The following is a 58,020-nucleotide window of genomic DNA, read 5'->3' as shown; positions in this document are numbered from 1 at the left end:
CGGTTGTCATAGGTATAATAGAAAGGGCATTTTAGCTATGAATATGTTGAAAAATGGTTAGTGAAATCGATGGAGAAACCATTTGTATAGATAAAAAACGATATATTTTGTGATCTTGATGATGGGTTATTCTTCAATAATTTCAACATATGAAAACACATCAAGGACACTATAAATGTATTGAATTGAATATATTAATGAATTTTTAGTTTATTTGTTGACCATTTTTAAAATATATTAATGTTTGAATTTAGCCCCTACTAGATTGAATTCCTATCTCTGCCACTACCTCCAGCCATAGAATTTTAGAATTAAATTTAAAGAATACTTAGAATTTTCTACCCTATTCCTTTATATAGCCTTTAGATTGATGGGCAATTTGCAGGCAAAGTTGTATATTGGCTAAGTTAGGGACTCTTTGGATATAAAATGGATTTCATTTTATTCCATCCATCTAGAAAGTGAGTAAATTATTATTATCTTAATCTTTTAGAAATATGGAATAATTGTTTTCATCACTATCTATTCATAAAAATGTGAGTAGTCTTAATTTATCTATACTCATGAATGTGAGCCACATTCAGAAATGACAGCGCTCGCGATAAAGGGTTAGTGGCTTGAGCCAAAGCTTGGTCTTTAAGTGAGAGAGGAGAGCGACATTGAGGGCGAAGCTTGATCTTTAGGCGAGATAGGAGAGCAACGTTCACGGCGAAGCTTGGTTTTTTAGTGTCAGACGTGATGATTGGGAAGGGGAACATCCGTTGGAGAATTGGAGTTGCCGATGGGTAGAGAGTAGAGTTTTTGATAGAGGCCATAGGTTTAGATCTAGGGTTCTGTCGTTTTATTATATTTTTGTAATTATTTGATTAAAATTGAAAATATGTTTTTATTTAAGAAAAACAAAAATATTTTTTTAGTCGAGTTTGAGGGACCAATAAAATCCCGAATTCAAACCCAAAACATATTTAAGATTTGAGCTTATCCTTGAAATAGACATGTTTTCAATTTTAAGCTCTTTAGGAACTCATATTAGATCTGTATTAACTGGGGGCTACGAGTACAAGCTCTCACTAGGAATGTTGTCATCCCTAGCTTCAAAACGTTTAATGACAACTATTACACTCATGCGCGGACTCAACTAAGACTCAGAATGAGCTTCGGTCCCTTATGATGCATTAATTTTTCTTTTAGATGTACCCAAAACCCTTTATGAAATAGTTGAATAAAAAAAAATTTGGACACATTCTCCATGTAACAAAAGACTTATAGTTCAATGATAAGAGTGTTATTTGATGGTTTTGAAGTCTCGATTCAAATCCCAATAGCCCACATTATTTTATTTTTTAAAATATTTTGTAGAAATTACTTATAAAAATGATACTTTCACCATTTAAAATAAATAGTTTATTACTATTATTATTTAGAATTTAAAATAAAGTAATGGAATTTGAGTTTATGAAACTTAAAATGTATTCAAGTGAATATTTCCCTAAATTAAATAATTTTTTTTACACTAAATCTCCTAATTTAAGTGTTTGGGTCCGCCACTCACAACACTCTTGTTGCTAAAAGAAAAGGCCTGTTCCAATCTGATGCCGCCCTCCTCCTCGATGACCCCCGACACGAGAGCTTACGTGGAATTACAATCTGTTACATATTCACACATGGATCTACTTTCCCTAAAGATTTTGCTGAGTTTGTGGTCAAGATGGATCAGATTGGAATCCTCAATCTTCTTCTTGTTTTTAATTTGTAATTGGTTGAATAAGATGATCAATTATTGTTTTTAAATAATATTTGCAAGGACATGGAATCACTACGATGCCAAGTGAGATCATGTAATTTTTATTTTTTTTATTAATTATTTTTTATAATTTACTTTTCTTTACAATGAAAAGTGAAGTGACATTCATATATTTGATAGTAAAATGAAATAATAAATAATTTTATGAGTTGTAAAATTAATAATTCAATAGATGAGTGCCACATTAAAATTTAGGATAAAAAATACTAAAAAAATTATAGTACTAAGGATATCTAGTAGTTTTTTTTTAAGGATACTAAAATTATGAGTACCAAGAATCTAAATTAAGCAACTATAGCATGAATTAGAGGCTTGTCCATTATGGTTAAAAAATCTATGCACATTAAATATGAGATCTATCATATACTATATTATCTATAAATATTTACAAAGTGAAAACGCAGACTAAGCCAAAATTCATGCTATTAATATTTGATATTTTTGATGATTTTCAAATTTAGAAAGAACTTTTATGGTAATTCAAATCAACAATGGGGTGAGATAACTTTAAAATGGATTTAAAATTTTTCAAAAAAAAATCCCTGCTAGGCCCAATGTGACACTACCTTGTGAAGAGTCGAATTCTTGCTCTGATTATAAAAGGAGTGTAATACCGTCCCAACAATAATCGGTGACCCAAAAAGGTGTACTTCACTCTATGATTTTGTACCTGTGCATTTATAAAAGGGTCTATGTCGAATGATATGATGACATAAATGTAAAAATCAGATTGTGATTTTCAAATAGACAAGTACTATATCCCACTATATAACAACATTTATTGATACAACCTTTTATGAGGCGTTCACAGTCGATCGAGGTGAGAAGCCGATAAACGATTAACCAAATGATGACACATTGGCAAGACTTACTAGAGGCAGTATATGGTAATGGCAGAAAGGATCATTAAACGTACGTAGCCTACCTCATAAGCCACTTATCACAATGTATAACAGCCAATGTTTGATAATTGCGACCAAAATGCAACAAATGGGGTTCATGCTAAGCCCCATCTGGCACAGGCAGTAGGCCCCATTGCTGTTTTCTGGCCATCAACTCATTGGCTGTTTGCTTTTGTAACTGCCTAGATATAAACCAGAGGCATTAAAACAATAGTGATAGATTGATTCTTCTTGCGCAGGTGAAGTTGCATTCACATCTCTTTTAGTTTGTTAAGGTTGAGTTTTATTAAATTATTCTATTTAACACTTCAGTGTATAATGAACATAATTGTGGATATGTTAATTGTGTAGAGAAGAAAAGTAGCTCTGTTTTGAGACCCACATATCATTAGCTCTTATGATATATTTTTTTTATTATTTATTGTTAATAGCTACCTTTTCTTTTCTTTTCTTTTCTTTTTTATGTGTTGCGTTTTAATTTATTTATTTTTCCGTTTTTTGTTCAATAATCACGCAGGCACCAGGCGTTGACAGTGTGTGAAATACTGCGTGAGGTATGTTATCAATTTTCTTACATTAATTTTAGATCCTGGAGCCTACATGCATATTTTGTGTGTTTTGAGAATTTTTTCAAATAGCTTCAAAATTTCGAAAAATTCTCTTTGAGAGGTTTTATCTGAATTTCCTTCCTTTTATTTTGATAGATCTACTAGGAAAATGTGCCAACGTGCCTATAATACTTATTCTCCTTTTCTGTTTCTCTGTGGTGACCCACAATTTGTTGATTTTTTTTTAAATTTTTTATTCAATTCTTCTTGAGATTTTTAATGTAAGTTTCATTTTTAATGAGGTTTTTCTTGGACAATTCATTTTTCAACAAGTTGGATTAGAAAGACATTTACTGGTCAGCTAGTCTCTCCTTTTTAATAGAAATATATAATTCATTTTTTCTTACAAAATAGTCTAGATATAATCATATTACTCATCTTCTAATATTTTTTTGGTTTGTAAAATATCTCTGGTATGTTCATTTTTTACTGAATATTCAAACTTCTTTTATTCCCTATGCCACTTTTTTTTTTCTCAAATCTTCTTATTCATAAATTTCGTATATACTCTTAAAATTATTGAATCTTTTGGCGTGTCGTTTTCTTCATTAATATCTATTATTGAATCTTTTGACGTGTCGTTTTTTTCATTAATATCCAATAAGTGTGTACTCTTAAGACAATCTTTTAGTATGTCGTTTTTTTGAGATTTTAGAGTATCTTTAATAGTTGTACTTACCCACTTAATGCATGTATGACATATGTGCATTAATTTTGAAAAATTATCATATAATTGATAGTTTATTCAATTTATATACACGTGTCATACATGCATTAAGTGGGCGTTATACTACAAAAATATTTTGAATCTCTCATCGTTTACTTCATTAATTTCTTGTAAGTATACACTCTTAAAATGATGATAATATTCATTCTCATGTGCTATTTTACTCGTGATCCATCATGAGATACACATATACTTTTGGGTATTTTGTTGCATTTCTCTTTATTAATATTTGCGCACCCACAAACACACACACTAATGTAATATTATACTTTGATCTTAGTTAATTTTTCGAGCACCCGCTTATAATTTGGTAAACATCTCATGCCATATCCTCTCATATGTATACAGTCACTTACCTTTTTTATTTGTTCTTTTGTTGCATTGGTTCCCTAATAGCTTTTCTCATGAAAACATTACTTTATTGTGGCATATAATTAAATTTAATTTACACTTCTTCCCATCCTGTCATATTAAGCAGAACATTTTATATTTTCATTTAATCTCAAAAGGATTAAAAAAAAAAAAGAGAATCTTGGCTATGTCGGTGTATTGTCTTCTAATTATCTATTAGATTCTTGTAAAACCTGTATTTATGTACTCTTATACATAATTAATTAGTAGAAAAACGTGATAAGAATGTAACAGTGGAAAGTGTGTACACGGGAAACCATCCATGAAAAGGTAATTAAGACTGCAAGCTAGATTTTGAAAGAATTAGAATAGTTAAGTTCACTTTTTCAAGAATCATGCTATAACCTTGACAGATTATTCATGAAGCTTAATTTTCAATAGCTTGTTGTTATTAGTGAAAAGTTTCAGTCGCAGATTTCTGAGAGTCAAGATCATCACCATGACCCTCGAAGAAGTGACTTTCCTCATCTCAGGAGGTGAAATAAGGCCTCAAATCACAATGCCGACCTCTGCAACAATACTTCAACTGAAACAAATGATAAATGAAAAAATAAGGGTTCCTGTGAGCAGACAGAACCTGTTATACGGCAACACGAAGCTATTGGACTGGACCCCCATCAATCGGTACAATTTCGGGACATTTACTGAGCTTATTCTTGCCATTGACATGTATCCTGATGAAAGAGTTATCACTGTATCAGTTTCTTCACCGGCATTCGACATAGGACTAAGGGTGAACAAGGTTCACAAAGTTATTCAAGTGAAGCAGAAACTTGCTGAGATTTGCGCCATTGATACTGAGAGTATTACTCTCTGGTACATGTCTAAGAAAATGCAAGATGAGAAGCCCTTGTACAAGTACTATATCACTGACGGCTCTCAAATTCTCTTCACTAGGACTGGATTTTCTACCTAGCTAGAGAGATGCATCAGCAATATTCAGCATGCATGGGAACGAAAGGAAAGAACTAGCTACCTAGCTACCTTTTTACTTAATTTGAGAATGAGAAACTTTTTAAAGTTTTTGTATGTTTATGACTCTAAAGACCGCGTCTCTTTTTCATCTTATATGTGTTTTCGTTTCGTTTGTTAACTTTCTTTATATAGACGTTGTTTTAGTTATCGAATGTATATTATGGAAAAGCTAGCTATTTAGGCCCTGTTTGGGATTGAGATTGAAACTCAATAAACTGTTTATTTTATAACTTTTGATAAAAATAATGTTTGGTAAATTTTGTGAAAGCAACTTATTTAATAATTTTCTCCATTTCGTCAATAACTTTTAAAAGCAGGTAGAGAGTTGCTTTTCATAAGCAGCTTATTCAATAAGTTATTACGCCTTTTTAAAATACCTATTATAACCTTAATATTTTGATAAAAAGACAATTATATCATACTTATCCATAAACCTTAATATATAAATCATTAGATATTATATTACTGCTACAATTTTATTGCAAAAAAATTTATTGTGAATGTAATACATATCACTTTTTATTTTATTTAGAATATAAAAGTATAAAATTTTATCATATTTTATGTAATATATTATGAAGTTCTTCATATTTTTCTTAATTGAGTTTTTTTAATTAATTTTACACATTTAAGAAAAAAGTATGTCTAAACAATTTATTAAACATAAAGTAAAAAAAAAACAATTAAAACGTATTTCCATTTTGGTCATTGTATAATACAACAATACTTTCGTAATAAGATTTACCAAACGTATGTACTCTACTTTCCAAACTCACAGCAACCGCAACAACACAATTTACCAAATACTAAACTTCTTTTTTAATCAGCAGCTTATTTCATGTGCACAACACAAGCAGCTTATTTTATTAGTACAACACAGCTATTGCATATGCGTTGTTTAATGTGTTAATTTTAAGCTATGAATGTTCAGTTACACAACCATGCAAGCTTTACAGTATTTGGGGCTCTAGGTGAATTTTTTAATGGCACTTTTTTTTATATGTAATTTTAATGCTCAAAGGAACATAAAAGAAATTAAAATTCATTCCATCTTTAATTCTTGAATTTTTAATAATAAAAAAGATCCAAAAAATTAATTTTTAAAACAAAACCTTAAAAAATAGTCAGAAGATATCTTTTTTACTTTCATTAGAATAATTACAAAAATAAACAATCAAATGAATAAGAAAATAATATTTCCAATATAATATTTAGAAATTATAATAGTAACACATAGAAAATTGAGATAATGAATCGATGATCATGTAATAAATATGAACTTTGTATTTCAAGAAATTATTATTTTTCTTTTAAAATGAACAATGAATCTAATGAATTTCTTTGCAAAGAGATTTTTAATAAAAATTTAAAGGAATATTAAAAGTCAAAAATTCTAATTTTAAATAATTAAGTGTTCTTAGGAAACTGAAAAGGTAAATAATTTTTTTTTCTTGGAAAGATTAATAACAAATGAATTAATGATTAGACAATATGATTAATCACATCTCTTTAAAATTAAGGTTACCAAATATAGATTTTCTATAAAAAAATATCATTCTTAATTATAGGATAATTGTTAACTAGAGGAATGTCTGATAGGCTTTTATACAATACATAATTAAGAAAATACTCAAAAAATAAGGCCTCTTCAAAATATAAGGCCTTAAAGGACTGTCTTGTTCAACTATTCCTAAAACCACCCATGTACACAACTATGTATATGGAAGCTATGCTTCAGCAACAGTACATATGCATAAAATTGTTTGCAACTTTTACATATGAATAATTAACTATGTATACATGCGTACACATGGACAATGTAAGACAAAGAGAGAGGAAATTTGTCATTAACAATTCTCATTCATCTGGATATTCTTCTAGCGAGCGGAACAAGATTTTGGCTCGATGGAGCCATATTGAAAATATTTATAACTTTAGTGGCTACTGTAAAATATATGTCAAATAAAGGGGCTAAATGTAAATGGAGATAACACGAGTAAAATTTCAGTTTAGCCTTTTTGTTTTGGTGGAATAATTACTAGCCATCACGGAAGCAATCTCAGTTCAGCAGGATTTGTGAAGAATAAAAATGAACCAATAATATGTACGTAATTCATCCTCTATATCTTAAGCAATAATGCAACATTTAATTATACATGACGTTGAATACATATTTAATATAAACAATAATGCGTTATTTCCTCAATTAGGATACATATCTTGTATCCCAATTAATGTGTCACGTATAGTATTAATTAATTACTTGTATTATTAAATATGAAATAATTATAAACGTATGCATTTCTCATGCCTACTAACTCTCGAATATATACTTGACGACTGACTTGTCATATGTTCAAACTCATCACCCAGATGCTGAAGAATCAAAAGACTCAAACACTTCATCAATCATTGGGAACGGTCGATTGTGTACGAAATATATAAATACTAGCTAGATGACTCTGTAAATTTCTATTTCTAGCAATGAAATTAAACCCAATTGTGCCAATTGGCAGTTCATCATTCGTTGCTCTACCAGCTAACAAGAAATCATGACGTCTACTGTGTGTTCTTTTGAAAAAAAAAAATTAATGTTATATCTTACTGCAAAATGGAAAAATTAATTATACCTTTAAATAGCCTAATGATCACAACTGCGTTAGATTAGAATATTAATTCAAATTCAATCAATCCCATTGGCTATCAATGAAAGAACATATTTATACACTAATTAATTACAATAGTTGATCAGCTACTACAATATTATAATAATGAATTGGATGATTCAGTGAGCTTAGGTATGCCAGTGCTTATTATTATTTTCAAAGTCAACTCATCAAAAGATTCTCGACCATTTTCAAACGCTCGTTATGGTCTGTGTACGTAATATTAAATAGCAGAAGTTACCAATGTTACCAACAAAGTGTTGGCTCCACTGGCAATGGAGTTCCCTTAAGTGACTTGATTGAGTTTGCTCCCCAGTTCGAGTCGCAGGAAAGTCGCCTTTGTTAGGAGAACCTGTGCCTCTCGATTTGAGCGGGGACTTCTAGTCTGGGTTGTGGTACGGGCTTAAAGGTGCCTCCCACAGTTGGGGCCCTCCCCAGAATACCTCGGGCTTAAAGGTGTCTCCCACAGTTGGGGCCCTCCCCAAGATACCTCATGGTCAAATAAAAAAAGAAGAAGTTACCAATATTTAAATGGACTCTATAGTCGCGAACCTATCTTCTTAATATTGTTCATAGGATCTGGCTCAAACTAAATAAAATTGAAGTACAAGTGAATATTTATTGAAATATTATCGACAATTTTCTTCATTTTTTTTTTATGGTTACTGAGATTTCTTTAGAGTAATGTAGATAATCTTATTAATTAGGACATTTTAATTTTTTTAATTCTCTAACACATTTTCAAGATAAATAAATTAAAAAGCAATGCTGTATGTAAATGACACATGCACGGAACTACTAATATCTTCATTCTTATTGTACTTCTTTGCTGCCTCACTGAAGAAAGAGACATGCATATGGCTTGTGAATATGCTCGTAATTTCTTAAATTAAATTAAAAATAAAATATAAAAAGTAAGCTAATATACAATGACAGTTTGTTCCTGAAATTTTCAAAGCCTTAAGCCTGAGCTTAGAATATAAATAAGAAGTACTTTTGTTCCATACCTTCTCAGAGCCAAATAACAAGTTCAATACTTTTTTGAGCTAGTGACATGGCTACCCAAAAGCTTGCATCACTTTTCTTTCTTCAACAGATCATTCATGTTCTTTTTATCTTGCACCTCGCAAATGCGGACCATGGCCTAAAACTCGGGTTCTACCAGAAGACGTGCCCAGATGCTGAGGCCATTACTAGAAAGATAACACATCAACACATTTCTCGAGCACCAACTCTTGCTGCTCCTTTATTAAGGATGCATTTTCATGATTGTTTCATTAGGGTAAGTTAAGCGCAAATCGATTTTCTAACTTTTTACCTCATCATGATTTAAATTTGAGTGACCAATTAAAAATATCTACTTAAAAACATGTCAGTCAAACCTACGTGAGGAAGTTGTTAATTGATTAAAAGGCATCATAGAATCAAAATATTATGCAATTCATCATCAAAATTGTGAAAAAGACCAATTAATGCTTAATTTTTTTCTGTCTCATAATATGAATTGATTTTTTTTTAACATTTATATTATAGCTCCCACGTACACGATATTAATTATTGTTACCTAATGTTTATAATTAGTTAGTACCTAATTGCTGGCAGGGATGTGATGGTTCCGTGCTTCTAAATTCTACCAAAAACAATCAAGCGGAGAAAGATGCATTCGCCAACCTAAGCCTGAGAGGATACCAAGTCATTGATGCTGTAAAATCTGCACTAGAAAATAAGTGCCCTGGTGTTGTTTCTTGCGCTGACATATTAGCTTTGGTTACTAGAGACGCAGTCAGCATGGTAAGTTGGTAACCAACTGTCCTCCATATATGTATACATATGTACTTCATCAAATTCAACATTGATATATACATGTATGGTTCATTAAAATCTATCATTTTGTTTCAGATAAAAGGACCATTTTGGGATGTTCCCACGGGACGAAGAGATGGAAGAGAGTCGGTTGCCTCAGAGACCAGAGACTTGCCACCTCCTTTTGGCAACATAACATTGCTAAAGCAAAAGTTTGCAGCCAAGGGTTTAAGCGTTAAAGACCTTGTGGTTTTATCAGGTAATCCGAAATTTGTAACGTATGCTTTTCTAGATAAAAGATTTGTCAAGAGACTCTAATTAGTTCACTTGAGCCTTTTTTTTTTTTTTTAATAGGGGCCCATACTATTGGGACGTCTCATTGCAGTTCATTTGAGACTCGTTTGTACAATTTCACTGGCAAAGGCGACACAGACCCCACGTTGGATCCCAACTATGTGGTGCATTTGAAGAGAAAATGCCAGCCAGGGGACACAACTACACTCGTTAAAATGGATCCTGGAAGCTTCAGGACATTTGATGGAGATTACTACACTCTTGTTGCTAAAAGAAGAGGGCTCTTCCAATCTGATGCGGCTCTTCTTGAGGACACTGAAACAAAATCTTACGTCAAACTTCAGGCTAATACCTATGGATCTACATTTGCTAAAGATTTTGCTGAGTCTATGGTGAACATGGGCAAAATTGGAGTGCTCACGGGCAAGGCTGGTGAAATTAGGAAGCATTGTGCATTTGTCAATTAATTGCAATTACTTGTTTCTCTATTGACTGGAGTTGAATAAATTTCGGTAGCGGAACATGCTATTGTAATTTATTGTGGCCGCATTATCCTTTGTATTGTACTGCAGTTAAAGAGAAATTGATACAACTAATAATTAAGATCATAATTTTGTTTGACCATTTCAATAAAATACTATAGGATTAGACAAAAATAAAAATAAAATAAAATACTATAGGAGCCAAGATTTTATATTTGAAACTTGTTAATATTGGCCACTCCATTTCTTTACATGAGAAAAATTATTGCCCACAGAAAGCTGCAAAAGGTTATGCAAACACACACACAACTATGATATTCGCAAGAAGCAATTTGAAAATTTTTAAAATTACAGGGGACATTATAAAATCATTAAATTATAGGGGGTGGGTGTGTGGAGAAAGCGAAAAAAAAAATTAAAAAAAAGTTTAATCAACTACTATGATCAATACAAATTTCAATATGGTCAGTATGCTCTGTTCTAGGGGTGGTTTTAGGTATGAGCGAACAAGACAGTTGTCTAAGTCCTTATATTTTGAAAGACCTTATTTTTTGAGTATTTTCTTAATTAGATATTTATGAAAGCCTATCAGACATTTCTCTAGTTAATAATTATCCTATAATTAAGAATTTTTTTTAATAGAAAATCTATATTTGGTAACATTAGTTTTAAAGAGATATGATTAATAATATTATCTAACTATTAATTCATTTGTTATTAATCTTCCCAAGAAAAAAAATGAAATTCTTTACCTTTTCAATTTCTTAAAAACACTTAATTATTTTATGTTAAAATCTTGACTTTCAATATTCCTTTAAATTTCTATTAAAACCTCTTTACAAAGAATGTCATTACATTCATTGTTCATTTAAAAAAAATTATTAAATAAAAAAAACCCACCTAAACATGGAAAGCTCCGAAAAACATGGACATGGAAAAAACCCTAGCGCTGGAGGAATTTTTCCTCCGCCGTTCAGGGAGACTAGAACAACTAAGAAAGCAAGGATTCGTGATGAGGAAGTTTCTGCTGATACCCCTGTGCAGATTTCGTATAAGGAAACCCTCGTGAACTCAACGCGAGCAATGGAGACGGGTTATGGTGATGAAACAATGGATTGGGAGTTTGAGGAAGGGGACGTGACTGAGAATCCGGTTGGACCTATGCCTTCTATAACATTCTCGGAGAGAGTTCATGCGAAGTTATGTGAGCCATGGAAGAACTCAGTGATAGTGAAGCTGCTGGGTCGCACGATCGGTTATAGAACACTATGCAGGAGATTGAATGCCATGTGGAAAACAACAATGACTTATTCGGTGATAGACCTAGAGAATAATTATTTCCTGGTGCGCTTTCGTTCGGCTACTGATGCTGTCGATGCCCTAACAAAAGGCCCGTGGATTATTATGGGGCATTATTGTTGTGCAAATTTTAATGTACTCGCAAGCGCACGAATCTATTGTAGTATAGACTAATGGTGACGAGTGTCGATCCCACGAGGAGGTGGATTTTAATTATATATAGAATTAATTTTGTAAATGGGTAGTTGGATTTATGGTGGAAATGATTTGGAATATGCTAATACTTAAATTAAAATGGCGAGAATAAATTCTAAAATTGGAATTGCAATGAAGAGAATAAATTGAAGAGAAAATCTATTAAATTGACGTACTTGGGTATCTGGATCCGTATCAACATGCATCATGGGCTAAATAATCCGTATTAATGACAATTAAATCATGAGGGGGGAATCCACACCTCATGAACCACGCTCTAATCAATATGGTGCTAAGGGCTTATCGTGCCAAATAATAATAACCTTATACTAGAGAGCCGGTGTAACCAAGGCGGTATCTAGACAAGACTATTATTATTTGTCGACGAGAAGTCAAAACATCCACAAAAATTAGAGGGGAAGAGAAAATAAATTTACCAAATTAAGCCCATGACACATGTTGAGACTTCACCTTCAACCCAAGCTTGAAAGAAAATTAGTCACTCATAATTGAACTAGGGGCAAAATGGGAATTTATTAAAATACGAAGAAAATACAAGATGGAGAAGGAATTACAGAAAATGAATCCCAAAAATAGATTCAGAGATATCCTATTAGGGGGGAGAGGCCCCCTTTTTATAGATACATGGAGTAAATCATGGCCATCGGATTAAAAACAGTTTGGACGCTCAGGATTGCGCCACGTCATCAGTCAACAATCCACGGTTTGACCACGCGGATAAACAGTAACACGGTTTGACCCGACTTTGAACAGTAACGCGATTTGACCCGGATGAACAGTAACGCGGTTTGGTTGAAAATAATCCTGTGTGATGCATGTACCGTACGCGAGATTTTTCGTCCACTGATATGCTGCCACGTCACCATCAACAATATATAAGAATTTTAGTCCAACAGGATCGTGACACCTCATCAGTCAATGCCACATCATCGGTCAATGCCACGTCATCGATCCGTCTATATGAACAGTGTCGTGAACAGTAACGTAGACAGTACTGTACATGTGAATAGTGCCATTTTTCCTTTTATGCTCCTCCTAAGGTTTTCGACCGTCCTGAGTTCAAAAGTGATGTCTGTTTTGCCGTCAGATCTCTCCTTTATTGTGAAATGACTATAATGCCCCTAAAATACATAAAATACTTAATTAAAATAAAACACATGTAATTAAATCACAAGAAAGTTAAATATATAAAAGTAAAGGTTATTAGCAAGACTTGAAATATAAAATGACGGTCTTCTCCTTTATAAATATGCATTTTCTAACACTCAACACACCCCCCAACCAGCTTATTGCTAGTTCCTAACAAATAAAGCGAAAACAAAATTCAAATTCAAAATAATTTTTTTTTAATAGAAACACTCGTACTTATTCCGTCAGATTAACGATAGCAATCAAATAAAAGTATAAGCATTATCTCCAGTCTAAAGCAACATCACACCCACATCAACCATCCACATGAATCAGCCCAGTAGACTTTGTCATAGCTACTTTCAAGAATGACATGTCAAACCCCAAAATCTCACTGGAAGTAGTGACACTCTCACAAAGAAATTAAAACCAATAAAAATAGTCACTCAAATGAATGGTAATTGAGAGAGAAAATAATAAAGAAGTGATATCACATGCTCTCACCAAGATGAAATAAATATGCCCTCAGCTTAGAAATAATACGATCTCAAGTCACATAAAAATGCTAGTCAACCCAATTTATTTTTCTTTTTTTTTCTTTTATTTATTTATTTATTTTTATTGTGCACCACTACATCTTTTTAGCCCATATAACTAGCTTCTACTTCAAACTATAGTTCCCTAAAATCAAGAAGGACTTTTATTAGGACGAAACGTAGGCTAGGGACTTGGCTAACAAAGAAGGAAAATAAGGAAAATAAAGTGTATGTTTGAGAAAAATGCAGAAAATTTTTTTTTTTTGAAAGTTGCAAGGTGGATTTCACCTATTATTTTTATTTTTTTTCTTTTGAAACAACAACTTTTTTTTTTTGTTTTTTTGTTTTTTGGCATAACTTTACTGAACAATATAATTATTTACATTTTCTCAAACATAAATAGGTGATGGAACTTATAAGGCATCGGGTAATACTCCAAATCAGAGTGGGTCAAGATGATAAGTTGACAAAGAAAATATTTTTTTTTTAAAGGCTCAAAAGGGTTAACTATGGATATTTAATAAAATGGATGGCTAGAAAGGCTCAAACGGATCAAAGATGGCCTTTCCATCGTCTTTTAGGGCTCTAAATAATCTTCCATATCTACTAGTTAGATGGGCCTCCAAATGTAGCAACACACTTTTTTATTTTATTTTATAATTTTTTTTAAGGGTTAACTCAAAAGCAATTTAGAGATTGTGTGTAAAATAATAAACTGCTAAGCTGTATAAAGAGTGGGCAAAAGGGTTATTCTCCAAGAAAAATAATAGGCTCAAAAACTCACTTGGTACTTATTATGACATGTTCATTCCTTCAAGCAACTCATATTTGTCTCCGACATCAACATGTAGAGTAGCAAACATAATGTAACATCACTTAAGACCAAAGATAATACAAATACTAAAATTTGAAATTAATCATGTCATCCAATGTTAAAACAAATCACACAAATTTTTTTTTTAAACAACATTCTACCCCCCAACCTATTCTAAATATGAAAGGAAAATATGCATGCAGAAATGTGAAAATGATGCATAAAAACTAATTAGAAAAGTTACACGTAAAATGATAGAAAACGAAAATGATTTTTTTTTTTTAAGAAGATGCGTTTCTAGAGGAACTACACTCCATATTCAGCCATCTTCGACTCAAAAGTTGGAAAATGTATATTTATAGAGGAGAAATTAAAAAAGAAGAAAAATAAACATAAACACATAATAAAGAAAAAGAAAATGTCTGAATTTTTTTTAAAGTTTTTTTTTAATTTTTTTTTAAAACGATGAAGATGCGTTTCTAAAGTCACTACACTCCATATTCAGCCATCTTCAACACAAAAAGTTAGCAACAGTTAGTTTCTACAACAAAAAATTAGTAAAAACTTAACCAAAATTCCACAATTGTCGATTATTCCCTCCCCCCAACCAGAACGAAACATTGTCCTCAATGTTTGAAATGAAAGAAGTAGAGTTTAGAAGACATCACTTGGGTGGTGCAACACAGAAAACAATATTTACAAGCGGAGAGTTAAATCTAATTTGTACTTCTTACTGCAGCTACTGTTACCATCATTATGTGGATGCTCCAACACAAAGGTTCAGGGGTCTGGCTCCGGTTTATAAGCTTGTAACAGATCAAGTAGCTCATTAGCAGTGTGAGCACAAATAAAGAGTTTTTTCACATTAGCGGGAATGAAATAGTTTTTTATTGCATGGTTAAGAAATGCGATAAAGCCATCATAAAAGTTATTGACATTTAACAAACCGATGGGTTTCTGGTGGATGTACAGATGGGCCCAAGATGCTAGTGTGATAAGTGCCTCTAGTGTTGCAAGATCTCCTGGAAGGAAAATAAAAGCATCAGCATGATTAAGCATTTCAGTTATTCTTTATTGCATACCTGAGACGACTAACTCTTCTCCAGTTGATGAGTCAGACGAACTGCCCAATGGTTTTAGGACTCTTGGGATGATGCCTAACACTTGACTTCCTCTGATAAAAGCTGCTTCTGAGACCATTTTTGATAACCCTCGGTTACCTCCTCCATACACCAAGTGTAATTTTCTCGCTGCTATGCTTCGACCAAGATCTATAGCTGCCTCAACGAACTCTTTATGTTTGCCATAGGTAAATTCAGAAAGCACACAAATGTTCTTGAATTGTCTATTAGGAGTAGCTGACATTGTGATACTTCTCAAAAATAATTTGTGAGTGCTTGACAAAAAGGAAATCACATTTAAGAATCTCAGTGATAGTGGGTCATGGTTGTGTATGAGGTAATATGTCAGTGTGAAATAACGCGTAAAGCACGTGGCTCGCAAGTCAAAAAGAAAACAGTAAAAAGAAAAAAGCAAACAGTAATAAAATTATTAAAGACAATAAGGCAAACAATAAGACAATAGTGAAATAATAAAGTAAAAGGATATTTACAGGTAGTTGCGACTGTGGCTCACATCTTCCTCTGGTTTTACGTCCAGAAACGGCTTGAACGCCCTCTATGGGTCGAGGATAGGCTTCCTATCTAGTTTTCTTATAAACTGGCAAACAGGGTCGTTTATAGTCAGATTCTCGAGACTATATCGTGCATGCTCTTTCTGGAATAATGACCATAACTGGAGAATCGCTCCTTGCACATATCCACTGGGATGCGTTTCAAGAGACAGAAGGATATCATCCAATGACTCCTTATTCAAGCCATCCCTAATTAATTGAATCTTATCTTCCCTGTTATCAGACACCATTCCTAAAGAACATGGGTTTTTATTGCAACTCATTCTGGCACACTTATGACAAGCAACAGAAATTCTTCGAGCTCGTCGTTTTCTTGCATAATTTCCTTTACCACAACCAGGCATGTATGCAATAAATTTTGGAAGTAACTCACCTGCCGATCGTACTTTAGCCTCGATTAACCAACGGATGTCAGCAGGTATGTTATTCCTCATGAGTAATCGCATGCGTTCGGACCGAGCTTTATAGATCGTAAGGAGGGCATTCTGAGGAAGTGAAGGGAATCGCTTGTGAAGCTTCGCTAGAGTCTCGTTTTTGTCCATACTTTCGCCTCAGAATATCAGTTATTATGGGAAACTGAAGTAACCGACTTGATGGTCACGGAGTACCGTTATCCGCCACTTCACCAGGGTAACAAACTAAAGCACACAAACAGAAAAACAAATTAAAACACACAAAGAAAATTAAAATCGTCCTCTTATTGAATTTACCTAAATCTCCAACTGGATGTCGTAAACACTTCTCTCAATGTCTCTGAGTTGGCTTTCTAAACCCTCAACATAGGCTACTAACTCTGGTGGTTGTAGAGCCCAAATGCGATGTGTTTTACAAAATTGAATCTGCCTTTTGAGATGAGTTTTGATACGTTGAAGTGGTTTAAGAATGTTCAGGAGGAACGGTCTAAGTAAGGTACTCATGATTAAAAACGATAAAAGAAAACTTAATAGTTAAACAAACACACTTATGCAAAAATAATTTCAATTAGCAGAAGAATAATATAAAGAAAAAAAATCAAATCAACGAAAAGAAGAGAAAAAAAAATCAATTCAAACCTGGTGGGTCACTCAAATTTATTACGGTGTCTTCTCCATGTGGTTGGTACTCTAAATATGGCTTTAATATTTGACCATTAACTTTAAACGTGACACCGTTCTTTGGATCCTTAATTTCAATTGCCCCATGTGGAAAAACAGTATGAACAATAAATGGGCCAGACCAACGAGAGCGTAACTTACCTGGGAATAGGTGCAAGCGAGAATTGAATAAAAGCACTTTCTGACCTGGAGTGAATGATTTTCTTATAATTTGCTTATCATGGAAGACTTTCATTCGTTGCTTGTAAATCTTGGCATTTTCGTATGCATCATTGCGAATTTCTTCAAGTTCTGCCAGCTGTAATCTTCTTTCTGAGCTGGCTTGCTGCATGTCAAAATTGAATTTCTTGATGGCCCAATATGCACGATGCTCGAGTTCCACAGGTAGGTGGCAAGCTTTTCCATATACTAGCCTGTAGGGTGACATCCCAATCGGGGTCTTGAAAGCCGTTCTATATGCCCATAAGGCATCATCAAGTCTTAATGACCAATCTTTTCTGTCCGGCCTCACCGTCTTTTCTAATATGTGCTTTATTTCTCGATTGGAGATCTCAACTTGGCCACTAGTTTGCGGATGATACGGGGTCGCCACTTTGTGTGTGATTGAATACTTTGTCAAAAGATCTTTGAATGCTTTGTTACAAAAGTGGGCACCACCATCACTAATTATTGCTCGAGGGAATCCAAAGCGTGAAACAATGTTGCTTTTCAAAAATGCTATCACCACCTTGTGATCATTGGTCCTACATGGAATTGCTTCTACCCATTTTGATACGTAGTCAACAGCAACCAATATGTATTGATGGCCAAAAGATAGGGGAAAGGGTCCCATGAAGTCGATACCCCATACGTCAAAAATTTCAACCACTAAAATTGGATTTAATGGCATCATGTTCCTTCGTGTAATGCTCCCCATTCGTTGACACCTATCACATGAAGAACAGAAAGTGTAAGCATCTCGAAATATAGTTGGCCAATAGAAACCACATTGTAAAACTTTAGTCGCTGTTTTCTTAGCGCTGAAATGGCCTCCACAAGCTTGTTCATGGCAGAATGAAAGGATATTCGAAATTTCACTTTCTGGGACGCATCGTCTAACAATTTGGTCTGCACAATACTTGAAAAAATACGGGTCATCCCAAAAGAAATTCTTTATCTCTGCAAAGAATTTAGCCTTATCTTGCTTGGTCCAATGCTCTGGAAGTTTACCTATAACAAGATAATTAACTATATCAGCATACCAAGGTAATACTTCCACATTCATTAATTGTTCATCTGGAAATGACTCGTTCAATATTAATGGCTCTGTAATTATGTCAAAATGGAGACGAGAGAGGTGGTCCGCCACAATATTCTCTGTGCCTTTCTTATCTTTGAATTCTAAGTCAAACTCCTGCAAAAGTAACACCCAACGAATTAGTCTGGCTTTTGCATCTTTCTTTGTGAGAAGATATTTAAGAGCAGCATGATCCGTGAATATAATTATTTTACAACCAATCAGATATGATCGAAATTTTTCCAATGCAAACACTACTGCTAGCATTTCTTTTTCAGTAGTTGAATAGTTCAACTGTGCATCATTTAATGTCATACTAGCATAGTAAATAACGTGGGGAATTCGATCAACTCTTTGTCCTAATACTGCTCCTACTGCATAATCAGATGCATCACACATTAGCTCAAATGGTAAGCTCCAGTTTGGGGCCTGAATGATGGGTGATGATGTCAACAACTGTTTTAATTTTTCAAACGCCATAAGACATGAATCATTAAAGATAAAAGGTACATCCTTAGCAAGTAAATTGCATAAGGGTCTAGAAACTTTGCTAAAATCTTTAATGAAACGTCTATAGAAACCAGCATGCCCAAGGAAAGATCTTACTTCTCTGACTGTTTTGGGTGGAGGAAGATTAGAAATGAGATCCACCTTGGCTTTGTCAACCTCAATACCTTTGCTCGAAATGATGTGACCGAGAACAATACCTTGTTGTACCATAAAATGACATTTCTCCCAATTTAAGACCAAGTTCTTCTCGATACATCTATGAAGAACTAGTGTTAGATGATGTAAACATTGATCAAACGAGTCACCAAAGACAGAAAAATCATCCATAAAGACTTCAAGGAATCGTTCCACCATATTAGAAAAAAAGCTCAACATGCATCGTTGAAATGTAGCAGGTGCATTACATAATCCAAATGGCATTCTCCTATATGCAAATGTGCCAAAAGGGCAAGCGAAAGTAGTTTTCTCCTGATCTTTTGGTGCTATGGGAATCTGATTATATCCTGAGTAGCCATCTAGAAAGCAATAAAATTCATGGCCTGCTAATCTATCAAGCATTTGATCAATAAATGGTAAAGGAAAATAGTCTTTACGTGTGACAGAATTCAACTTTCTATAATCAATGCATACACGCCATCCTGTAGTTACTCTAGTATGTATCAATTCATTATCACCATTCGTAACTATTGTGACTCCTGACTTTTTGGGGACAACTTGCACAGGACTGACCCATGAACTATCAGAAATGGGGTAAATGATACCTGCGTCTAATAGCTTAAGGACTTCAGTTCTAACAACTTCTTTCATGTTAGGATTTAACCGACGTTGCATTTCCCTAGTAGATTTAGCATTTTCATCAAGGTGAATGTAATGCATACAGTCTACTAGGTTTATACCTTTTATGTCTGCTATGGCCCATCCTAATGCCCCTTTGTACTCTTTCAAAACATCCAACAACTTACCTTTTTGTTCGTCATTGAGGGATGATGAGATGATTACCGACAGAGTGCTTTCTTCTCCCAAAAATGCATATTCCAGAGTGTTGGGCAATGGTTTGAGATCGAGTTTCGGTGGTGATTCTGATGATGGAATGAGTTGCTTCTCTGATGGTGCTAGTTGCTCAACTCTTGACTTCCATTTATTAGTGTCCATAGATGGTGCTGAGTCAAGCAGGGCGTTGACCTCATCGACCGATCTGTCAATATCAAAATTCAAACCAAAGTGAGTTAAACATGTTTGTAAAGGATCATCACTAAGGTTTGAAACAAATGTATCATCAACTAATGCTTTAATTAAATCCACATCAACAATTCCATCATCTGCACTGTGAGGTTGTTTGGCAATGTTGAAGATGTTCAACTCCATAGTCATGTTACCGAAGGACAACTGTATATTTCCAGTCCTGCATTGAATGTGAGCATCCGCAGTTGCCAAGAAAGGTCGGCCTAGAATAATGGGGATGTGCTTCCTAGAATAATGGGGATGTGCTTCCTTGAATCCTGTATTGGTTGAGTGTCAATTACAATGAAATCAACAGGAAAATAAAACGTGTCTACCTGGATAAGCACGTCCTCCACAATACCACGAGGTATTTTCGTGGACCGATCTGCAAGCTGTAACACCACTGGAGTTGGGTGTAATTCTCCCAGTCCAAGTTTCACGAATACAGAGTAAGGCAAAAGATTTACACTAGCTCCTAAATCCAACAAAACATTCTCAATTGTGTGGTTCCCTATACTACATGAGATAGTGGGGGAGCCTGGGTCTTTGCATTTTAAAGGAATTTTATGTTGGAGTATAGAACTAACGTTTTTTGTTAAAAATGTCTTCTTTTGAACATGCATGTTTCTCTTTTTAGTACAAAGGTCTTTAAGAAACTTGGCATAAGATGGAACTTGTTTAATAGCATCAAGCAAAGGGATGTTAACACTTACCTGTTTGAAGATTTCAAGAATCTCACCTGTGGATTTTCCCTTTTTTCCTTTCGTTAACCTCTGAGGAAATGGAGCTTTCGGAACGTATTCTCGTGGGTTGGTTTCTTCTTTCTCCTCCGGTGATGATTCCTCAACATTCACAGGTACAATTTGATTTTCTTTTGACACCGGCATCTCCACTTTGTTGTCGACTTCTTTTCCTTTTCGCAAGGTCATTACTGCTTTGACTTCTCCATGCTGCTGTGGTGAACTGGTACTTGCTTCATGCACTCCTTTAGGGTTAGGCACTGGTTGACTTGGAAACTTGCCTTTTTCAACAGTCATTGCCAAGGTCTGAACTGAAGAAGCAAGTTGTCCCACCATCTTCTCAAGGCTTGAAACTGATTGAGCTTGTGAGTTGAAGCCTGCTCTCAACTCATTTCGTAGTCCATCAATGGTGCGGTTCTGTTGCTCAATCGTAGAGTGAGTAAGATTCTTGAGATTCTGGAATGAATCCTCCTATGGTCTAGGTTGAGAGTAGTTCTGGTTCTGATTGTATGGTCTAAATGGGGGCTGAGATGCTTGAGAAATTTGAGGAATTGGTTGCATTGGTGGAGCTGGAGCTGCTAGTCCATTCTGTTGGAGTCCTTGAGACCATGAAAAATTGGGGTGATCTCTTCATCCAGGGTTATATGTGTTGGAGTATGGGTTGTAATTTGATGGCTTTCTCATTACACCTATGGCATTGGCTTGATCTGAGTATGAGTCATGGTCATGTGGTTCTGTTGATTTAGCAGTCGATAACGATGCTATTTGTCGAGCAAGACCTTCAACCATCTCCTTAACTTCTTTGATTTCCGAAGTTGACTCACCAATGTGAACCTCATTTACTCCCTTAATTCTTCTAGTATTCCTGAGTGATCGACTTCGTTGTTGGGAATTATCTGCTTGTCGCTGGAAAAATTCCCAAATCTCTAATGCACTTTTTGACATTAGCTCTCCTCCACTTGTTGCCATTAGCCATTCTTGCACATTTGGTAGTAATCCCTCCAAAAAGTATTGACATTGGTGCCATTTCTCGTACCCATGATGTGGACACTTCAAGAGTAGCCCATTGAATCGCTCCCATGTTTCGAAAAATTGCTCGTCTTCTCTTTGTGTAAACTCTGAAATTTCCCTACGAATAGCATTGGTTTTATGCACTGGGAAATATTTATTCAAAAATTTAGTTACCATTTGTTCCCATGATGTAATGCTATTAGCAGGCAAAGTATTTAACCATGAACGAGCTCTATCCTTTAAAGAAAATGGGAATAATCTGAGTTTAACATCATCGTTTGAAAAATTCTCATATTTAAATGTTTGACAAATGGCATGAAAATCATTCATATGATTATATGGGTCCTCATTTTCTAAGCCATAGAATGTGGGGAGACAATTTAGCACACTAGGTTTTAGTTCAAAACTCCTAGCAGCTACATTTGGGTATCTTATGCATGATGTGCTCAAATTTGCTAAAGGACTGAAATAATCCTTAAATGGCCTCTCCTGTGGTGCTTGTAAATCCATTTTATTTTTAACGTGTTTGTGTGTGCGAAGTGTTTTTTCTAATTCAAGGTCTATAGGTTTAAGATTAGGAAATAATGACCTACGACCATGCATGCAAAACAAATAAAATGAAAATAAAGATGGGAACAAAACAAATAAAAATAAATAAGAGGGAGAAATTACGATACTAACCTTATTGCGCTATTAAAACCTTTCTATAAAAATACACAAAAACAAATACGTGAAATAAATTAACTAAAAATAAATTAATAAGATAAACAAAAAAAAATTACAAAGAAAAATAAATTGAAAATTAAATTACAGAATTTTAAAGAAGAGAAAAAGAAAAGAAATACTAACCTTTAAATGTAGATTCACTTTTTTTTCTTTTTCTTTTTTTAATAATAAAAAAAATACAAGAAAACAAATAAAAGAAATTATTCACAAAAATTAATTCTAAAAATTACTTACCTCCCCGGCAACGGCGCCAAAAACTTGTTGTGCAAATTTTAATGTACTCGCAAGCGCACGAATCTATTGTAGTATAGACTAATGGTGACGAGTGTCGATCCCACGAGGAGGTGGATTTTAATTATATATAGAATTAATTTTGTAAATGGGTAGTTGGATTTATGGTGGAAATGATTTGGAATATGCTAATACTTAAATTAAAATGGCGAGAATAAATTCTAAAATTGGAATTGCAATGGAGAGAATAAATTGAAGAGAAAATCTATTAAATTGACGTACTTGGGTATATGGATCCGTATCAACATGCATCATGGGCTAAATAATCCGTATTAATACCAATTAAATCATGAGGGGGGAATCCACATCTCATGAACCACGCTCTAATCAATATGGTGCTAAGGGCTTATCGTGCCAAATAATAATAACCTTATACTAGAGAGCCGGTGTAACCAAGGCGGTATCTAGACAAGACTATTATTATTTGTCGACGAGAAGTCAAAACATCCACAAAAATTAGAGGGGAAGAGAAAATAAATTTACCAAATTAAGCCCATGACACATGTTGAGACTTCACCTTCAACTCAAGCTTGAAAGAAAATTAGTCACTCATAATTGAACTAGGGGCAAAATGGGAATTTATTAAAATACGAAGAAAATACAAGATGGAGAAGGAATTACAGAAAATGAATCCCAAAAATAGATTCAGAGATATCCTATTAGGGGGGAGAGGCCCCCTTTTTATAGATACATGGAGTAAATCATGGCCATCGGATTAAAAACAGTTTGGACGCTCAGGATTGCGCCACGTCATCAGTCAACAATCCACGGTTTGACCACGCGGATGAACAGTAACACGGTTTGACCCAGATGAACAGTAACGCGGTTTGATTGAAAATAATCCTGTGTGATGCATATACCGTACGCGAGATTTTTCGTCCACTGATATGCTGCCACGTCACCATCAACAATATATAAGAATTTTAGTCCAACAGGATCGTGACACCTCATCAGTCAATGCCACATCATCGGTCAATGCCACGTCATCGATCCGTCTATATGAACAGTGTCGTGAACAGTAACGTAGACAGTACCGTACATGTGAATAGTGCCATTTTTCCTTTTATGCTCCTCCTAAGGTTTTCGACCGTCCTGAGTTCAAAAGTGATGTCTGTTTTGCCGTCAGATCTCTCCTTTATTGTGAAATGACTATAATGCCCCTAAAATACATAAAATACTTAATTAAAATAAAACACATGTAATTAAATCACAAGAAGGTTAAATATATAAAAGTAAAGGTTATTAGTAAGACTTGAAATGTAAAATGACGGTCTTCTCCTTTATAAATATGCATTTTCTAACACTCAACAACTATCTCACAGTGCAGCCATGGACGCCGTCTTTTGATGTCAATAAAACGGATATGGAGCAAGTTAATGTATGGATTCGTTTACCTGGACTCGCTGTTCATCTATACAACCGGAAAATTCTTCAAAAGCTCGGGGAATTGGTGGGTATAGTGATTAGAATTGACCCACACACAGCATCCTCAGCGCGTGGAAGGTTTGCACGAATTGCAGTCCGCCTCTCCCTAGATAAGCCTTTGGTGTCTCAGTTCGTATTGGATGGGAAGGTTCAAAAGGTAGAATATGAGGGCTTACCAGTGATTTGCTTTACATGTGGAAGATATGGACATAGTAGTAGCAGTTGCAAGGGCTCGAATTCAGCAAATAATTCTGGAGAATGGGTTCAACCTCAACCTAATACGCAGCCCCAGGAGGACAATATCCAACTCGATGAACATGGTAATATTGATAATAATGCCGAGCCTTTTGGACCTTGGATGATAGCCACGAGAAAAGGCAGAAGATTTAATAGTGGCAAGGAAATAAACAATGGCTTGAATAGGAATCGAGAAAATACAGGGGCTGGTGTCTCCAGATTCTAAATTCTTGAGCAGGCCTCGGACGACCGTGAGCACCCCACTCATGCAGCTATGAATGACATTCCATCCACTTCCTATCAACCAAACACGGCCAACCCTTACCAGATATTTTCTGTCAATCACGAAGTTAGAACAAAACCTCTGGCTAGATGAAAGCAGCACACCACAGTTGTTACTGCAAAGCCTTAAAAGAAGACGCCAGCAATCTCTTTGAACCCAACCCGAAACCCTTTCCCGCAAAGCACTTTCACTTTAAAAGAAGAAAATACAGACTATTTACCTCATGCAAACCCTAGGACCGAACCATGTCTTAACCCCCAGTTCAACCCTAGCCACCAACAAATTTCCCCTCTAGGCACTACCTTGGATCCAAAAAAGCATACGGTGATTTTATGTGATAACCAAAACTTTTCTTTTGGCAATGCAAGGGCGACGGGCAGTGATCATGGAGATCGGCTGGGACGGGCATATGAGCACTCGTCTGACCCTCCAGATGTTCAAAATTCTGGTTGTGTAAACGACGTAAATGCTCAAGCGCACCCGGCTGTGTCTATGGGTGAGAATGATAGGAAAAAGATGTCTGAGGAGGAGGATTCGATGATTGAGGAAACACCTTTGGCGTTGATGCCTGACGGGAATGGACAACATTAACAAGGTGTTTGTGTTTCCTTATTTTATTTTTATTTATCTCATGATGATTAGCATTATGTATTGGAACGTCCAAGGGGTAGCCTCAGCTGATTTTCGGTGCTCTTTCAGGACAATGGTTAAAAATTACAACCCGTCTTTGGTAGTTTTGATGGAACCTCGCATTAGTGGGGTCAAAGCAGATGATTTTATAAAGAAGAGTGGCTTCGACCATTCTCACCGAGTGGAAGCAGTGGGCTTCTCGGGGGGAATTTGGCTTCTTTGGCAGAGTTACATAGAGGTGGAGGTGCTGCTGAACCATAGGCAGTTTATTCACTTTAAAATAAGTAGGAATACTGTTTTTATGTCTTGGGTTACGGCGATTTATGCTAGCCCAAACCCAATGTTGCGGAGACAGCTGTGGAAGCATATGGATAGCATTGCTATGACAATTCAAGGGCCTTGGCTTATTGGGGGGGACTTTAATTCTATTTTGTACGCTTCGAAAAAGCGGGGGGGGGGGGGGGGGTGCTACACGGAATTCAGGAGTTTGCAGTAATTTCCGGCAGTGGTTCGATGGACACCAAATTTTTTATTTAAAATTTAAAGGCCCTCGGTTTACTTGGTCTCGTGGTCTTCTGTTTAAACGACTTGACAGAGCTCTCTGCAATAGTGATTGGTTAATAAGATTTGCGGATAATTCTGTTCTTCACCTTCCGAAGATTGCTTCAGACCACAGGCCGGTACTGGTTCGTTTTGCAAGAGCTAATTCCAGACATCGGGGGAATAGGCCTTTTCGTTTTTTGGCTCCCTGGCTGACTCATGATCATTTCAATGCTTTTGTTAAAAGTGTATGGGACCCTCAAGCCCATTATAGAGATGCAGTATCTCATTTTGTTCAGACAGTTCAAAAGTGGAATAGGGAGGTGTTCGGGAATATTTTTCAGCGAAAAAGACGGTTAATGGCGCGTATAAATGAGATTCAAGCAGCCTTAGAAAGGTATAGCTCCCGAGGGCTTGTGCGGTTAGAGGCTAGGCTACGGAATGAGTTGGAGATGGTAATGGGCCAAGGGGAAATCCTGTAGTGGCAGAAGTCCAGAAAAGACGAGCTTCTGCACGGGGACAGGAACACGAATTTTTTTCATCAAAAAACCATTGCAAGACGACGGAGAAATAGAATTGAAGCTATTCTAGATACTTCGGGAAACTGGATTTATAGTGAGGAAGAGATTCAGAATTATGCAATTGGGTTTTTCTCGTCCTTATACAAAAGTGAAGCTGCAACCCCTCAAAGTTATAAGGTACCGAATTTATTCCCAGCTTTAAATGCCTTTGACTTGGAGAGTACTGCCGTCTCAGTTTTGGACGACGAAATTAAGAGAGTGATTTTTAGTATGAAACCCCTCAAAGCTCCTGGTACTGATGGACTGCATGCCATTTTTTACCAGTCTCAATGGCCAGTTGTGGGGCCCTCCTTCTGCAAGTTTATGGGTGACATTTTTAGTTCGGGTAAGATCCCCCAAGAAATCAATACTACCATGTTGGTTTTGATTCCTAAAGTGGAGCACCCTACTAGCCTAAGCATGTTTAGGCCTATCAGTTTGTGCACAATTGCTTATAAAACAGTGACTAAAATTATTGCTAACCGTTTGCAAGCCTTGTTGCCTGATCTCATAGGCCCCCACCAGACTAGCTTTGTGCCCGGCCGCCATATTATTGATAATATTGTTGTGGCTTAGGAAGTGGTTCACTCCATGCGAAAGAAAACGGGGAAAAAAAGGTTTATGGCTATCAAGGTAGATCTAGAAAAAGCGTACGATCGAATTAATTGGTCTTTTATTTTTGAAACTCTCCAACAAACTGGTATCCCGATTCAGTTATCTCGGCTAGTCATGGAATGTGTTACTTCGGCTCGAATGAGTATTTTATGGAATGGTGAGGCTATGGCTGAATTTGTCCTAGGGAGAGGAATCCGGCAGGGGGACCCGCTGTCTCCTTACATTTTTGTCTTGTGCATTGAACGGTTGAGTCATGGAATAACTCAAGCCGTGAGGGATGGCAGCTGGAAGCCTATTCGGTTGGCCAAGCATGGTACTCCTCTAACGCATTTATTTTTTGCAGATGATTTGCTCCTTTTTGCAGAGGCGTCAGTTGATCAGGCGTATACTATAGATGCAGTTTTAGACAACTACTGCCGGAGCTCTGAAGCGAAGGTCAACAAGTCGAAAACTAAAATTTATTTCTCTAAGAATATAGCTTTGAGAGAAGCTCAGCTACTCAGTAATGTCTTGGGGTATTCGGCTACAAATGACCTCGGATGCTATCTTGGAATGCCGCTCATCCATTCGAGAGTAAATAGAGCGACCTACCAATTGATTCTTGATGAGGTAGATAAGAGGCTCACGGGCTGGAATGCAGCTCACTTATCCTTTGCTGGCCGGATCACTTTGGCTCATTCGGTGATCCAAGCAATGCCCATTTACGCAATGCAGACAACTCTATTACCGGCTCTGGTGCGGGGGAAGATTGAGAAGTCTTGTCGTCGGTTTATTTGGGATGGGAAGTCGAAGGACCATAAGATGAGTATAGTGGGCTGGAATAAAATATGCATGCCGAAATCCAAAGGTGGCCTGGGGTTTAAGAAGTTGGACGTGATGAATCAGGCATTATTGATGAAGCTGAGCTGGGAAGTAGTTTCGAATGCAGACAAGCTGTGGGTTAAGGTCATCTGTTCAAAGTATGGGTTGGACCTTAAACACTTGCAGTTGTCCCTCCCTGAGAAACAAGGGTCTGGAATCTGGAAAGCCATAAAGCGCACGTGGTTGGCCACCATGCAGGATGCTTGCTGGGCTGTTGGTGATGGAACTCGAGCTCGCTTTTGGTTGGACTGCTGGGCAACAAAGCAAGGACCTTTGATCAATCTCGCTGTTCATCCAGTGCCTAATGAGTTGGTTAACGCTACGGTGAGCGAATTTCTAAACATGCATGGGGGCTGGAACTGGTCAGCTTTTGATCATTTGCTGCCCAACTCTATCCTGATGCAAATAGCTTCGGTAATGCCTCCTAATCCTCTCCTTGGTGTTGATAAAATATTCTGGAGTTATGAGCCAAGTGGCCACTTTACGGTTCGCTCGGCATATGCGTCGTTATGTCAGCTGGAACTCACTGCTACTGATAATGCATGGAATCAAGCATGGTCCTGGAAGGGGCCGCAAGTAGCACGCATCTTCCTTTGGCAGGTTCTTCATGCGAAATTAAAAACAAAGAGTGAATTATCTAGGCGACATATTCCGGTTTCTCTGGATTGTGATAGGTGTGGGGCTCCACTTGAGGATATTATTCACGTCTTGAGAAATTGTCATTGCATCAAGCGGGTTTGGCTTAGGCTTGTTCCAGGTCGACATCAATTATCATTCTTTCAGTTGTCTTTACGAGAGTGGATAATTGCGAATTTACAAAACAAGTGGAACATTCCCTATCCATTATCTTGGGAATGTATATTCGACGTAGTAGTGTGGAGATTATGGTATTGGAGGAATCTTTTCATCGTGGAGGGGAAATTGGTGGATAGCTCAACAGTCTATGTAGATATTATGGCTAGAGCTAATGAAATCTATAGATTAAACAATTCTCACCTAAGTCAGCAGCCGCGGAGGAAGGAAATTTTTATTAGGTGGATGCCACCCTTATGGCCTTGGTGCAAATTGAATACGGATGGTTCTTGTAGAAAAGATGAGGGTGCAGGAGCTGGTGGTATTATTCGAGACTCAGTCGGACACTGGATTACTGGATTCTGTATGAATATTGGAGAAAGCTCGGTGCTAATGGCAGAACTTTGGGGTCTGTACCAAGGTTTACGTCTAGCTTGGGAGGCTGGAATCAAACGCCTTTTGGCTGAAGTGGATAGCCTTTGTGTTACGCAATTGATCTCAAGTGGTTGTGCCTAACGAATTCTATGCTTTAGTTGTTGCTATTCGGGAGCTTATTAGTAGAAACTGGCAAGTTGTCATCACCCATATTTATCGGGAAGCAAATTCAGCGGCGGATTTTATGGCAAATATGGCTCACACATACCCCCAGGGATTGCACTTATTTTCTAGCCCGCCTGTGGGTATTTTTTCAATTATTGTACAAGACTTGTTTGGGGTTACCAAACCCCGTCTTATTCCTGTTTAGCTCGCTTGATTGAGCCCCATCTAATCAAAAAAAAAATTATTAAAATACAAAGTTCATATCTATTACATGATCATCAATTCATTATCTCAATTTTCTATGGGCTACTATTCTAAATATTTTATTTGAAATAATATTGTTCTTATTTATTTATTTGTTTGTTTTTGTAATTATTCTGCGAAAGTAAAAAAGATATCTTCTTCACTATTTTTTTAAGGTTTTGTTTTAAAAATTAATTTTTTGGATCTTTTTTATTATTGTTGAAAATTCAAGAATTTAAAATAGAATGAATTTGAATCTCTTTTATGTTTCTTTGAGTGTTGAAATTGCATATAAAAAAAGATCACATAAAAAAAAAAAAAAACTCGCCTAATAAGGCCTAAGTACTCTAAAGCCAGCCCTGCTCTGTTCCATTCCATGGATTAAAGCTGTTTACAAATCAACATACGGTAAAACTAGCTTTTAGCCCCGCAAAGCTATTGACCGTGCAAAGCCGCAAGCATTTGTTTAATTTCTCAGAAGCGAGGCATTTACATACAGATGTGAGCAGGGAGAGACAAGAAATGTATCACTAACAGAATCATGCCTGGAGTGATAATGATCAGATCTCACTGAAGGAATTTCATTCTCTGCTTTCTAACAAAGAAACAAGGAACCAATTAAAAGAAATTCCTTCTTCTAATGCACTCTAGTCACAATCATATGAGGTTTAATTTAGCATAAGTGACAGATGATAATGCCTCATTCAATGTTCACTTTCGAATAATCCCAATGTGCAGCTGTGTTACGACTTTTATCTTTATCTTTATCTTTTTCTTTTGCTTTTGCTTTTCTTTTAAGTTAAGACCCAAATTAAGTGATTCTTGTCGTCGTCACTAGGCATTGCCCCTAAGATATAGTCTATGGTGGGGATCAAAAAATGGTAGCAAACAAAAATACATGATTTAGGCCCCAAGTGCTCATAGTTTCCCTAACGTTAGGTGCTACAGTTTCAGAATTTCTTATATTCAGGCACATGTAAACAAATACACATGAAGAAATAATGCCAATATCAAGTCTCAATCTCATGCATGGAGCAATAATGACAGCAAGATTTGGACGAAGGGAGTTTCCTTCTGCTTTCTAAAGGAAGCACGGAATCTTTAAAAGCAATTCCTTCTTTTGAAAGCACTCTAATGATGAAAACTCTGTATATTATGAGGCTGATTTAGTATAAGTCAAAAACTGCTGCTGGACTTTGCTTTCGATACTATTGCTTCTTTAAGCATTTTTTTCCCCTTTTGTTGTGACCTTAAATTTACAAATGGGATTCATTTATAAACATTCCATAAGATGTCCTCTGGATGGGAATAAAGTGTGGGCAATTCCATATATTTTCTGCATCCAGAAAGGTCACCAAGTAATAACTTGATCTCTTTTATTCTTTAAGAAACATTCATGGTAACATTGATGTGAGATACTGGAAATCTGCAACCAATCATTTTGCTTATTAAAAATTAGCAATATTCTTTGCAGAAGCTTGAGCTGCCAATGGAAAATTTGTTCACCAATGAGCTGGCTACTAATTTCACTGAGAAACCAAACTTTGGCTTGTAGAGATGACATATTCAAGAGCAAGAACAAAGAAAATGGTCTCCTCATTTTTGTATTAACATAGTTATTGATAAATGACATAATGATTAGAGATTTTGGTTCCCTTGATGCCTGTTAAGATAATTCCTGCTCCCATCATGCACTCAAAATCGAGATATACGAGTGGGCTTATCAGGGCCAACTGATGAGAGAATGAAGTACTACTAACCTCAGCAATATTTCTTAGAAGCTTGTATTAGACTATCCTAATTATGCTTTTTCAAAGTTAGTAACTGTTCTCTAATTAAATATGCATTATGTCTGAGAAAAGATATTCTCAAGGCATAGCACTCATTTAGAAGATTTGGAAACTGCAGGATTGATGATCAAGTGACAGATCACTGCAATGAAGCTAAAATTGAGAGTTACACAAGTTTGTCTAATAATTTTATTTATTTTGTTGCTTGATGAAAAAAAAAAAAAAGGAATAACAGAGATCTATGCATTTTGTAGTGCATGTCCTTTTGTTATTTATTAACCCCATTTAATTCCTTCCCTTTTGTTTCATCTTATCTTGTTATAATACATTATTTATACTATGAATTCATTTTCTAAGATGAAAAGAAAGTCATGCTACAGCCTACAGCTCATTACACACTTTATTCCACATCAATCAAAGTTCTTAGTTTCTTTGTGATATATTGTTTAGTGTCGGCAGCCAAGTATTGCAGCAGCCAGCAGGTAACTAATTTATGTTAACAAATAATGCATAATGGTAAACGTAGACATCATAGAGCAGGTAAACAAATTGATATGATTCGACCCAATCCACCAAATCCATAAACAAATATGCCAAGCAGCTGCCACCTGCAGCTACTTCAAAATAATTCTTAACTGTGATGCAAATTTTCTAAAAGATTCCATTCTCTATGTAAACGGAATTAAAATAGCGTTCTTGATTAAACAAAAGTCACTTTCAAACCCGTTCATCGATGTTACTTCATTTTATTCCATGGGGGGACAAGCCTAGCTCAACCTATTTATAATTGCTAGCTTTAGATGTACTACTATATGAAAGTGTCCAAAACATAGCATGTGTGTGTTAGCTGTGTGAAGCATTTTTTTTTTTTTAATCATCTTGTGGCCACAAAGAAAAGAATAAATCTTCTCTGTGTTATCAGAGAACACCAACTGCGTCAAAGCAATTTCGTATAGGATAACAATGGGAAGGATAGACTACATTGGTGTCGTATTTTTAAGTCTTTTTGGTGTTGTAGGCCTGAGTGAAGCTCAATTGCAACTGGGATTTTATGCTAAGAGCTGCCCAAGAGCTGAAAAGATTGTGTTAGACTATGTTAACAAACACATCCACAATGCCCCCTCATTAGCCGCATCTTTCCTCAGAATGCATTTCCATGATTGCTTTGTCAGGGTTAGCACAATATTTCACCTTTTGGAAGCTTTGCATAAAACTCTTATCTCCGTTTTACATTTTGTTTCTTGCTGACGCGCGCTTCGCTTTGCATCTCAGGGCTGTGATGCATCCGTGCTGCTAAACTCAACAGGCAATCCTGAAAGAAATGCCGTTCCAAATCAAACATTGACAGGCGCAACCTTTGATTTCATCGAAAGAGTGAAGAGACTAGTCGAAGATGCATGCCCCGGCATAGTTTCTTGTGCAGATATTCTTACGTTAGTTACAAGAGACTCTATTGTAGCCACAGTAAGCGTTGCATTTTCATTTTCTTCTTGAGACAAGATAATTAATTAACAAGACTACAGAGCTTCTGTTTCTGTCTAATTTTACTTGCTGTTGACTTCAGGGAGGTCCTTCCTGGAAAGTTCCAACCGGACGAAGAGACGGGCGAGTCTCCATTCGTTCAGAAGCCCAAAACAATATCCCAGCTCCTACTAACAACTTCACCCTTCTTCAACGAAGTTTTGCTAATCAAGGACTTGATTTGAAGGACCTGGTTCTGCTCTCAGGTAAGCACAACAACTAAAGTGTTTGGTAATTTTTATTTTTTTTCAATCTTTTAAGTCGTGGCACCGCAATTCTAGATGGAACTAAGCTTGACATAAGGCTTTCATGTTGTTTCAGGTGCACACACAATCGGGGTCTCCCACTGCACTTCAGTTTCAAGCCGGCTGTACAATTTCACAGGAGTGGGTGACCAAGACCCTGCTCTTGACAGTGAATATGCAGCAAATCTCAAGGCAAGAAAGTGCAGAACTCCAAATGATAACACTACATTACTTGAAATGGACCCTGGTAGCCGCAAGACATTTGATCTTAGCTACTACAATCTTTTGCTTAAGAGAAGGGGTCTCTTTGTATCTGATGCTTCTTTGACTACAAACTCTTTCACTTTGTCTTTGGTTAAGCAACTTCTTCAGGGATCATTGGAAAATTTCTTTGCTGAATTTGCCAAGTCTGTGGAGAAAATGGGAAGGAATAAGGTTAAGACTGGATCAGAAGGTGAGATCAGGAAGCGTTGCGCTTTTGTCAATTAGCTAAGCTTGGAGGCATTTCGGTCTTTTTTCTACTTTTTCATTCCATTTTCTTTTTCTCCTTGATTTTATTTTCTTATTTGGGCCGACGAACAAAAATGAATGACCAAGTTTTGCTTTTACTGTGAGAAGGTCAATGATCTCCTAGCCGAACGGCGAGATTTGGGCTTCTTTGCATACTGTTCGAATAATGTAGCCCCACCGTATCTCTTTTACTTTTTCAAGAAGATTGTGCTCTTGTAATAAAAGCAATTGAAATTGGAGACATGTGATGCTGTCAGTATAAAATTTGTCTGTCAGTATAAAATTGTGAACAGTTTACAAGCTCCACATAACATAGCTCCCGGCATTAGCTTGATCATTGCTGTGATCATGATTCCACGTGCTATCAACAAAATATAATATAACTACGTCTGTATCTAATGCTACCTCCTAGACTTCAACAAGATAGCCAAGATAGAAGAAATGAGATTATGATGAGAGTGGAGTAACAAAGTTTTACTTATGTACCTAAAATTAAGTAGTACGAAACATTTTGAGCGACTTTAAAGCCAAAACTGGTTATGCATCTTGGTTTCCAAGCTTATAATATCATCTTGTGATTAAGAAATGAACCACTAAAAATGTTACGATAGCCATAAATACTACGTGGAATGAATTATGTGTAGTTAAAAATATTATTTCTTGAGAATTAAGTTGAGTGACATTATTAAAAAATTAATTTTTCTTTGTCAAACATTGTAACATCAAAAAAGAAAAAGAGTAATTTCATAATTTTTGAAAAAGAAGATTTGTTTAGGGTGGTTTGGTATTATTTTTCATCACTTATTTTCTATTTTTCGAGAACAAAAGTTGTTTAGTGGGCCTTAGTAACAATGATATTTTTTATTCCATGAAAACAAATCATATTCATTCTACAACGTTAACAAAGAAAGTTGGAAAACATAAAATTTTTCCTCTTCACTTTGTTCATGGGATCCACCACAACTTTTGTGACATAATTATATACAGGGAGCTGGCTACGGTACAGTTTATGTACCTTACAGACCAAGTTAGCCAGCTCCCAAGGGTGCCATTTGCGCGCTTTGTTTCCACATGCAGGGACACGTGGAGTGCCATGAGGGTGTTTGGGGGGGGGGGGGGGGGGGGGGGTATGTTACAGAATATTTCACAATCTTTCAATGTCTCTATAATTTCAGAGAAACAATTAAATGCATTTTCAAATTCACCAAATAGTAAGCATATTTATATTATAAAATAAATACAAAAACATCATTAAAAAAGGGTACCAAATGTACCATTATCATTTTTTTTTTCAACCTTTTGACACTCCTTTAAATTTCTCATAAAACCCCTTTTAATTGAAATTACCTAAATAATCAAAGATAAATTGATTTACTTTTTATTTTGAAAGGAAAATCAATCTACACTTAAATAAATTATCCTTTTAAAAAAAATTATACCCGTCCCACTCCATAATTTATAGTTATATTTTTAATTCTAATTAAAAAAATAGTTTTTAGACACATATCAAAATTTAGAGTTATATGGAGATAAAAATTATATAATAAAATGAAATAAAATCATTTAAGATTCTATGATTTGAATGAATTGTATAATTAAACAATTAAAAGAATCTTTTTAGGGAAATTTTTTATAGCAAAATGTTAAGTTTAATTTATATTTTATCAATTAAACTAAGGTTTTTTAAGAAATAAAATTCAAAAGGGGTGTTATAAGGATTTTAGCTAGGTGTTGAAAGCTCTACTATCGCGGAAAAGAAGCTTTGGGCTAAGCATCAAATATTGGGTTTGCAAATGATACCCAAGCTAATCTAAAAATCGATCCACATGCATTCATATTAAGGGCTTAAGGCCCAGCTAGCTAGCCCACAAAAACCAAACAGTTTCTCTTTCGAAACCCTAATTTGCATTGTATTTTAAAAAGTGAAAACCCTGACAGTGCCTATATATATAGATATATAGAGAGGAGTCATACCCATCGGATCATCTCTATTATTTGCTGCCTCTTTCTATTCCCAATTCGAATTTTCTGCGTTTCTCTTAAATTTTCCAGGATTCAGGTCAGGGTTTGCGTTCACTGTTTAAAAAAGTTGTTTTATGTTTATTTGTTTTCCCAAATTGATGCTGTTTTGCTGTTTTAAATTAAACTATGTATGTGTGTGAGAAGAGTGCTATGAGGATGCAATTTTTCGTGGACTAGAGTTTCTGATCTGGGTTTCACTCCTAGTAGTTGAAGACTAACCCTTGGCTGTCTGAGCACCTTTCTCAATTTTCTTAATACACCATAACTCTTGGCAACTAAAGGATATTTTGGTAAAAGCCCTTTTCTCTTTGTCTATATGGTTGGTCTCTTAGATGCAGAGAAGAAAAGGCTATTCCCAAACTATACCCAGCAGTTAACTTTTTTTTTTTAAAATTTACTTGTAAATAGGGCTTATGATGAAAAATTAAAATTATCTTAGCGGATTTCAGTGAGGCTTTTTTGGCCAATGATCTGATTGTTACACACACTGAAGCCTTTTGGTATTTTGTTTTAATTATTCCAAAATTTATTTTCATTTTTGTTTCTTGGTGTTAAATAAGGGATAATTAATGCTGTGATGAGATGAAGCACTTTGGTGCGTATATGGGTAGTGGACGAGGCCTTTCAAAGGCATTGCCGTGAACCCTATTTATTAACGACTTCTCCTTCCACTGAGCTCTCTAATCCCATGTGGTTTTGTGGTTTCTTTTATGTTAAACAGCTACCAATTGTCTTATAATTGATGATTTATTTTGTAATTAAAATGCGTCCATTACCAATTCTGGTGGAAATGTTAGTTCCTCTTGGTGTAATGGCTCGGACGCAATATTTAGCTTTTTTTTGTGGCTTATCCTGACTGGTGGTCATCTCTATGCCACTTGATCCTGGAAACACCACAAACATTTTTTCTTCGAGTGTTGTTTGTATTTAGAGTCCCAATCAGGTGAATGCGCGTTTCACTTGATCGGTGCCCGACGCACACCTGATCAGAGAGAGAGCTTGAAGTAATGAATTTGAATTGGCATGGTGAAAATGGGATGGATGATTTGGAATCGAACCATTTGTTCATAGATTAATAAATCCTAATGAATATCTTAAAATATTTTAACTCACGTCTTCAGTTTAAATAGGTACATACATATTCAGTGGATTATGAAATTTGACCTTTCTGAGGACTGGGGAACTAATATAAAAAAAAAAAAATTCAAAGTTAAGCACTTCTTATTTGCATGCTGGATAAATTCACATAGTTTTTCCAAGCAAGTCTAAACATTTTTTCATAGAGAACTAGTTTAATCCTTTAATATGAAAGAATGATTCATTATCAAAAAAACACTCAAAGTCCATCCATTTTAATGTTTCTCAACAAATGATAGAAAGTATTTATTTAGCTAATAAAACTCCCTAATGTTTGAAAAAAAAGATCCACCTATGTTACCACTGTGGTAAGGTACTACACTTTTTATCTCCATCCTAAACTGCCGTTGGATGTAAACTGAATGAATCTAACGGTCGAAAAAGAAAAATGGGTAAAGGCTTATTGTCGGTTGTTGAAAGATAATTTAATAATTAAACAAAGGAAAAAAATGTTAAATAAGCGTCCACCAGAGGCCTTCATCAAAAGATTTTTCACAACCCAGGAAGGAATTAAGATCATCAAAATCTTTTCCTCCCCCAGAAAATCCGATAATTGAATTCTTTTTCACCCCCAGAAATGACGATCAATTTCCCCTAGAAATTGCTATTGTGAAGTTTAAAGTCTTGGTGTCTCCCGATAAAGACAGAAACGATGCAAGTAAAATTCACGGCGGATACATGACAACGGGAACCAACTAGAAAAGATATTGGGTGGTTGTGGAAGTTTAGCAATTAGACACATCAATTTGCCTTAGAACAGAGTCAATTTCTCACGTGCACTTGATCTATTGTTGTGCCGCTGGAACTGAGGAAGCAGGTAATTAAAAAGAAAAAAATGTTTATTTTTGTTTGCAACAGTATGGCAATGGTAATTTGCTTAGGAGTGTCGATCACGTTTATTTGTTAGAATAAGTGAAGGCGAGATTAGTAACAAGTACTGCTTGTTTAATTTGATTGCAATAAGCACTACGTTGAAGGAGTGAGCGAGAGGGAAATAATTCCTTATAGAAGATTTTGTAGAATGATTGGGCTATTATCTTGTAATAAACTGTGAAGATACATATTTCTTTCTTTTTGTAATGGTTAAATGTAACCATATCGGTGATTCAATTAACCTTGCTTGGTTATTATTTTTATTTTGTTTTGTTTTTTGTGTTATCTGCTGGTGGCCAATTATGTATGGATGACATTGGGGTTATGAATTGTTAATTTAGTTTTGTGAATGGGCTGCACGTAGCTGAGGAGAAAAATGAGTTGCTTGGCTATAAAAGCAAGCATGTTCATGCGCTTTGGGAATGTACCCCCTTGAAATGCTTTGTATACTTGGTAAAATAGGCTATATATCTGTTGCAGAAAATGAATAAATTTTCATGTTGACCATGAGTTGATGTTCATAATTGTTTTATATTGTAGGACTGCTCAGCGGGGTTCTGTTAAGAGAAGGTCAGGCTGTACCAAGTAGTCACCTTATGGCTCAACATTTTTTTCATAATGTTCCCATCACATGAGTCTGTTTGGACAAGTTCTGCCTGTTCAACATGTAGTGTCTCCGAAGTCTATCTTACTGTTTGTGTGTGAGGTGTTGCCCTCTCCATTAGTAGCAAGGAGCCAAGGACAGGGCTGTTTGCAGGTGTTCTTAAATTAAGCATGCATTTGGAACATGTAAAAAAGAGTGCCTTTCTCATGGCATGCAGAGGAAAACACCCATGAGAAGAATTTAGCAGTAAACATATTATAAAGGGCATCTGATTTTGTTCTTGGATGAAGATATGGTTCTCAGTTGTTTTTATGATTATATTCATAATAGTCTGAATTCATTTTTGAGTTTCTCTTTTATGGATTGTTAAAATTTGGCAACAAGACATGTAGTAGTTGAAAGAAGAAATGGCAATAATTTCAATAATTTATTTAATCCTGTTGTTAGCTATATTGTGAAATGGTTAATGGTATTCAGGGACCTCTCGATTAATTTATAGATAGATTTGGATGGTTTCATAGCAATGTAAAAAGTTTGCTAAATTCTCGAAATACAATCTAGATTCCCAAGATTATTAAGAAATCTTCACCGAAATTAATGGGAAGCTACCTTAGAATTAGCGGAGAACTATCTAAAATCTATGTAGAAACTAATTAATTTATAGTGGTTCAAAATCCAAAATTTTGTTTTTTTTGTCCGAGAAGTTAGAGCAATTAGGCCAAGGTCAATTAAGAAACCGCTAGCTATTTCTTGTGATTTATCGATTAAGTGAATGTTCAGCGACTTTCAACCTTATGTTGGATTACCTGTCTAGGCTGACAAATAAAACGGGTGATTACAGTATCCCATTTTGTCTATAAAATGCTTAGAAAGTTTTATCTTTTGAGGCCTTAATTTCTTCCTGATTTGATGTGTATACATACTCTTGGAATTAACGAACATTCAGGGCCAGGATCCTTCACAATCTCAGGAGCAATTTTGTCGTCCTTGGCTCCATTTCTAGTAAAATCAAGAAAACATAATGGGGTAGTTAATTTGGTGGCAAATTAGATCACGTTTGTGTGTCCCAAATTCGAACTTATGTTCCTCAAATGTAATTATGATTCGCAAGTCATTTTCTATGGTCCAGGACGTATTTGTTTAAGTATTTTTTTTTTTTTGGTTTTTTTATAAGCCACGAGGAGTTTTGCATGGAAACCATTAATTCAGTACCAAAAACCCTGCCAGCTGCGACTTAAGAGATTATTTATTTACTTTCATTGTAGAAGTAACATTGTTGCGTGCATGCTTCAACATTATGTTGTTGGTTACTTAAGTCTGTTTTTATAGCAACCAATAGGTTTCAAGATTGGGGCTCCTGAGGAATATCTGAACCAGTAACAAAATATTTGAAAATGGCTTCTTCTTTACTTGACAAGCGAAATACTTAAATTCGAAATTATAATTTTGTTGGTTGATCAATAATCTATTCTGCCCCTTTTGGTTTTCAGTGATTGCTTTTAATATTTAAGTTATTTTTTTATTTCTTGCCTTGTAATTCACTATCTCTTTTATCTTCTACTAAAGTTACTAAATACAGATTTTTATCTCTGTGTTACTGTGCAGGCCTGTGATAGCAATATGGATAACCCAGATGAATTCAACATCAACCTTTTGAACCTTGGTTTTGTCTTTCATTATAATATTTTGTTATATGTATAACTTAATTTCGGATGGACCTTTGTTTATCTTTAGATTGGGGAAAGATTGTGATATTTTTCTCAATACTTGTATGGTTGTTCATTACCTAAGTGTTTTGGTATACACCGACACCACCACCTCACTTTCAATTATTGTAATGTGCATTAATTACCAAGCATTTACAATTTCTCTATGGCCTGCATGCTTTAACTTGATAATATTTGCTCTATCTGTCTGGAGTTTACTGCTATAACTATGGCTTAGGCAATCCACAGCTGACAAATAGGTGATTTGTGACCATTTTAATAGGTCGAGGTCCTTTACTTCCTGCTATTACCATAAAGTATCATTTGCACTCGGCATAATGTGATATTAATCTTTACAAATGTTAAAAATTGAGCATTTTATTGTGAATAAGAGTGCTGGAAAAAGCAACCTGAAACTTCTTGTTAATTGAAGTTTCTTACTTTCAAGTTTCTTACTTTCAATTTACCATCTTTCCATTTATCTTACAGGACACGGGCTTACTGAAATTGCATTCATCACTATCGTATAATTTATGTCATAAAAGGCACAAATAAGTAATATTCATTACTTTTGGCAAAAAAAAAGTAATATTCATTACTGTAATAGGCACAAAATTCATCAGCCACTAATACCAGAAAGCTCTTTCCCTTTGCTTGGCATTGCCGTGAACATTAAGCAAAAGATTAAAGTGTTTTGTTTTCTTTAATGCACGGCAATGGCTGTTTGCATCATCAAATGCCATGCAATATTTAAATCCAATCTACACAGGCAAAATCCTATTTTCATGCTCGGTTCCATCACTTATGATGGCTGTTGAGTGTTAGAAAATGCATATTTATAAAGGAGAAAACCGTCATTTTACATTTCAAGTCTTACTAACAACCCTTACTTTTATGTATTTAACCTTCTTGTGATTTAATTACATGTGTTTTATTTTAATTAAGTATTTTATGTATTTTAGGGGCATTATGGTCATTTCACAATAAAGGAGAAATCAGACGGTAAAACGGACATCACTTTTGAACTCAGGACGGTCAAAAACCTTAGGAGGAGCATAAAAGGAAAAATGGCACTATTCACATGTACGGTACTATTCACGTGTACGGTACTGTATACGTTACTGTTCACAACACTGTTCACATAGACGGATCGATGACGTGGCATTGACCGATGATGTGGCATTGACTGATGAGGTGTCACGATCCTGTTGGGCTAAAATTCTTATGTACTGTTGATGGTGACGTGGCAGCATATCAGTGGATGAAAAATCTCGCGTACGGTATATGCATCACACAGGATTATTTTCAACCAAACCGCGTTACTGTTCATCCGAGTCAAACCATGTTACTATTCATCCGCGTGGTCAAACCGTGGACTGTTGACTGATGACGTGGCACAATCCTGAGCGTCCAAACTGTTTTTAATCCGATGGCCATGATTTACTCCATGTATCTATAAAAAGGGGGCCTCTCCCCCCTAATTTGATATCTCTGAATCCATTTTTGGGATCCATTTTCTGTAATTCCTTCTCCATCTTGTATTTTCTTCGTATTTTAATAAATTCTCATTTTGCCCCTAGTTCAACTATGAGTGACTAATTTTCTTTCAAGCTTGGGTTGAAGGTGAAGTCTCAACATGTGTCATGGGCTTAATTTGGTAAATTTATTTTCTCTTCCCCTCTAATTTTTGTGGATGTTTTGACTTCTCGTCGACAAATAATAATAGTCTTGTCTAGATACCGCCTTGGTTACACCGGCTCTCTAGTATAAGGTTATTATTATTTGGCACGATAAGCCCTTAGCACCATATTGATTAGAGCGTGGTTCATGAGGTGTGGATTCCCCCCTCATGATTTAATTGGCATTAATACGGATTATTTAGCCCATGATGCATGTTGATACGGATCCAGATACCCAAGTACGTCATTTCAATAGAATTCTCTTCAATTTATTCTCACCATTTCAATACCAATTTTAGAATTTATTCTCGCCATTTTAATTTAAGTTTTAGCATATTCCAATCATTTCCACCACAAATCCAATCACCCATTCACAAAAATTAATTCTATACAATTAAAATCCACCTCCTCGTGGGATCGACACTCATCACCATTAATCTATACTACAATAGATTCGTGCGCTTGCGAGTACATTAAAATTTGCACAACAAGTTTTTGGCGCCGTTGCCGGGGAGGTAAGTAATTTTAATTCATAGAATTAATTTTTTTTTTGAATAATTTCTTTTATTTGTTTTCTTGTATTTTTTTTATTAAATTAAAAAAAAAGAAAAAAAAAGTGAATCTACATTTAAAGGTTAGTATTTCTTTCCTTTTTCTCTTCTTTAAAATTCTGTAATTTAATTTTCAATTTATTTTTCTTTGTAATTTTTTTTGTTTATTTTATTAATTTAATTTTTAGTTAATTTATTTCACGTATTTGTTTTTGTGTATTTTTATAGAAAGGTTTTAATAGCGCAATAAGGTTAGTATCGTAATTTCTCCCTCTTCTTTATTTTTATTTGTTTTGTTCTCATCCTTATTTTTATTTTATTTGTTTTGCATGCATGGTCGTAAGTCATTATTACCTAATCTTGAACCTATAGACCTTGAATTAGAAAAAACACTTCGCTTACACAAACACGTTAAAAATAAAATGGATTTACAAGCACCACAAGAGAGGCCATTTAAGGACTATTTTAGTCCCTTAGCTAATTTGAGCACGTCATGCATAAGATACCCAAATGTAGCTGCTAAGAGTTTTGAATTAAAACCTAGTGTGTTAAATTGTCTCCCTACATTTTATGGCCTAGAAAATGAGGATCCATATAATCATTTGAATGATTTTCATGCCATTTGTCAAACATTCAAATATGAGAATTTTTCAGATGATGATGTTAAACTTAGACTATTCCCATTTTTTTTAAAAGATAGAGCTCGTTCATGGTTAAATACTTTACCTGCTAATAGCATTTCATCATGGGAACAAATGGTAACGAAATTTTTGAATAAATATTTCTCAGTGCATAAAACCAATGCTATTCGCAGGGAAATCTCAGAGTTTACTCAGAGAGAGGACGAGCAATTTTTCGAAACATGGGAGCGATTCAATGGGCTACTCTTGAAGTGTCCACATCATGGGTACGAGAAATGGCACCAATGCCAATACTTTTTAGAGGGATTACTACCAAATGTGCAAGAATGGCTAATGACAACAAGTGGAGGAGAGCTAATGTCAAAAAGTGCATCAGAAATTTGGGAATTCTTCCAGCGACAAGCGGATAATTCCCAACAACGGAGTCGATCACTCAGGAATACTAGAAGAATTAAAGGAGTAAATGAGGTTCAAATTGGCGAGTCAACTTCGGGAATCAAAGAAGTCAAGGAGATGGTTGAAGGTCTTGCTCGACAAATAGCATCGTTATCGACTGCTAAATCAACAGAGCCACATGACCATGACTCATACTCAGATCAAGCCAATGCCATAGGTGTAATGAGAAAGCCATCAAATTACAACCCATACTCCAACACATATAATCCTGGATGGAGAGACCACCCCAATTTTTCATGGTCTCAAGGATTCCAACAGAATGGACCAGCAGCTCCAGCTCCACCAATGCAACAAATTCCTCAAGTTCCTCAAGCCTCTCAGCCACCATTTAGACCATACAATCAGAACCAGAACCACTCTCAACCTAGACCATGGGAGGATGCATTCCAGAATTTCAGGAATGTTACTCACTCCACGATTGAGCAACAGAACCGCACCATTGATGGACTACGAAATAAGTTGAGAGCAGGCTTCAACTCACAAGCTCAATCGGTTTCAAGCCTCGAGAAGATGGTGGGACAACTTGCTTCTTCAGTTCAGACCTTGGCAATGACCGTTGAGAAAGGCAAATTTCCAAGTCAACCAGTGCCTAATCCTAAAGGAGTACATGAAGCAAGTACCAGTTCACCACAGCAGCATGGAGAGGTCAAAGCTGTCATGACCTTGCGAAAAGGAAAAGAAGTCGACAACAAAGTGGAGATGCCGGTGACAAAAGAAAATCAAATTGTACCTGTGAATGTTGAGGAATCATCACCGGAGGAGAAAGAAGAAACCAACCCACGAGAATACGTTCCCAAAGCTCAATTTCCTCAGAGGTTAGCTAAAGGAAAAAAGGGAAAATCCACAGGTGAGATTCTTGAAATCTTCAAACAGGTAAGTGTTAACATCCCTTTGCTTGATGCTATTAAACAAGTTCCATCTTATGCCAAGTTTCTTAAAGACCTTTGTACTAAAAAGAGAAATATGCATGTTCAAAAGAAGGCATTTTTAACAGAAAACGTTAGTTCTATACTCCAACATAAAATTCCTTTAAAATGCAAAGATCCAGGCTCCCCCACTATCTCATGTAGTATAGGGAACCACACAATTGAGAATGCTTTGTTGGATTTAAGAGCTAGTGTAAATTTGTTGCCTTATTCAGTATTTGTGAAACTTGGACTTGGAGAATTACACCCAACTCCAGTGGTGTTACAGCTTGCAAATCGGTCCACGAAAATACCTCGTGGTATTGTGGAGGACGTGCTTATCCAGGTAGACAAGTTTTATTTTCCTGTTGATTTTATTGTAATTGACACTCAACCAATACAGGATTCAAGGAAGCACATCCCCATTATTCTAGGCCGACCTTTCTTGGCAACTGCGGATGCTCACATTCAATGCAGGACTGGAAATATGCAGTTGTCCTTCGGCAACATGACTATGGAGCTGAACATCTTCAACATTGCCAAACAACCTCACAGTGCAGATGATGGAATTGTTGATGTGGATTTAATTGAAGCATTAGTTGATGATACTTTTGTTTCAAACCTTAGTGATGATCCTTTACAAACATGTTTAACTCACTTTGGTTTTGATTTTGATATTGACAGATCGGTTGATGAGGTCAACGCCCTGCTTGACTCAGCACCATCTATGGATACTAATAAATGGAAGTCAAGAGTTGAACAACTAGCACCATCAGAGAAGAAACTCATCCCATCATCAGAATCACCACCGAAACTCGAGCTCAAACCATTGCCCAACACATTGGAATATGCATTTTTGGGAGAAGAAAGTACTTTGCCGGTAATCATCTCATCATCCCTAAATGACGAACAAAAAGGTAAGTTGTTGGATGTTTTAAAAGAGCACAAAGGAGCATTAGGATGGACCATAGCAGACATTAAAGGTATAAACCCAGTAGACTGCATGCATTACATTCACCTTAATGAAAATGCTAAATCTACTAGGGAAATGCAACGTCGGTTAAATCCTAATATGAAAGAAGTTGTTAGAACAGAAGTCCTTAAGCTATTAGATACTGGTATCATTTACCCCATTTCTGATAGTTCATGGGTTAGTCATGTGCAAGTTGTCCCCAAAAAGTCAGGAGTCACAGTAGTTACCAATGCTGATAATGAATTGATACCCACTAGAGTAACTACAGGATGACGTGTATGCATTGATTATAGAAAGTTGAATTCTGTCACACGTAAAGACCATTTTCCTTTACCATTTATCGATCAAATACTTGATAGATTAGCAGGACATGAATTTTATTGCTTTCTAGATGGCTACTCAGGATATAATCAGATTCCCATAGCACCAAAAGATCAAGAGAAAACTACTTTCACTTGCCCTTTTGGCACATTTGCATATAGAAGAATGCCATTTGGATTATGTAATGCACCTGCTACATTTCAACGATGCATGCTAAGCATTTTTTCTGATATGGTTGAACGATTTCTTGAAGTCTTTATGGATGATTTTTCTGTCTTTGGTGACTCGTTTGATCAATGTTTACATCATCTAACACTAGTTCTGCAGAGATGTGTCGAGAAAAACTTGGTCTTAAATTGGGAGAAATGCCATTTTATGGTAAAACAAGGTATTGTTCTCGGTCACATCATTTCGAGCAAAGGTATTGAGGTTGACAAAGCCAAGGTGGATCTCATTTCTAATCTTCCTCCACCCAAAACAGTCAGAGAAGTAAGATCTTTCCTTGGGCATGCTGGTTTCTATAGACGTTTCATTAAAGATTTTAGCAAAGTTTTCTAGACCCTTATGTAATTTACTTGCTAAGGATGTACCTTTTATCTTTAATGATTCATGTCTTATGGCGTTTGAAAAATTAAAGCATTTGTTGACATCATCACCCATCATTCAGTCCCCGAACTGGAGTTTACCATTTGAACTCATGTGTGATGCATCTGACTATGCAGTAGGAGCAGTATTAGGACAAAGAGTTGATCGAATTCCGCATGTTATTTACTATGCTAGTATGACATTGAATGATGCACAGTTGAACTATTCAACTACTGAAAAAGAAATGCTAGCAGTAGTGTTTGCATTGGAGAAATTTCGATCTTATCTCATTGGTTGTAAAATAATTATATTCACAGATCATGCTGCTCTTAAATATCTTCTCACAAAGAAAGATGCAAAAGCCAGACTAATTCGTTGGGTGTTACTTTTGCAGGAATTTGACTTGGAGTTCAAAGATAAGAAAAGGACAGAAAATGTTGTGGCAGACCACCTCTCTCGACTCCATTTTGACACAATTACAGAATCATTACCATTGAATGAGTCATTTCCAGATGAACAATTAATGAATGTGGAAGTATTACCTTGGTATGCTGATATAGTTAATTATCTTGTTACAGGTAAACTTCCAGAGCATTGGACCAAGCAAGACAAGGCTAAATTCTTTGCAGAGATAAAGAATTTCTTTTGGGATGACCCGTATTTGTTCAAGTATTGTGCAGACCAAATTGTTAGACAATGTGTCCTAGAAAATGAAATTCAGAATATTCTTTCATTCTGCCATGAACAAGCTTGTGGAGGCCATTTCAGTGCTAAGAAAACAGCGACTAAAGTTTTACAATGTGGTTTCTATTGGCCAACTATATTTCGAGACGCTTACACGTTCTGTTCTTCATGTGATAGGTGTCAACGAATGGGGAGCATTACACGAAGGAACATGATGCCATTAAATCCAATTTTAGTGGTAGAAATTTTTGACGTATGGGGTATCGACTTCATGGGACCCTTTCCCCCTTCTTTTGGCCACCAATACATATTGGTTGGTGTTGACTACGTATCGAAATGGGTAGAAGCAATTCCATGTAGAACCAATGATCACAAGGTGGTGATAGCATTTTTGAAAAGCAACATTGTTTCACGCTTTGGATTCCCTCGAGCAATAATCAGTGATGGTGGTGCCCACTTTTGTAACAAAGCATTCAAAGCTCTTTTGACAAAGTATTCAATCACACACAAAGTGGCGACCCCGTATCATCCGCAAACCAGTGGCCAAGTTGAGATCTCCAATCGAGAAATAAAGCACATATTAGAAAAGACGGTGAGGCCGGACAGAAAAGATTGGTCATTAAGACTTGATGATGCCTTATGGGCATATAGAACGGCTTTCAAGACCCCGATTGGGATGTCACCCTACAGGCTAGTGTATGGAAAAGCTTGCCACCTACCTGTGGAACTCGAGCATCGTGCATATTGGGCCATCAAGAAATTCAATTTTGACATGCAGCAAGCCAGCTCAGAAAGAAGATTACAGCTGGCAGAACTTGAAGAAATTCGCAATGACGCGTACGAAAATGCCAAGATTTACAAGCAACGAATGAAAGTCTTCCATGATAAGCAAATTATGAGAAAATCGTTCACTCCAGGTCAGAAAGTGCTTTTATTCAATTCTCGCTTGCACCTATTCCCAGGTAAGTTACGCTCTCGTTGGTCGGGCCCATTTATTGTTCATACTATTTTTCCACATGGGGCAATTGAAATTAAAGACCCAAAGAATGGTGTCACGTTTAAAGTTAATGGTCAAAGATTAAAGCCATATCTAGAGTACTAACCACATGAAGAAGACACCGAAATAAATTTGAGTGACCCACCAAATTTGAATTGATTTTTTTTCTTTTCGTTGATTTGATTTTTCTTTCTTTCTTTTTATTATTATTCTTTTGCTAATTGAAATTGTTTTTGCATAAGTGTGTTTATTTTACCATTAAGTTTTCTCTTATCATTTTTAATCATGAGTCTCATACTTAGACCGTTCCTCCTGAACATTCTTAAACCACTTCAACGTGTCAAAACTCATCTCAAAAGGCAGATTCAATTTTGTAAAACACAACGCATTTGGGCTCTACAACCACCAGAGTTAGTAGCCTATGTTGAGGGTTTAGAACGCCAACTCAGAGACATTGAGAGAAGTGTTTACGACATCCAGTTGGAGCTTGAGGTAAATTCAATAAGAGGACGATTTTAATTTTCTTTGTGTGTTTTAATTTGTTTTTCTGTTTGTGTGCTTTAGTTTGTTACCCCGGTGAAGTGGCGGATAACGGTACTCCGTGACAATCAAGTCGGTTACTTCAGTTTCCCATAATAACTGATATTCTGAGGCGAAGGTACGGACAGAAACGAGATTCTAGTGAAGCTTCACAAGCGATTCCCTTCACTTCCTCAGAATGCCCTCCTTACGATCTATAAAGCTCGGTCCGAACGCATGCGATTACTCATGAGGAATAACATACCTGCTGACATCCGTTGGTTAATCGAGGCTAAAGTACGATCGGCAGGTGAGTTACCTCCAAAATTTATTGCATACATGCCTGGTTGTGGTAAAGGAAATTATGCAAGAAAACGACGAGCTCGAAGAATTTCTGTTGCTTGTCATAAGTGTGCCAGAATGAGTTGCAATAAAAACCCATGTTCTTTAGGAATGATGTCTGATAACAAGGAAGATAAGATTCAATTCATTAGGGATGGCTTGAATAAGGAGTCATTGGATGATATCCTTTTGTCTCTTGAAACGCATCCCAGTGGATATGTGCAAGGAGCGATTCTCCAGTTATGGTCATTATTCCAGAAAGAGCATGCGCGATATAGTCTCGGGAATCTGACTATAAACGACCCTGTTTGCCAGTTTATAAGAAAACTGGATAGGAAGCCTATCCTCGACCCATAGAGGGCGTTCAAGCCGTTTCTGGACGTAAAACCAGAGGAAGATGTGAGCCACAGTCGCAACTACCTGTAAATATCCTTTTACTTTATTGTTATTTTATTTCACTATTGTCTTATTGTTTGCATTATTGTCTTAATAATTTTATTATTGTTTGCTTTTTCCTTTTTACTGTTTTCTTTTTGACTTGCGAGCCACGTGCTTTACGCGTTATTTAACACTGACATATTACCTCATACACAACCATGACCCACTATCACCAAGACTCTTAAATGTGATATCTTTTGTCAAGCACTCACAAATTATTTTTGAGAAGTATCGCAATGGCAGCTACTCCCAATAGACAATTCAAGAATATTTGTGTGCTTTCTGGATTTACATATGGCAAACATAAAGAGTTCGTTGAGGCAGCCATCGATCTTGGTCGAAGTATAGCAGCGAGACAATTACACTTGGTGTATGGAGGAGGTAACCGAGGGTTATCAAAAATGATCTCAGAAGCAGCTTTTATCAGAGGAAGTCAAGTGTTAGGCATCATCCCAAGAGTCTTAAAACCATTGGGCAGTTCGTCTGACTCATCAACTGGAGAAGAGTTAGTCGTCTCAGGTATGCAAGAAAGAATAACTGAAATGCTTAATCATGCTGATGCTTTTATTTTCCTTCCAGGAGATCTTGCAACACTAGAGGCACTTATCACGCTAGCATCTTGGGCCCATCTGCACATCCACCAGAAACCCATCGGTTTGTTAAATGTCAATAACTTTTATGATGGCTTTATCGCATTTCTTAACCATGCAATAAAAAACTATTTCATTCCCGCTAATGTGAAAAAACTCTTTATTTGTGCTCACACTGCTACTGAGCTACTTGATATGTTACAAGCTTATAAACCGGAGCCAGACCCCTGGACCTTTGTGTTGGAGCGACCAAATAATGATGGTAACAGTAGCCGCAGTAAGAAGTACAAATTAGATTTAACTCTCCGCCTGTAAATATTTTCTTCTGTGTTGCACCACCCAGGTGATGTCTTCTAAACTCTACTTCTTTCCTTTCAAACATTGAGGACAATGTTTCGTTCTGGTTGGGGGGAGGGAATAGTCGACAATTGTGGAATTTTGGTTAAGTTTTTACTAATTTTTGTTGTAGAAACTAACTGTTGCTAACTTTTTGTGTCGAAGATGGCTGAATATGGAGTTTAGTGACTCTAGAAACGCATCTTCATGGTAAAAAAAAAATAAAATTAAAAAACTAAAAAAAAAAATTCAGACATTTTCTTTTTCTTTATTATGTTTTTATGTTTATTTTTCTTCTTTTTAATTTCTCCTCTATAAATATACATTTTCCAACTTGTGAGTCGAAGATGGCTGAATATGGAGTGTAGTTCCTCTAGAAACACATCTTCTTTAAAAAAAAAAAACAAAAAAAAAACAACATTTTTATTTTCTATCATTTTACGTGTAACTTTTCTAATTAGTTTTTATGCATCATTTTCACATTTCTGCATGCATATTTTCTTTTCATGTTTAGAATAGGTTAGGGGGTAGAATGTTGTTTAAAAAAAAAATTGTGTGATTTGTTTTAACATTGGATGACATGATTAATTTCAAATTTTAGTATTTGTATTATCTTTGGTCTTAAGTGATGTTACATTATGTTTGCTACTCTACATGTTGATGTCGGAGACAAATATGAGTTGCTTGAAGGAATGAACATGTCATAATAAGTACCAAGTGAGTTTTTGAGCCTATTATTTTTCTTGGAGAATAACCCTTTTGCCCACTCTTTATACAGCTTAGCAATTTATTATTTTATACACGATCTCTAGAATTCTTTTGAGTTAACCCTTAATAAAAAGAAAAAAAAAGAAAAAAAAGTGTGTTGCTACATTTGGAGGCCCATCTAACTAGTAGATATGGAAGGTTATTTAGAGCCCTAAAAGACGATGAAAATGCCATCTTTGATCCGTTTGAGCCTTTCTAGCCATCCCTTTTATTAAATATCCATAGTTAACCCTTTTGAGCCTTTAAAAAAAAAAAACATTTTCTTTGTCAACTTATCATCTTGACCCACTCTGATTTGGAGTATTACTCGATATCTTATAAGTTCCATCACCTATTTATGTTTGAGAAAATGTAAATAATTATGTTGTTAAGTGAAGTTATACCAAAAAAAAAAAACAACAAAACAAAAGTCGTTGTTTCAAAAGAATAAAAATAACAATAATAGGTGAAATCCACCTTGCAATTTCCAAAAAAAAAAAAAAATCTCTGCATTTTTCTCAAACATACACTTTGTTTTCCTTATTTCCTTTCTTTGTTAACCATGTCCCTAGCCTACGTTACATCCTAATAAAAGTCCTTCCTGATTTTAGGAAACTATAATCTGAAGTAGAAGCTAGTTATATGGGCTAAAAAGATGTAGTGATGCATAATTAAAAAAAAAAAGATAAATAAAGTGGGTTGACTTACATTTTATTTGACTTGAGATCGTATTATTTCTAAGCTGAGGGCATATTTATTTCATCTTGGTGAGAGCATGTGATATCACTTCTTTATTATTTTCTCTCTCAATTACCATTCATTGGAGTGACTATTTTTATTGGGTTTAATTTATTTGTGAGAGTGTCACTACTTCTAGTGAGATTTTGGGGTTTGACATGTCATTCTTGAAAGTAGCTATAACAAAGTCTACTGGGCTAATTCATGTGGATGGTTGATGTGGGTGTGATGTTGCTTTAGACTGGAGATAATGCTTATACTTTTATTTGATTGCTATCATTAATCTGATTGAATAAACACGAGTGTTTCTAAAAAAAAAAAAAATCATTTTGAATTTGAATTTTGTTTTCGCTTTATTTGTTAGGGACTAGCAATAAGCTGGTTGGGGGGTGTGTTGAGTGTTAGAAAATGCATATTTATAAAGGAGAAAACCGTCATTTTACATTTCAAGTCTTACTAACAACCCTTACTTTTATGTATTTAACCTTCTTGTGATTTAATTACATGTGTTTTATTTTAATTAAGTATTTTATGTATTTTAGGGGCATTATAGTCATTTCACAATAAAGGAGAAATCAGACGGCAAAACGGACATCACTTTTGAACTCAGGACGGTCAAAAACCTTAGGAGGAGCATAAAAGGAAAAATGGCACTATTCACATGTACGGTACTATTCACGTGTACGGTACTGTATACGTTACTGTTCACAACACTGTTCACATAGACGGATCGATGACGTGGCATTGACCGATGATGTGGCATTGACTGATGAGGTGTCACGATCCTGTTGGGCTAAAATTCTTATGTACTGTTGATGGTGACGTGGCAGCATATCAGTGGATAAAAAATCTCGCGTACGGTACATGCATCACACATGATTATTTTCAACCAAACCGCGTTACTGTTCATCCGAGTCAAACCGTGTTACTGTTCATCCGCGTGGTCAAACCGTGGACTATTGACTGATGACGTGGCGCAATCCTGAGCGTCCAAACTGTTTTTAATCTGATGGGCATGATTTACTCCATGTATCTATAAAAAGGGGGCCTCTCCCCCCTAATTTGATATCTCTGAATCCATTTTTGGGATCCATTTTCTGTAATTCCTTCTCCATCTTGTATTTTCTTCGTATTTTAATAAATTCCCATTTTGCCCCTAGTTCAACTATGAGTGGCTAATTTTCTTTCAAGCTTGGGTTGAAGGTGAAGTCTCAACATGTGTCATGGGCTTAATTTGGTAAATTTATTTTCTCTTCCCCTCTAATTTTTGTGGATGTTTTGACTTCTCGTCGACAAATAATAATAGTCTTGTCTAGATACCACCTTGGTTACACCGGCTCTCTAGTATAAGGTTATTATTATTTGGCACGATAAGCCCTTAGCACCATATTGATTAGAGCGTGGTTCATGAGGTATGGATTCCCCCCTCATGATTTAATTGGCATTAATACGGATTATTTAGCCCATGATGCATGTTGATACGGATCCAGATACCCAAGTACGTCATTTCAATAGAATTCTCTTCAATTTATTCTCACCATTTCAATACCAATTTTAAAATTTATTCTCGCCATTTTAATTTAAGTTTTATCATATTCCAATCATTTCCACCACAAATCCAATCACCCATTCACAAAAATTAATTCTACACAATTAAAATCCACCTCCTCGTGGGATCGACACTCGTCACCATTAATCTATACTACAACAGATTCGTGCGCTTGCGAGTACATTAAAATTTGCACAACAATGGCCCATGATACCAGCTCCTCGTTTTACTTCGTTATATTAGTCAAGTGGTCATCTATCTCCTTAGCGGACGACATTGTGAATTGTGGCTTCGCCTTCCTTACAATACAAACTTGTAAATGATAAAGAAAGCATGAGATGGTCACAAGAGCTGTGATAACTCCATACATCCTTATCAAGACTTCGTAAGATAAATCTCATCTGCTATGTTATTGTATTATCTAGTAAATTATGCATTCGTTCTATGGTCTTATATAAACTGATATAGCCACTAAGTATAATTCGATAAAAATAAACAAAATAATATATGCACCTTCAAATTGGCAGCACTTTTGGCGCAATTTAATGAACCTCACTGACAGGGCAATACCTTATCGTGTCCCATTTCTAGCAAGCAAATGTAGATCACCAAAAGAAAAAATTCAAAATATGATTTCAACATGAGAGGGGATATTTAATACTTGAATCTCAAAACTTGAAGTTCGTTACTCACAATTCTGTCATGTTTGCCGCAATTTCCACAATGTCCTATTCTCATTCTGTAACATAAATTGCTTTAATAATTAATAACAATCCAAATATAAATTCCAAACTAAAAAAAAAAACACAGAAAACTTATGCCCAAATTGTTGTCATGCAGAATAAGTTTAATTTCGTGTAACGATATCACCTCTGAAACCAACTAACAGTTATACCACTCGTGGCTGATCTCCTCAAACAACTAAAGATTTATGATTACATAGTAAGTACAATCACAGGAAGTAGATAATCATTGTAATTCATATCAAGGATTTGAAGCATAAATCGGCATATAAACTATTTGGTAGTACCTTAATCAATGAAAATGGATTAATATTAAAATCAATCTTACCAAATTCTACTAGTAATGATACACACAATAAACATTCTCCCATGTCCAAGCATCCAAATCAAAGAAGTTCATCCCATAAGCCCATGTGCATGTCTTTGGGTTAAACTTTGCCTCAATTAAAGGATGCGGGAAATTCATGTACTTTCAATATCTATGAAATGAACCAGAATAAGTCTCTATTGTTCTATTCATTTTCCCATCCACATCAATCTTTTAAAACCCTGTTAGGGCATTTGTACCTCAATATCATCATCCAACAATAAAATCCTATGCAATTTTCATTACATCTCAGGCAAACAAAAACTCAAATGATTAAATATCGACAAGTATTTAGGATTCTTAAGGTTCATATTACTACCGTCTTTCTTAGCATTCTTAGTGTAGTTCTGAAAGTAAAACCTCTGCAAATGAGCACACTAGCTGTGGCACTTACTATAGCGACATGTGACGAATTCAAAAACTTATAATCCTCCATAACCATCACGTTTATACGTGCCCCATTTTAATCTTTTAATTTACACATAATCTGCATTGCCCCGACATTCATTTTCTTAGTCGCAAAATACATAGGCACAAAAAAAAAAAAATTACCATTATGATAAATTTTGGGATACTCAGATTCTGCAGCCGTGGGCTTCCCTTCATCGTTATACTTCACTAGATGAACAATGAACTCTTCCATCAGCCTCAGAGCTGAACAGTGCAACCTCGTAGGCATCAATTCCATAACACTCAAACTCAAAAAAGCTCCTTCCCTTTCGGAAACATTCAACTGTTAATTGCAAGTTAAAAAAATTACTCTTAACTTCTGAATCTTGAATTAATTATCAAAAGACTATTTGGCCGCTGTAATTATTTGGCGAGTCAATTTGTTTCTTTCCTTAACTTCCTTTTCGAACAGTCTCCATATCGGTTTGGTCAACTCTGAGAGAATCGAACTCCATTACAGTCCGATAGGTGGTTTAATAATAAGACCCGTGCACATTATTTCAGAGATCAGCAGAAATTCTAACTTGCTTTGGATTTTCAAGGTTGAGTTTACGGCCGTCACCGCCACCGCTCGGTCATCAGCGACTTCCTTCCTAATTTAGTCCACCCGCGGATTCAAAGAAATGATTTCAGTGCCAATACGGATCTCGAATGGATGCGATTCCATGTGACCTTGAATTCAAACCCTACTGGATAGTTGGAGCTAACAGAACGCCCTTTCTTTATGCAATTTTCATCGCTTAATAAAAATGAAAAAAAAGGGCTCCCACGGTTGTAAGTTGCAGCTTCAAATCGCTATAAATTTATCTAAGCCATTAGATTGAACTCATTTTAAATCCAACGAAGGTGCTGAAAGAGGACAAAAAGTGTGGTACCTTACCACAGTGGTAACATAGGCGGACCCTGAAAAAAATATGGAATTCTCTTTTCGTTAACTTATTTTATTTATTTTAATGAGAAAAGGGATAATATTGTATATTTATAAACAAATACATTTGTATTTATAAAAAGGGTAAGGCTATTTCAACCCATATTTATACTCTTTACACCGATTTTATAATAAAATTTTATATCACAAAAATATCCTCATATATAATTACGTAACCATCCTCTTTTAATTTCTTATCTCTCTTTCATCCGCCTTTGTATATATTTTCTCATTAAATTGATTTTGGTTAAGGTAGAAAAATGTTATTCCATGAAATTATATAATTTATTAATAGCTAATTCAATTATAGATGCTATCGAAATTAAAAATAATCTCTTGGTTACCATAGGAAAATTGATTTTTTCCATAAAGCAATTATGAACTACCTTTCCTTTTCTGTCCAAAATATTTACAGGTGAACCAATATTTTTCAAGGCACCAGTTTCATATTTTAAAAACGTTTGCAATTGATCAACTCATTAACTTTCCTGTTGGTGGGGGTGGCAAAAAAAGTTGATTAATCAAAAATCAAACCGAACCGTTCGGTTCGGTTCAGTTTTTTTATGGTTTTTTTACACTCAAAAAACCGAATAAGTAATATAGTAAAAATAATAAAACCAGTCGGTTCGGTTTTCGGTTTTAAAAAAAACCGAAAAATCGAACCGATTATTAAATAAACCGAAATCCGAAATCCCTAAACCTAGTGACTATAATTCTCTAAACCAATTGTCCACTTCAGATTCCTTCAGTTCTGAGTTCTGATCTTCAGCCACTGAACTCGTGACCTTCAGCCGCTGGAATCTCGTCCCCGTCGCTTGTCTCCGCCGCTGCTGGTCGCTGCTGCGGCCGCTGCTTGTCGCTGCTGCTGCCGCTGCTTGTCGCCGCAGCCATTGTCATCTGGAAATATCGTGATCTCCACAAAGCTATAACTTGTGAGTTGATTCTTTATTTCTCTCTCTCTCTTTTTTTTTCTTTTCACCACGTGATGGGCAACATGGAAGGGCCACTTTCCCCAGTAGACCTGGTGGAGATCTTGCTTTCATATGGGCACATTTACGTTTTCCGGCTCTATTAATTCATCACACTATTTTTTTCGTTGCATTATTCAAATATTTTGTTAATGTCTTAAGTTATGAGTTACATTTGTCAACTCAACATTTTTCTTTCTAAAAAACTGGGAATTCAATAGAACACATTCGAAATAATGTACCGAAAAATTTCAAAAGTGCAGCGAAAAATAATTTAGTGATGAACCTGAAGCACCACATACATTCATGGCTCTATTTATGCAAGAGTGCTGATGTTTGCCCCGGGTCAAACCCCGAAAATGCGTCAAACGACGCTGTTTTGGCTCGTAATTTTTTTTGTTTTCAAGTGCTATTGAACGACGACGTTTCTGCTTCAATTTTTTATTTATTCTGATTTGCTTTCAACGAAGTCATTTTGGTCTGCAAATGGAAGCCTTCTTCTTCTTCCGTCTTTAACCCAGCTGAACCATTTCTTCTTCATTTTCTTCGTTCTCTTCTCGGTTTCTTATTTGCGTCGTTTTCTTTATTTTTTTCTTTTTCGTTTCTTCATTTCTTTTTCGTTTCTTCCATCCTTTCTTCATTTCTTTTTCATTTCTTCCATCTTCGACCGAGATCCACAGCCCTTGAGTCGACAGCAGAACGAGATCTACTAATTAAAGCTCCATCCTCTTCGTCTTAACCTGAACGAGATCCACAACCCTTGCATTTAGTGAAGAACAAGACCAACAGCAGCTGAGTTTCGGCTGCGAGCAAGATTAGTTTCGGCTACTAAGCTGAGTTTCGGCTACTCAAGACCAACATCAGTGGTCTAAAGTATGATGAATTCCATAACATTTTCTTTTTTTCTTTTTTTGGCTTTAAAACCAGTGGTCGTGTATTTTCCCAAAGTGGGTGGGTCTCCCAGCAAAATCCACAGTAGCAAATTGCAGAATGATAGATATTTATTGGTCAAGCACAACCCACAAGTTTTTGTGTTAATTGAGATACAAACTAAACTAAGTATATAATTTGAACAACTCTTTAAAGAAGAAAAAAGTGGAGGACTTTTACATTTATAGCTGCTGAGGTTCGTTTTCAAGTGATAATTTACCA

General features: G+C 35.7%; 2 protein-coding genes and 6 non-coding genes across 10 annotated transcripts; 7 read left to right on the top strand and 1 right to left on the bottom strand.

Moving 5' to 3' along the window:
• Positions 1–9,081: 9,081 nt before the first annotated feature.
• On the top strand, positions 9,082–10,811 carry LOC102616942 (peroxidase 27). Of its 2 annotated transcripts, none has more exons than XM_025095524.2 (4): positions 9,082–9,375; positions 9,675–9,884; positions 9,993–10,155; positions 10,251–10,811. In XM_025095524.2, the coding sequence occupies exons 1-4, from the start codon at positions 9,148–9,150 to the stop codon at positions 10,655–10,657; spliced, it is 1,008 nt and encodes a 335-aa protein (XP_024951292.1). In that variant the 5' UTR covers positions 9,082–9,147; the 3' UTR covers positions 10,658–10,811. The 2 variants fall into 2 exon arrangements, with proteins under 2 accessions (XP_024951292.1, XP_006469708.1); XM_006469645.3 differs by having other exon boundaries at positions 9,086–9,375; positions 9,696–9,884.
• Positions 10,812–22,233: 11,422 nt separating this feature from the next.
• On the top strand, positions 22,234–22,336 carry LOC127900506 (small nucleolar RNA R71). The gene has a single exon (XR_008052689.1). It is a non-coding gene; the product is annotated as a small nucleolar RNA R71 (small nucleolar RNA).
• Positions 22,337–32,546: 10,210 nt separating this feature from the next.
• LOC102617251 (peroxidase 30) lies at positions 32,547–34,262 on the top strand. Of its 2 annotated transcripts, XM_052432164.1 has the most exons (5): positions 32,547–32,916; positions 33,016–33,207; positions 33,308–33,470; positions 33,586–33,963; positions 34,128–34,262. In XM_052432164.1, exons 1-5 carry the CDS (start codon positions 32,707–32,709, stop codon positions 34,133–34,135), a joined length of 951 nt encoding a protein of 316 aa, XP_052288124.1. In that variant the 5' UTR covers positions 32,547–32,706; the 3' UTR covers positions 34,136–34,262. The 2 variants fall into 2 exon arrangements, with proteins under 2 accessions (XP_052288124.1, XP_006469709.1); XM_006469646.4 differs by having other exon boundaries at positions 32,548–32,916; positions 33,586–34,262.
• A 1,920-nt stretch (positions 34,263–36,182) lies between these two features.
• On the top strand, positions 36,183–36,282 carry LOC112497364 (small nucleolar RNA Z157/R69/R10). The gene has a single exon (XR_003064162.1). It is a non-coding gene; the product is annotated as a small nucleolar RNA Z157/R69/R10 (small nucleolar RNA).
• Positions 36,283–36,448: 166 nt separating this feature from the next.
• On the top strand, positions 36,449–36,537 carry LOC112497367 (small nucleolar RNA R11/Z151). The gene has a single exon (XR_003064165.1). It is a non-coding gene; the product is annotated as a small nucleolar RNA R11/Z151 (small nucleolar RNA).
• A 72-nt stretch (positions 36,538–36,609) lies between these two features.
• Positions 36,610–36,721, top strand: LOC112497368 (small nucleolar RNA Z152/R70/R12). The gene has a single exon (XR_003064166.1). It is a non-coding gene; the product is annotated as a small nucleolar RNA Z152/R70/R12 (small nucleolar RNA).
• A 94-nt stretch (positions 36,722–36,815) lies between these two features.
• LOC112497376 (small nucleolar RNA snoR80) lies at positions 36,816–36,946 on the top strand. The gene has a single exon (XR_003064174.1). It is a non-coding gene; the product is annotated as a small nucleolar RNA snoR80 (small nucleolar RNA).
• A 6,451-nt stretch (positions 36,947–43,397) lies between these two features.
• Positions 43,398–43,501, bottom strand: LOC127900482 (small nucleolar RNA R71). Its single transcript, XR_008052665.1, has one exon. It is a non-coding gene; the product is annotated as a small nucleolar RNA R71 (small nucleolar RNA).
• Positions 43,502–58,020: the final 14,519 nt, after the last annotated feature.

The sequence above is a fragment of the Citrus sinensis genome, chromosome 2 (genome assembly GCF_022201045.2).
Source record: "Citrus sinensis cultivar Valencia sweet orange chromosome 2, DVS_A1.0, whole genome shotgun sequence".
NCBI lineage: Eukaryota > Viridiplantae > Streptophyta > Magnoliopsida > Sapindales > Rutaceae > Citrus > Citrus sinensis.
The sequence above is the reverse complement of the archived record's forward strand: the minus strand, read 5'-3'. Positions and strand labels throughout refer to the sequence as shown.

Excerpts from the sequence above, each read along its gene's own strand:
- LOC102616942 (XM_025095524.2), top strand. The coding sequence starts at position 9,148 with ATGGCTACCCAAAAGCTTGCATCACTTTTCTTTCTTCAACAGATCATT. Across the intron at positions 9,376-9,674 it reads TTCATGATTGTTTCATTAGG|TTAGTACCTAATTGCTGGCA; the intron begins GTAAGTTAAGCG and ends GTTTATAATTAG. Across the intron at positions 9,885-9,992 it reads CTAGAGACGCAGTCAGCATG|ATAAAAGGACCATTTTGGGA; the intron begins GTAAGTTGGTAA and ends ATTTTGTTTCAG.
- LOC102617251 (XM_006469646.4), top strand. The coding sequence starts at position 32,707 with ATGGGAAGGATAGACTACATTGGTGTCGTATTTTTAAGTCTTTTTGGT. Across the intron at positions 32,917-33,015 it reads TCCATGATTGCTTTGTCAGG|GGCTGTGATGCATCCGTGCT; the intron begins GTTAGCACAATA and ends TTTGCATCTCAG. Across the intron at positions 33,471-33,585 it reads GGACCTGGTTCTGCTCTCAG|GTGCACACACAATCGGGGTC; the intron begins GTAAGCACAACA and ends ATGTTGTTTCAG.